At 44.3% G+C, this 72,089-nt stretch overlaps 2 protein-coding genes and 2 pseudogenes across 2 annotated transcripts in view; 3 read left to right on the forward strand and 1 right to left on the reverse strand.

Moving 5' to 3' along the window:
* The window catches only part of LOC123050783 (galactoside 2-alpha-L-fucosyltransferase-like), a 12,865-nt gene extending 11,489 nt beyond the window's left edge, over positions 1 to 1,376 (forward strand). The window contains exons 4-5 of the mRNA XM_044473517.1: positions 599 to 979; positions 1,332 to 1,376. Of these exons, the coding sequence (XP_044329452.1) occupies positions 599 to 979; positions 1,332 to 1,376 (426 nt within the window). The remainder of the gene's footprint in view (positions 1 to 598; positions 980 to 1,331) is intronic.
* A 5,370-nt stretch (positions 1,377 to 6,746) lies between these two features.
* On the forward strand, positions 6,747 to 7,966 carry LOC123056168 (peroxidase 2-like; annotated as a pseudogene).
* Positions 7,967 to 20,832: 12,866 nt separating this feature from the next.
* Positions 20,833 to 23,923, forward strand: LOC123050784 (putative receptor-like protein kinase At3g47110; annotated as a pseudogene).
* A 29,201-nt stretch (positions 23,924 to 53,124) lies between these two features.
* LOC123055346 (protein ROH1) lies at positions 53,125 to 54,905 on the reverse strand. The gene has a single exon (XM_044479343.1). The coding sequence runs from the start codon at positions 54,756 to 54,758 to the stop codon at positions 53,430 to 53,432; it is 1,329 nt and encodes a 442-aa protein (XP_044335278.1). The 5' UTR covers positions 54,759 to 54,905; the 3' UTR covers positions 53,125 to 53,429.
* Between the last annotated feature and the right edge of the window lie 17,184 nt (positions 54,906 to 72,089).

A 72,089-nucleotide genomic window follows, 5' to 3' on the forward strand; every position in this document is an offset into this window, starting at 1 on the left:
ATAACCCTAGCATACTAACAAAGCCTAATCATAGAAATTGGCAAACAAACATCTCACATCTCCATGCAAATCTCTAGATCCAAACAAAACTAGGGTTTCCCCAAACTACCAACAAATGAGCAATGGGAGAACTTTACTTCGATCAAAACAAGGGGATCGGAGATTATTACCTTGAGGGAGGGTTTGACTTCGAAATCCACGGACAAATTCTTCAAATTTGCAAGATTTGGAAGAAGATTTGAGAGGGGGGGAGAGTGGGAGAGGGGGCAAAGCTCGGGGAGAGAGTGAGAGAGTGTGTGGTGGGGGGGGGGGTGGGGAGGGGGGCCAGCCAAGTGGCTGGATAAGTCACAGTGCAGCGCCTAGCGGCTAGGCGCTGCACATTACACGTGTAGCGCCTAGCGGCTAGGCGCCTAGCTCGGAGGCGTTGCACTAATGGGTGCGGGCCCATGGGCTGCCACGGTGGACAGAGGTGCAACGCCCCGGAGCTAGGCGCTGCACCGTAGGGTGTGGCGCCGGCGTGACGGGCGCTACACAAAAGGGTCAGAGGTGTGAAATAGTTTCGCACCCAGTTCATTCTGTGAATTTATTTCGTTTCCAGGTCGAAATTGTCAAATTTGCCAGCCACGAGGGGTGGCAGAAGATGTGGGATGCCTCGCAGGACAGGAAGGCGTTGAGCGAGATGTACCTGCTCAGCACCTGCGACGTTCTCGTCACCACCGGGTTTTCCACCTTCGGCTACGTCGCGCAGGGGCTCGGCGAGATACTGCCATGGATCATGCCCGCCACGCCCTTCTGGTCCACCGAAACGGGGGTGGTACCAGACCCGCCGTGCATGCGAGCCATGTCCGTCGAGCCTTGCTTCCACTCGCCGTCCAACTACGACTGTGCGGCCAGGAAGGATGTGGACGTGGGGACACTTGTGCCGTACATCCGGCATTGTGAGGATGCAAGCTGGGGGCTTAAACACCACCATACGGAAGTATATATACGTAATATTATCATCAGTCTGATTATATTTATATACTACTCCCTCCATCCCAAATCCCAAAATACAAGGCACAAGCTATATATGGACCAAGGCTCCCTTAAAACATCATTATCAAGTTAACTGAGCATACTTCTCTATCGCTAGTTTGTAATTTGTACCGAGCCAGTGACCTAATAAGTTGATTTTGTTATCGAGTAAATATCATAAAACTACTACTTTACAGGCTAAGGTTTGAAAAAACTATCGATTTTTAATTTTTCTCAGATAACTACCAAATGGATGGTCGGCTATTTCAAAAAACCTCAAATGACCATTGTTTAAAAACTAAACCTGTTTATGACAGGTCGGGCCCGCACCTAAACAATCTGTCTCTTTGACCGTTAACTAACATGTGGGGCCCACATGTCAGTGTCTCACTACTGCAGGATGCTGCTAACGCGACACTACGATCAGAGACCCTTTTCGCCCGTGCGTTGCAACGGGAGAATATATATATCATATGCCCAACCTAATAAATATGGCTCGAGGATCCCTCCCTCGGCACACACATGTCCACGTCATCACTTATCCTCCTTTCCGCCCTCATTGACGATGCCCACGGTGTTGACCGTGATCAATCCCAACACAATGTGCTTGGCCGCCACATGACACACCTTACCGTTATCGACACCGTGTCCTAGCCTCAAATCTCCGTTCTCTCCTTGGCTTGGCTTCTCCTCCATTCCTCCTCCTATTGACGTTAACAAAACCAAATTCCAGATCACTCGTCCACCCTATTTGACCCTTCTCAAGGCATCCGACCGATTGGCAACGAAGCACAGGCGCTCAGCCGCTCATATTTCCACAGTGAAAGAAGAGACTTCATGGTTCAACAGACCCGAGATGTCTTGAACAGAGCATAAAACAAGCTAAGCATATGTTCTTACAAACACCAAACAGAGGATATAATTTATAGCTACCAAGATGTATATTCGCAATTATACAGAAAATTTCAAAAACTGTTGTTGCAGATATAACACCGCCGTTATGGAAAAAAAAAGATTGCAGGTGATTCAGTTATTCGAGTATTTTCCCATTAGCCTAGTATAAGGAAACACCAAGTAGCATCCGTGATTGATCAATTATAGCTACCAATATGTATATTCATAATTATACAGAAAAATTTACAAACTGTTGTTGCAGATATAACACCGGCGTTACAATACAAAAAGATTGCAGGTGATTCAGTTATTCGAGTATTTGCCATTTTGGCCTAGCAAGAATACACCAAGTATCATCCGTGATTGATCACTGGGACATACTTTGTGCTTCATAAGGCTAATGCAGGCATACAAATGGATAAAAACAAATATTGTATTTTCTTTTCGTCCGGAATAAGACTCCCTAGTAGTGTTAGGTAGCTGCTGACACCCAAAGCTGAAGAACAAGAGAGCAGAATGTATATTCCCTAACACCACATCACAAAAAGGAATTAACTGGAAATAGATCAAGCAAAACTGAACTAATCACAACATCCCACTGCGACAGAAATTAAACACACTTCTCGGAACATCATCATAATTTTTTTTGATTGGTAAGTGGAGCAGAGGTATCCTTGACATGTGATGTTACTGGAACCAACTCATCAGTCTGCAAACTACCATCTGTTCGAATGCTACAGAAGCAATCTACATTTCAGGATAGAATGCAGGAGTATAGATTGTTAGGACTTCACCTGTTTTTGGTTTAAAAAAATAGGTATCTTGGGACACAGCAAGCTGAAATCATCCGATGTATAAATAGTCAATTAGGATCTAAGGCATAGTACGTTTTTTATGAGGTTCATAGAAAAGCATCTATCTAGAATACCAGTCGGAATAATTATGTAGTCATGAGCTAAAGGGGGGCCGAACAAAGAACCTCATATACGCTAATTCGATAAATATATATCCATACTAATAACCTTTTCATACAGAATTAGGAAATTGTCCTACTGAATGATGAAAAAAAATTGGAAGACAATATGTTGTTCATATGCACCTGATTTCTCCATCAAGTCATGTCTTCCATTCCTATTGGCCGTCAGCTTGAAGCTCTCTTGTAGTACCGATTCCCCGCGCCACAAACCAATAGAAACGACGATCACCACAGGGAACTGATAGTGCTATGGCAGCCAGCGGCTCATTTGTGATGAAGGCTGGAGTGCTATGGAGTCTTGCATAAAGAACAACATAAAGATTTGGGCTTAGGGTAGGATATAAAACTTATAATGCTTTACATGTTTTGCCTTTTCCCCCTCAAATTGGCAATAATAATACGGAAGGAGATAGGCCAAAAGATTGATTAAATACGTGTGTAATTGCTATTTTTATCCTAACAATGGCCAATCGCTTTACAAGAGGGTAGTAGAGATACCACTGTATTAGAAAAAACAATATGACAGATAGAACTCGAAATTGCCAACCTGTAAAGAGAGGTGTGTATTTTAAGTTTTACAAACTTTCGAGATTTCTCAAGATGATTTCTAATATTGTGTATAATCTATCTTTGGCAGATCTGCAGTAAGCTTTTCAAATTGTCGCCCATGCAAAAATTAAGCTACATGTATGGCGTACTTGAGTTATATAGGTTCTGTTTACATCACGTACATGTACCGTGTGCACACAACCCGCCTATATTTCAACTCCAATGTATGTGCTTTAATAATCGGATAATCCTGATCCGAAAAAAACACATAAATAACTCAAAATGAATTGTGGATTTGTTACATACTTTTAAGGATAGAAATACCATACCTCATGTATATGAGATCAACCACAAGGATGCTGACTCGGATAATCCTGATCCCAAAAAACACATGAATAACTCAAAATGAATTGTGGATTTGTTACATACTTGTAAGGATAGAAATACCATACCTCATGTATATGAGATCAACACTCTGGGACTCTGATCTCTCTTCTATTCGGGTTAAATAATTTTACTAACTCTGACTCTAGGTTCTCGTAACTACTTCCTCCCGGAAAGCCCCTCACTCCAGATGATTACTTGGTGCACCAGAAGATTTCAAAGATACTCTCGGTTGTTCTCTTGAGACTTAGTGCCCACCGCTTTCGCTATTCCCGACCACTAATAAATCCTTATGGATAACTGCTTACGCTTGTCGTTCATACCTTCGTTCCCAGTTGCCCTTGTTATTACTTGATACCCTGAAAATTTCTCCGATATTCCAAGAATCCTTTGTGCCTACTGCTTTGCAGCTTTTTTCCGCATTAATACCCACACGAACAATTCCTCGCACTTATCGGGGATCCGTCCATCCCCAATTGTTCAGGGGCTTCACAACACTCTTCGAAATACTATCCGATCTTTCGAGAATCCTCTGCAGCCTATGGCTCTTCAAATTCTTGTGTACCTGCATTATGGTTAATTCCAAATGCCTAGCAATATTCATTGACGTCATTTGCCTTTATCATCTTGGGTCCCTTGATTCAATATGTTGCGAATATTCGCAATCCTTAATCAGATCCTAGAATTCATCCTTCCGGCTCAGACGTCATTTGAAACATGAGCTGGATCTCGACCAATCAAATTGCCATCGATTGTACCCCTAAGCCTGCTCGACTTATCCATCCTTAATCAGAGCGTTTGCTTCTGGTCCCTTGATTTGGAAATCATAATTCCTTTGCATTTGAGCTTTGGATTAGTCAGTTGTTTCTATAATCTGATCTCCTTGCATTCTTTCATCCTCTGATCGTGTGCCGATCCCCACATTAGCCCCGTTATGGACCGTCAGATCCTTTGTTGAATTATCATCTAACAGTGTCCTTCGTCTACAAAAACCTCAAGAAGTTCTTCCTCTGATACATAATGCCATTGCTAAATTCTATTGTCTGATTTGGCCAACCATGCTCTGCTTTCGAGCTGGTGACTTTTACTATTGAAGCTTGTGGTATATGTTTCTAAGATACCCCGATGGGTTGAACCTATGCCTTCCTTAATCTGTGTGAACCCGAAAAGTTTTCACGGGTCATACTCCTCTGGTAATTCACCAGGTAGGTTTTCACACTCAAATCATTTTTAATAAGAGCAGTGAATGAATGGTCATGCATTGGAGAAGTGGGAGTCAACCTTGAACTTTGTGTTCATGCCCATGGACACGATGTAGATCTTATTGTGGAAACTTCTCTTAAATTAATTATTCCCTTGGTTTAAGTTCATCTTATATTTGGGATTTGGTCTTTTGCAATCGTGGTTCCTGCCATGATTGTTCTCTTTTGATTCTATTTCTCGGACAAGTTAAAGTACTTTCCTTCTACAAATCAATACGCTTGCCCAACCCCTATTTTGATCCACCTTCGAGTATTACCCCCTGGTATCTCGAGGATATCAACCCATTGCACTACATCTTATGAATTTCTGATGAAGTAGTACCTTTCCCCGTCGTAGTCACTCCATGGATTCTGGGTTGTCGTCAACCGAGAACACCGATTAGTGAATCGAATCAACACTGTGATTCAGTACTCCTAGTACTTTGTTGTTGAGAAGTTTAATACTCCATCATGTCACTCCTACATCATTATCGTGCTAAATTTAACTATGCTACCTGGTTCTTCTTCCCAGAGCAAAAATTTCGACGATGAGCTAATCTTACGTCGATCTTCCTCGGCATATCATTTCTCCTTGAACAACAAACTTGATTTCGAGTTTGTGTCGTACCCATAGTTCCAATAACCTTTCGCTTCATCATTCCTTTGACTTAATTTCATCGCCGATCGATTACATCTTCATGAAATTTCTCGACAAATGTGACGTGATCATCATCAACATTATGAGCTCTTTCCGGATAACAATTGAATTCATGATGAAATACCATCCTTGCCCTCGATGAATTGTATTATCATCGATCACTTTATTGCCTTCCGTTCGACACAAACTTGTTCGTTTTTTCTGTATACCTTGAGTTCCTTGTTATCCAGCATCTGTTCTTCCTTACCTTGGAGTATTACCATCTTTTATGCCTAGAATGTCATGAGAATTTCACCACCTCTTAAGAATTCTTGATACAAGTGATACTTCTTGCCATCTCTGTTCATTCCTTGGTCCCCGTGTTGTTTCTCACCGGAATACCGACAAATGGACTGTGATGTGTAAAATTCAAAACTTCTAGCAACCCTACTGCATGTAAGTTAATGAACGATAGTTTCATACTTTGTGAATTGGTTATCAAATCACCATTCTAACATTGATCATGCTACATGAGCCCTTATTTCGGGTGCACCTTTCAACCAATGTTTAATTATGTATATTTTTCCTCGAGCATACGTCATTGTATCATTTGATATGGCAATGTTATCTCCTTGTTCACATAATTGTGGAAATCCATCTTTTTGGAAATCTCGATGAATTGTCGCTGAGATCATCAGCCACCTCCTAATCCTCTCCTTGGTTTATTGATAAACTCTTGTTTCGCAACTCGCTTCCATAGTTCATTTCCCGAGAATCTTACAATGTCATCTCGTCAATTTGTGTTGTACCTTTTCTTCTTAGGCATCCTGGGTCCGAGGTATCCTGACACCAATCAGATCTGAATCTTGGTCAGATATGATGGTTGTAACATATTTCCAAGAGGTATAACATTGGTCTTTATATGACCCGGTAAGGAGATGTCATGCATAGCACACCTGACCGGAGGACCTATTGTTATGATTTCATCTTTAGCAAGGTTAGCCATTCTTCAATGAGGAAATCGTAAGACTTATTCTATAGGTTGTTCCTGATGGTTTCCTTTGTGTATCCAAAGGTCTGACCTTGCTTGAAGACCATGCCAATGCTATCTCGAAGCATGTTTGTGGTACTCTGAATTTCAATAAGAACATTTGAAGCACAATGCTAAATTTACTTTATCAATTATCCTAACACCGTTGTATGGGTAATGTCATGAAATTTCTCTCTCCTTTCCTAAAGGGTTTTCTACGTTATATCCTGATGTGGCTTGAAGCTACGTCGGTATTTCCTCAAAGAGGAAGGGATGATGCAGCACAGCGACGGTAGGTATTTCCCTCAGTGATAAAACCAAGGTTATCGAACCAGTAGGAGAACCAAGCAACACAACGTAAACGGCACCTGCACACAAATAACAAATACTCGCAACCCGATGCGTAAAAGGGGTTGTGAATCCCTTTCGGGTAGCAGCGCCAGAAATTGGCAAACAGACATGAATAAATTGTAGTAGATTGATAGATCGAACGCCAAATAAAATAAAATAGAAATAAATTGCAGCAAGGTATTTTTGTATTTTTGGTTTAATAGATCTGAAAATAAAAGTAAAGAAAAATAGATCGCAAAGGCAAATAATGGGTATCTTGTGCAAGCCACACGACCATGCAACAAGCTCAGCTAGAGCCACAGAGGTCGTAGCACCGTCGTGGCGCCGGCCCTCATCCGCATCCTTTTCCACGACTGCTTCCCGCAGGTGCGTACCAACATTATTAGAAATAGTTATGTTCTTTTTCCATCTTGAATTAATTATCACTCAAACGGAGGTCCTGGTGTCCCTCTCCGGCACGCACACCTTTGGCGTCGCCCACTGCCCGGCCTTCGATGAACCCGACCATCGACCGCATGTTCACCACGATGCTGCGGAACAAGTGCGACAAGGACACCCCTCGCGGCACCCTCAAGCAGAACCTCGACGTGCGGCCGCCGGACGTCTTCGACAACAAGTACTGCTTCGACCTGATCACGAGGCAGGGGCTGTTCAAGTCGGACCAGGGCCTCTTCGACCACCCCACCACCAAGCGCATGGCCACCCGCTTCTCACTCAACCAGGATGCCTTCTTCGAGCAGTTTGCCAAGTCCATGGCCAAGATGGTCAACATGGACCTGCTCACAGGCGACAAGGGCGAGATCCGGGCCAGATGCACCGTCCGCGGCACTCCCCCACGCATTGAGGCTGGCACCGCCGGCGATGGCGAGGGGATCGCCGCCGACATGTAAGAGATGTTCGATGTAATTTAGAGTTCGTGAGTGAACTATGTGTCACACGCACGGTGGTCAAGTAGATGTGTTTGTTTGAGTGTGATGTGCTATCTAGTCAATAAGATGAGTGGTCAATCCGTATGCTTCCTAGCATAGGATCGATCGAGGTAGGTTCTTTTTGGTCACCGGTTTAAGATCTTCAGCAACATCATAATGTCTTTTTAGATTTCCAACGTCAATAAGCTGCAAGATCAGAAATGGTGCCATGTCACCGCCAGAACACCGTATGCTATTGCTACCATGTCACTGGCAGCCACAACACTGTATGCTATTGCTACTATGTCACTGGCAGTGTCCTGTGTTCACTGTGCGATGTCAACATATATAACATAAGCCCAATAATGAAACGAATGTCAACATATATAACATAAGCCCAATAATGAAACGGAAACTTTTGCCATTTAAAGTATAAGCACAACATGGAGAAACGATCACCCGACTACGGTAGAAAGAAAGTACATTATTATCAGCTACTTAACAACCAGTAGTCGAAATCCACGGCCGGTTGCTTAATTTTAGAGCCTTCAAATTCTTGTCAAGCCACAGTGTACAGCTAAGACGGTTCTTTTTATTGAGCAGTGCTTCGGTACACCCCTAGGAACATGAATCATCATTAGATTAATTAACAGAAAAGCTAGCTGGCTGAGTTTCCCTGGGAAAGGGGTGGCAAATGAACCCCTTTTGCTAGCAGCTTTAGTTTTGAGACGAGATCAAGTGACAGTTTTAAACGAAAAATTGCCTTCTATGACAGAAACTGCTATGTCGCTCTGAAAAAACTGCCACCCATCACAACTAAAAATGCCAGCAAAATCGTTCGACCCCCTCCTGGCAAACATTCGCCAGTTAAGGGGTTCTTAATTCATCCTCAAATTTGTTGGGTAATTAGTTATGCCAGCTCCAGCCCACACACACGTGAGACGTGACCTATTCCTAGCCTTGGCGGTGCTCCACCGGCACTCTAATCATTCCACCGATCACTTTCATCTTCCTTATTACCGCGGGTGAGTACCTTCCCGAGCCATCTCATGGTACAACGAATGGCATATCTACACGAAGAGCAGCGGGACAGATTGATGCAACAAGAAGAATGCGGCAAGCGCCTTAAGAATTTAGGAAAGAGACCAACTAGGAAACAGGAAATGATTCTGTTGCGATGGGGCCTGCTGGGCTGAGTTCTTGGAGACAACACCTATTGTGTGACTAGGTGATTCATCCTAGCTTGACATCGCAAACATGTTTACATGTGACCCATAGGCCTCCCCATGACTGCTCTCCGGTACCAACGGGTCACTTTTCATCTTTGGTAGGTTGATCTGTCGGAACTCCATCCCTATAGGTGGAGGAATTTGAAGCCATTGTCATCACCGACAATTTTTTCATCATTGAGATCATCATCTCCATCACCATTTACATTAGCACCATCCCCATCATCACCTGCATCTCCCTCTTTTTTAATCTATGAACTGTTACCTCGGATCTGGTGTTGATTACTGCTTGTAGTTGATGCTTAGAGGTTTAATTGATGAAAGATTCTTATGTTCAAATTGTTTGGTATATCAATACCCCCATTGATCATGATTCATATGATGTCTTGTGAGTAGTTGATGTCTACTACGCAACTTTATTCTTGTAGACACGTGTTGGGCCTCCAAGCGCAGAGTTTTGTAGGACAGTAGCAATTTTCCCTCAAGTGGATGACCTAAGGTTTATCAATCCGTGGGAGGTATAGGATGAAGATGGTCTCTCTCAAACAACCCTGCAACTAAATAATAAAAAGTCTCTTGTGTTCCCAACACACCAAATATAATGGTAATTTGTATAGGTGCACTAGTTCGGCGAACAGATGGTGATAAAAGTGTAATATTGATGGTAGAAATATATTTTTATAATCTGAATAAATAAATAAAAGGTAGCAAATAGTAAGCGGGCACAAAAACGGTATTGCAATGCTTGAAAATGAGGCCTAGGGTCCGTACTTTCGCTAGTGCAATCTCTCAACAGTGCTAATATAATGGATCATATAACCATCCCTCAAAGTGTGATGAAGAAATCACTCCAAAGTTCCTATCTAGCGGAGAATATAAGAATAAATTGTTTGTAGAGTACGAAACCACATCAAAGCTATTCTTTCCGTTCGATCTATTCAAGAGTTTGTACTAAAATAACACCAAAGCAAATTTGGATTCGTAATATTCAGTCCAACATAAAGAACTTCAAAGAGTGCCCCAAGATTTCTACCGGGGAAACAAAAGACGAGAACGTGCATCAACCCCTATGCATAGATTACCCCAATGTCACCGCGGGAATCCGCGAGTTGAATGCCAAAACATATATCAAGTGAATCAATACGATACCCCATTGTCACCACGAGTATTCATGTGCAAGACATATATCAAGTGCTCTCAAATCCATAAAAGTATTCAATCCGATAACAACGAAATCTCAAAGGGAAAAACTCAATTCATCAAAGAGAAGGGAAAACACCATATGATCCGACTATATTAACAAATCCCGCGATACATCAAGATCGTGACATCTCAAGAACACGAGAGAGAGAGAGAGACAGAGATTAAACACATAGCTACTGGTACAAACCCTCAGCCCTGAGGGTGGACTACTCCCTCCTCATTGTGGTGGCCGCCGAGATGATGAAGATGGCCACCGGAGATGATTCCCCCCTCCGGCAGGGTGCCGGAACTGGGTCTAGATTGGTTTTCGGTGGCTACAGAGGCCTGCGGCGGCGGAACTTCTGATCTAGGGTAACCCCCAGGGTTTTTGGAATTTATAGGGTAAAGAGGGGGTGCAGAGGCCACCGAGGTGGGCACAACCCACCTGGGCGCGCCTGGGCCCCCAGGTGCGCCCTGGTGGGTTGTGCCCCCCTTGGGGCACCCCCCAGGTGCTGCTATAGCCCATTGGTGGTCTTCTGGTCCATAAAAATCCACAAAAAGTTTCACGGTGTTTGGACTCCGTTTGATATTGATTTCCTGCGATGTAAAAAACATGAAAAAACAGCAACTGACACTTGGCACTTTGTCAATACGTTAGTACCAAAAAATGATATAAAATGACTATAAAATGGTTATAAAACATCCAAGAATGATAATATAACAGCATGGAACAATCAAAAATTATAGATACGTTGGAGACGTATCAGTAGTCCATTACGTTCTTGAGGAATGAGCGAAAGCTTGTTGCTAGTAACCATGTGAAATTATAAAGTTCAATGTTGTTTTGATGAGCGAATGTCGACGGCATATCACCTCACCTTGATGGGCCTAGAGGAGAGCATTTGTGTGGTTAGTTTGTCTATGATGGATGGTTGGTGCGACGGAAATTTTCATACCCTAAGCTCATGAACTATTGCATAAGGGCTTGTTGTAACCCTAGCATTTAATGTTATAGTTAGATGTTATCTTAATTACTCTTGTGTAGTTGCCGATGCTTGCATTAGGAGTTAAATCATAAGTATGTATCTTGTTCATGTAAGAATAATTCATTACCATAGATTCCACCACACAACATATTATCAAAGCTATGAAAGTTAAACTCAATGGAACTTGGTGAAAACAACTTGCTGAAATTCTCATGTGTCCTTGGGAGCGATTTGACCCTTATAAGTGCCGCCTTGTCCTTAGCACAATTAAGAATTGGGACATTTATTGCACCATTGATCTTTTGTTATGTAAGTTCTTGCAATTGTTCTTGTGATCGAACAAACCATCAAACACTCTTTGCAGCTTTTAAAGTGATTCATTGTTGATTTACTAGCAAGATGCCCGTGCTACGCCACGGAATCATAAAAGATCGGGTGAAACATTATTTACTGAGGAGTCTAGTAACATATGATTTCCAATTGATAAACCCCCTCGTCCAAGCCAAACTTTTTTTTCTCCATTTTCACCTTGCAGAAGAATTGTTACCCCTGCCCAATTTTCTCATGATTCTCCCATGTTGGGGGGACAAAGAGCATGCGACAAATAGAAAATCCATCCACACAACAGTTTGTTCATGCAGTGCAAATATCTCACAAGGGCTAACTGAGCTCCAAGACAGCTTTTTCTTAAGCCTAACAGAGCTATTGATTTCATTGCTAGGAGTGAATACTGTACAAACACATGTAAATCAGATGAGAAAAGATAGAATAGCCGGGAACCACTAAGCTAGATTACTATCACAAAATGATGTGTGGTTCGTCGGCCTCCTTCCAACGTTGGCTTGTCAACAGCAAGGCATGCAAGCATAGTAGCCGACAACTCCAATTTGTGAAAAGTGCGGCAATTGCGTTCATGCAAAATCTCCCAAATCACCGTCACGGCCTGCAATCTCCAGTACATATCATCATGTACAGCCTTAGAACAACTATTGCAACATAACTGCTGCTTTCCCTGAAATAACTGCAGAAAACAAAACAATATTGTTGTTACTTTTTATCCAATGATTCAAAATGCTCATTTCGTTCTAGTATAGTATTAAGCAAACCAGACTTAAATGTGAAGATAAATGGCTGCAATTAATATATCAGAATAACATTCATACTATAGCCTATCGAGTATCTTCTGGACCTGCCATGTGGATCGTCATTTAGTAAAATAAGTGATTTGGTAAGAACCAAAATCCAATTGTAGTTGGAGCCAGTACTGAGTATTTATGTGCTTAGATTAAGTACAAATGCATATTTGGTCAGCTTAAGCAACTGCTTCAAGATTTCAATTGTAAGCAATATCTGGTATCTTTTCTACATAGCTACAAGATGGAATTAAATGTCTAACAATGCGCATTTGGTCAATAGTATCAATTAACCACTTCAAGATTTCAACTCTAAGGAATACCTGGTATCTTCTCTACGTAGTAGGAGGTCGAACTAAAAAGAAATCATTTAATTGTTCAATGATTTGTAATGTCCAATGCCTCCTTTCACATGGGAAAAAGGGATACCCAGAGCACATGAACCAATCCAGTCTACATTACATGCAGATGTAATGCAGCATGTCAAAAAATAAGCACTAATTCAGAATGAAAATACAAACAAGTACTGAATACATGTATAATATGGTACCACAAAGTGTGGCTATGTGTTGTCTAGCAATCTATGTGAATAGATTAATTAAGTCAAACCACTATCATTTATTGTGTACCAATGATATTAGCATAGTAGTGGGCTAGCATAGCAAATATAAGCACAGTAAATAATTCCTATAGTATTATAGGGAAAAGGTACCAGTGTTTGATCTCCTAATCAATCAGTTATTCGTGTCTAAGAGAATAGAACAGAAAAATCTTCCTCAATAGAAGAACTCACAACGTAACAAACCAAATATTGCTTTAGAGTCAAGAAGTAGAACCATACAATGACTCGCAACTTCCCAGTTTTCATGTCAATGACACCAAACGAAAATGTCATCATTGTCCAATAGTAGAACATGATGAATCCGACATATTGTAATAATTAGTTGGTATACTAAACAATTTAAACACAATCTGTAGCCTTCATGATATTCAGGTCTATTCCCCTAGTAGTGACAATGGCATGTGTGTTCATATTTTCAACCAACTCTTGTGATTCATTTCTAAAATAGCTAATGTCGCAGAGAAATGATAACTTGTATAGTTCCATCCGCTAGCACCATCACATATATGCAGCTGCACAAGTAATAAGATTCACCCATACCTTGGTCCTTGACGAAGGAGATCAGAAGGTGAAGCCCGTTCAATCTGAAGATTGTTGTGACCAGCGTGTGGCTTCTTTGGGTGTATTTGAGGCAGCATGAGTCACATATGCCTACCCATTTGCTTTATATTGGTCTGCAAGAGTAGTTTCTAGATAACTCAACATTGGCGCGCGAATTTGAACTCTGGGTCACAGAAAAATTGATATATGTATTGGGCTGCAAGAGTGGTTTCTAGAGAGTTCGGCCTGGGCACGCGGATTTAAAGTTGGGTGACAGAAAATTTAAATCTGGGAGGCGGCACGGGTGGGCAGGACGAGGATTGTGGAGGAGGACCAGTAGCCAAGCATAGTAAGTCAGAGGGAAGGATAAGGAGCAGCGGGTGGTGCCGCCGCCGCTGAGAGCAGCTCGTAGCCGGCGGCGTACTTGCAGCAGTCAACATTGGAGGAGAAGGGGAAGGGGGCGGATGGCACAGCGAGGAGGGTGGTGGTGGCGATAGCAGGAGGTGGTCGATGGGACGTCTGCAACATATGAAGAGATAAAAGAGGTGCCCGGGAACATACTGCGTCGGCGGCGTACCTACGGCGGTCGGCATCGGTGTAGCCATGGGTCGGGGAGACGGGATTGCGAGGAGGGAGAGGTGGGAGTGATGGTCGCCGGTGGTCTTGCTGCGGCACGCGAGGAGGCAGTAGATGCGTCGGCGTCCTGCTTGCCAAGATCGGCGTCCAATAAGACGGGGAAAGGGGCGGAGGAGATGACGGGGAGGATGTGGTCGGGGTGGCGGCGGGCAATGAGGCTGAGTGGAGGCATGAGAGGGGCTGGGGTCGGACAGCGCCGGCAGCGGCCATCTGACCAGATCGATTTCAACGCTGCCGGCGGTGGCGCCTCCTTTTCCCCCTTTCCTGGAGATTGGAGATGGGGACGGGTTAGAGCCTCGGGGAGAGATGGAGTTGAGCTGTTAGACCGGAGAGATGGGGATGACATGGCTTTTGTGTAAATGTTCATGAACTAGGGGGTGCTTTTTGCAAAATTTGCCACACATTGCTTCGTGTTCGTTGGATGCAGATCCGATGATCGTCGATGAACCAAGGCAGGCACACCATCATCACCAACTCGCATTTTTATAGGAGTAGAGATATCGACCAATTGTCCAAGTCCTTCTAATTCTCATTGGGTTATATACTCTTATTTATCGAAAAGGGCTACAATAGACCCCTACACTCGTGGGTTCTAGCGCCACCGTAGAAGAGGGGTAAGGACCCTTCTTCTTCTTCCTTAGCTTTCTCCCTTGGAGGGAGGGGTGTTTCCCCCTATGGTTTTTGGTGGCTATCGTGGAGAGGAAGAGAGCTTCCCTCGAGATTGGGTCTCAGTTTCGAGGCGGAAATCTATCTTGCTCACCATTTTAGAATTTCTTGGAGATACGTAACTACGAAAAACTCAGAAAAAATGGCGGATCTGAAAACCCGTGTGCAAGCTCTCGCCGTAAGGGTGACCCATGCACAATTTTGTGGGACCCATGGACATCCCTTATGACTCAGCTTAGGCCTAGGGCGCGTGGTCTGGATGAGTAGAGCCCTTCTGGGACCATCTGGTTGTCTCCTTTTGCAAGTCTTTGTGACCCGAGAAAATATTTGTGCCTAATATTTTTCATATGTTTCTGAGTTCAGGAAGTTCCCTGAAAACAAAAAGGTAAGATATGCAACTCTACCTTTTCCAACAATTTTAGTAGGTTAGCCAAATAAATATAAAGTTAAATTGATAATTTAGTGGCATGAGGACTTTGAAAATTATAGATATACCTAGTACGTATCAGGTAGCATAAGAGAAGAACCCATATGAGTTGTTGTTGTTATTGTGTAATCATTTGAATATTTGTTTGTATTTTTGTGTGGAAGCGTTGATGTTCGTCGGTCATTTTTATAAACAACGGTATTTTGTTATAAACTATACAACAAGCACATGTTTTAGTTTATTACTGAACCAACTATAACACTTAAAACACATTTGACCATGGAATAGAACCTACTATAAAGAAACATCCAAATGATCTCGTGAAAAGCTGCCTGTACACACTTCATATATTCTAGAAATATTTAGGTGCTTATACACAATTATAGACTAGAAACTACTGTCAAGTTATTTGATTGACATCACACTTCAGAGATCTCAACAAAAACATTGAAGAGAAATGAGAGAGAGAGATGATATATATACACTTTAACTCACCAAGTGTCACAAGAAAATATATAGTTTTCTGTTATTCGTTTACTCGTATCTATGTGAATTTGGTTTAAAGATCATTTTAAGGGGCAATATCACAAAAATGAAACCTCTCCTACAACAATTATCTAAGTTTAGTCGAGCACAAATGTATTCTTCAACGATGTACAATAAAGCTATATAATAAAAACACTATAATTCATAGTAAGAAAACCTTATAATGTAGTTAATTATGCTCACCAAATAGTTTAAAAATAGTTAATAAGATTATCTGTTGTAAAAATGAGCTATAAATAAGTATAAAAGTTTAGTACAAATGTTTTGTACTTGCCTTGCCCCGGAGTTATTCTGACCTGCTCTATTTAATTATAAAAATCATATTTTATTGATTGTATATTAGAATCAGGTTGACTCCTTATTTGATAATTATATTATTAATTATCATGTTCATGTCATCAAAGACTATTGACAAACAAGTTTATGTATTATATGCTGATCTAATTGAAAAAAGAAGATACTTAAATTTGTTTATCATTTATTTACAAATTAATTGTATCTTGTGTTGAATTGCAATTTTATAGTCATTTGGAGGACCAACCAAATCCTAATTTGCATTGGTCCCAATTATACAAAATGTATGATTACTTGATAATTAATCATTTATTCCACACTAATAATAATCTAATTGAATATATCTTGTAATTAATGAACCAATTAAAATTGCACTTCTAAATATCATAGTACTAGATGATTAACCCACACAATGTTGTGGGAATGATATGAACAATTTTGAAAATAGGTTCTAATTTGCCGTAGGAATGTTAAAAGATTTTTAAAAAATAAAAAGGTTGTATAATTGAAAATAATACATACACGGAGAACCAATGTGAATGCTTTCCAAAACCAAAAATTACTAAAAAAAATTAAAATTTAGGAAATTTTAATAGAATTTCAAACTTTTTACAAATCCGAGAACTTTTTTGCAAATTTGAGAACTTTTACCGAATCTACAAGCTCTTTTCGAGATCATGGACATTTTCCATATTTATAAACTTTTTTAAATCCATGACAGTTTTAAAATTCTTGAAAAAATTTGAGTTCATGATAATTTCTCAAATTCATTAAATTTTCCAATTCCGCGATTTTCTAAAGAAAATTGTGAATTCTTTCCAAACCCATGAAAATTTCCAAATTCGTGAACTCTTTTCAAATTTAGGATTTTTCTTCAATTTCACGATTTTTTAAATTATGATCAATGTTTGTTCTTCATGGACATATTTTAAAATTTGCAAATATTTTTGGTATTCAAAAATATCTATTTAAAATTAGTGGTTTATTTTGGGTTCAAGAACTATTTTTTAAAAATTCTTGAATTTTTTAAAACATTGGGATATTTTTTGAATGTATGATTTTTTTAGTCTACAGAAAACTGGAAGTCTTTTTTTCTAAACGAATATCTTGCTGGTTTTTTTAACCGGCTTGTGCAACTGAATAATATACCCATTGTAAGAAAAAGGCTATCAAACTAGTCAAGCACAGAGTGAACTGAGCTGAGCGCTATATGGGCAGCGGCCAGCCTTAAGGTCGCGTGAGCACGCGTTCTGTGGCGCCCAAAGTGCTTGGTGCAAGAACTCCGATCCACTAGAGCTCACTTTGATAGTAGAGCTCGCGTCTAGAGACCTTCTATACAAAGCTTCAAGCGCCCGATAAGACACTAGAGCTCGCTTTGACAATAGCGGACCGCGGCCCATTAACATGATCGCTCGGCCGAACGAGGCACTTGGTCGCGGCCAATCCTAGTTTCCATGGGGCGTATCTATACGAGAGCTCCTAAACAACGCTCTCAACGTCGGGTCAAGGTACTGGCGCTCCAAGGCGCACCTAGGGGGTCGGCCCAGTAAAACCTTCGCTTCGATCGAACGCGACGCTGGAACGACAAAAGAATGAGTACATAGGGGACGAGAGGCCAAACATTCGTTTGTTCGCTTGCATCTCGCTGGTTGACCAGTAGAAAATGTTCATAAAAAGGTTAAAAAAAGTACACAAAAGTGAAAAAAGTTCATTGTCTTTAAAATAATCAATAATTATGAGAAAAAGTCATCGACTTTGAAAAAGTTTATCAAATTTTGAACCAAGTTCATCGATTTTGAAAAAAAATCATCGATATTGAAAAAAAATCATCGATTTTGAAAAAAGATCAACAACTTTGATAAAAATTCTGTGATTTGGAAAAAGTTCTCAAATTTGCAAAGATTTCATCAATTTTGTTAAAAAGTTCATTTATTTTGAACGAAGTCCATGCATTTTGAAAAAGAAAAAAGAAAAGGAAAAAAATAAAGGGAAAACGAGAAAAAAAAAGAGGTAGAAAATAAGAAAAAATACAAACAATGTAAATCACATCGCGCGAAAGAGAAGAAAAGAAGAAAACGGAAGGAAATAGTCATGGCAGTAGGGGAAGTATCCAGTGCTTTGAGGTACTCCCAGTGCTCCAATGTCAAAAAGTATTTTTAAATATTTCAAAAAATTCCGGAAAAAAATGAGAATGTTCACAAGGAAATTCACTACATCCCCTAAAAATTTCAGATCCAAAATCAAAATGTACATTGAGAAACAAAAAAGAGAAATCCAGATCTGAATAGTATCAATGTTGCTTTTGTCTCTTCTTTGCACTATTCATGCTAGATTTCACATTTTTGTTTCTCAATGTGTGTTTCGAGTTTGGATCTGAAATTTTTAGGGCTTGTAGTCACGTTCATTGTTAACATTCATACAAAAATTCAGAATTTTTTGAAACATAAAAAATATATTTTTTGATATTAGAGCACCGGGAGTACCCCAAGACTGGGAGCACTGGATACTTTCCCATGGCAGTAGAGGTTTAAACTAATTGAAGGGGTCGCGAGTTCGATTCTTGTCGGGCGCCCGTGCCCTTTGTTGCAGTTTTAACAGAGAAAAATATAAATAGGCCGGAGCAAAACGGAGGGATGTGTGTGCCGGTTTGCGAATTGCACATTAATGGGCGCATATGGTGCCAAATAGGAATTGGCCATTTATACCTTGCTTCTTGCGAGGTTGAAGGAAGACTCGCGTGAAGCGAGGCACTAGATGGGCCTGCTCAAGCGCGTGCAGGCGACAACCTAGTTTTTTTTAATTGTTTTCCATGTGCTTATTTTTCTTTTTTTTACTTTTGTTTATACTTTCAAATAAATATTACAAAAAAGCACTATATTAAACATTAAAAAATATTAACCAAGCATTTCAAAAATGTTAAAAGTAGCGAAAATATTTCTCATGTATATGAAAATGTATACCAAAAATATACAACCTGTTTTGAAAAAATCGATCATTTATTTAAAAAATGTAACCCAAGCATTGATTTTTGTAATGTATTTAAAAATGTAATCCAAGCATTTTACATTTTTTAATGTATTTAAAAAATGTCAAAATTGTATAGAAAAAACCTTGACCATGTATTCAAAAAAATTAACTACTATTTAAAAAATGTTAATAAAGTATAGAAAAAACATGTTGACCGTCTATTCAGAAAATGCCGGCCTATTGAAGAATGTTAATCCTATACTGAAAAATGTTAAATGTGTCAGAGAAAAATGTATTATATATACCAAACGTGTGTATAGAAAAACAGTGAAAACCCGAGAGAAAACAAAAGAAAACCGATGAAAAACATACAGAAACAGACAAAATCAAAGAAAAATAAAGAATAAATAAATAAAAGAAAAAGGCCTTTGAAAATAAAGAAAAAACCAAAGGAAAACAAAGGAAAAATAGAGAAAAAAACAGTAAAAACAAAGAAAGAAACAAAGAAAAATCAGTGAAAAAACCAAGAAAACCAGTGGAAACCCGGTTGTGTTCCTTCAAGTTGGGCGTCGTTCTTATCTATCACAAAACTGAGCGTGACATACTGACTACTGGTGCTACGAAGAAACTCGGATGTCGCCGGCCCTTGCGTCCCTCGCGCACCTCCAACACGCCTCGGTGGCGCACGCGCAGCTGATCCATACTGGGGACGCCGACCGCACCCGCGCACGCGCCGCAGCAGCAGCGACGACGTACATCAGCGAACGTACTCACAAAACCTAAGGCTCCTTCCCAGGGTTTCGCCAAGATCCATGTGGGCGCTGGGATATCGAGAAATCATGCCCGGGGAGCGGCGGCGGCTGTATGCCGCGATGAGGGCGGCAACTTCATTGGAAGCTCGGCCTTGGTGATTTCAGGAATAGTGGACGTTGCGACACTCGAGGCCATAGCATGTCGGGAAGGTTTAGCGCTCGCCGAGGACTTGCTTCTGAACAACTTCATCATAGCCTCTGACTCAAAGTGATCAATGACACTGCCAAGCATGCCTGGGAGAGTATGTAGCGATTATCGTAGAGATTAACCAAAGAGCTACATCTTTTAATTGTATTTTCTCTTTTGAAGGTAGAGCATCTAACATGGATGCGGATAGGTTAGCCACGTTTGCACATTCTCTTGATCATGAGCGACATGTCCGACTAAGGCTACCGCACGATCCGATTTATATTCTACACCATGTGGACTTTGAGCCATAAAAGCTTGGTTTAACCAAAAAAAAAAAAAGCAGATCCGCACCGGGGACGCCGACCGCACCCGCGCACGCGCCGCACCAGATCCTGCCAGCCGCCACCATGCCTGTTCTGGTCCAAACCGGTCAAAAAAAAAGGTTTACTGCGCCTTATAGTCTAAAAAAGGATTAGTGCGTCTGAGACCAACTATGATTTTGGGCTATTAGTGCGACTAGCACAGCACAATCCATGCATAAATAATTAAGTATCCCTCCGCTAACAAGCATATTAATTATTATTATGGCTATTTAAAAGTCTCCTTGTTCTTATGCATGTGTATATAGAGTACTGAAGATCTAACTCAGACCAGTATACACACATAAACGACCCGGCCATGGAAGCTATAACGAGCAGATTCAGACGGTTACTTCTCTTGGTGTTAGTGGCTTGCGGTGCACATGTGGTCGTCTGCGGCTCCTCCTTGAATGGAAACGAGACGGATTGGTTATCACTGCTTGATTTCAAGAATGCCATCAGCCTCGATCTGCACCAAGCCTTCATGTCCTGGAACGACAGCAACCACTTTTGCAGTTGGGAAGGTGTCCTGTGCAGGGTGAAGAATCCACGTCGTGTCACTTCTCTAAACCTTGCAAGTCGGGGTTTGGTAGGACACATCTCTCCTTCAATCGGGAACCTAACATTTTTGCATTCTCTAACACTCACGGAGAATACACTCACAGGAGAGATCCCACCCACCCTTGGTCGCTTGCGTCGCCTCCAAACCCTGCGCTTGACTAATAACACGCTGCAAGGAAGGTTGCCGAGTTTCGCAAACTGCTCAAGGCTCAGGGTGCTGCATGTTTCGGTTAATAATTTAGTTGGCCAACTTCCTGTTCATTTGCCTCCTCACCTTCAAGTACTGCAAATTTCACGTAATAACCTCACTGGCACCATCCCAGCTTCTCTTGCTAATATCTGTGCGGATAATCACATCAAGGGCAATCTTCCAAGTGAGTTTGCAGATTTGTCCAGCTTGCAGTACCTGTATGTAGGTCTCAATCAGTTGGTAGGCAGGTTCCCACAAGCCATCCTGAATCTTTCTTTGCTCATCGGCCTTGACCTTGCTGTCAATGGCCTAAGTGGAGAGGTACCACCAAATCTCTGTACCTCTCTGCCCAATCTCCAGAAACTTGTATTGGGTGGCAACTTCTTTCTAGGGTCCATTCCTAGTTTCATTCACTAATACTTCCAGTCTAAACTTCATCGATTTGTCGCTTAACAACTTCACAGGATTGGTGCCCACCACGATTGGCAAACTTACCAAACTCTCGTTCTCAAATCTTGAACACAATCAGCTGGAAGCACATAGCAAGCAAGACTGGGAGTTTTTGGTTAGCTTACGCAACTGCACCGAGCTATATATATTCTCTATAGGTTGGAATCGCCTATCAGGGAATGTACCAAGTTCATTAGGTAACCTTTCAAATCAATTCCAGCATCTATACTTGGCAGAAAATCAACTATCGGGAGATTTTCCTTCCGGCATAGCAAACCTTCGCAACCTGATTGTTGTATCAATGAGGGGAAATCGGTTTACAGGTGTGGTTCCCGAGTGGATTGGAACTCTCAAAACTCTGCAGAGAATAGTTTTAAATACAAACTTCTTTACCGGGGCCATTCCGTCATCCTTGTCAAACTTGTCTCAAATAGGAGTTATCTATCTTTGGAAACTTTCCAATGCTTCAATATTTGGACATTTCCAAAAACAATCTTCATGGTAGGGTTCCAGTGGAGATCTTTAGAATCCCAACAATATTTGTAATTGATTTATCTTTCAATAACCTTATTGGACAACTTCCTACTGACATGGGCAATGCCAAACAACTTGTATATTTGGTACTTTCATCAAATAAGCTATATGGAGATATTCCAAGCACTCTCGGTGATTGTAAAAGTTTAGAATACATTGAGTTAGACTCGAATAATTTCAGCGGAAGCATTCCCACTTCATTAGGCAACATAAGCAGCCTAAAATTCTGAATATTTCTGCCAATAACTTAACGGGGTCAATACCAGCATCTCTTGGCAACCTACAACTTCTTAAGGAACTAGACTTGTCATTCAACCATCTTCATGGTGAGGTTCCAACTAAAGGGATTTTCAAGAATGCAACTATCGTGTGGATTGATGGAAATCAAGGGCTTTGTGGTGGGGCATTGGAGTTACACATGCTAGCATGTTCTACCATTCTTTCAAATTCAACTAGAAAAAAGGGATCTTTGGTTGTCAAAGTAGTTATCCCAATAGCCATAATGGTGTCACTTGCTATGGTCATATTTGGCTCTTGGCTTTGGAGAGGAAAATACAAGAGCAAATCTATATCTGAACCATCATTTGCTACAAAATTTGCCAAAGTTTCTTTCAATGATCTAGCCAGAGCAACACAGGGATTCTCAACGTCCAACTTAATTGGCAGAGGGAGATATAGTTCTGTATATCAAGGAAAACTAGCTGAAGATGAAGATGATGTTTCTGTGAAAGTTTTCAACTTAGAGACAAGAGGAGCACAAAAGAGCTTCATCGCAGAATGTAATGCGTTGAGAAATGTGCGGCACCGTAATTTGGTTCCTATCCTAACTGTGTGCTCAAGAATTGATTCTAATGGTAATGATTTCAAGGCCCTAGTGTATGAGTTCATGCCACGAGGAGATTTACATAAACTACTATATTCAACCCAAGACTCTGAAGGCGCTTCAAATAACCTTATTACAATGGCTCAAAGGATAAGCATTGTCGTGGATGTAGCGGATGCAATGGAGTACCTACACCATAACAACCAAGGAACAATGGTTCATTGCGATCTGAAGCCTAGTAACATTCTTTTGGATGATAATATGAGAGCTCATGTTGGAGATTTTGGCCTGGCAAGATTCAAAATTGCTTCCACAACATTACCTATCGGTACATCAAACTCTTTGTCGGTTGCACTCATGGGGACGATCGGATACGCTGCTCCAGGTAATTGAAATTTTTATTCTTGTGTTGCTACATTTTTTCTGCATCTCTGTGTACCAGTGAAAGCGACATCAGCTCCGCTTTTTATTCATTTTGCAGAATATGCGGGAGGTGGTCATGTTTCAACTATCGCAGATGTCTATAGCTTTGGTGGTGTCGTTCTTCTAGAGACATTCATTCGAAGAAGGCCGACTGATGGCACCTTTAAGGATGGACTGAGCATAGTAAAGTTTGTAGAGATCAATTTCCCCAATAGGGTATTGGATATTGTCGATCCCCAGCTACTACAAGAGTTGGAGCTTTGCCAGGAAACTCCAATTGCCATGAAGGAAAAAGGTCTACATTCTTTGTCGTCCATGCTAAACATTGGCCTTTGCTGCACCGAGTCATCTCCGGGTGAACGTATCAACATGCAGGAGGTGGCTGCCAAGGTACATAGAATCAGGGATGCATATCTCAGAGAAGACTGAAGAGATGATTCTATTGCTTTAGTAGTATTAGCTACCTGAATAAGTAGCTTGTTGTACAATTGGCGTTTATCGCATAGCATGTATGTAAATACCTGGATTTTACCAATCCGAACTCTCTGCGTGTTGATGCGTTAGCCCAGCTAATGCACGCTGAATAATAAAGATGAATATCGTTTCCATATATCAATATTACCAAACATATATATGTTTTATTGATTAATATTTGATGGTCAAGTTCATCTTTGTTCATTTGATTAATACTGAAGGAAATATGCCCTAGAGGCAATAATAAAGTTATTATTTATTTCCTTATTTCATGATAAATGTTTATTATTCATGCTAGAATTGTATTAACCGGAAACTTAGTACATGTGTGAATAAATAGACAAAACATAAGTGTCCCTAGTATGCCTCTACTTGACTAGCTCGTTTATCAAAGATGGTTATGTTTCCTAACCATAGACATGTGTTGTCATTTAATGAACGGGGTCACATCATTAGGACAATGATGTGATGGACAAGACCCATCCGTTAGCTTAGCATTATGATCGTTAAGTTTTATTGCTATTGCTTTCTTCATGACTTATACATGTTCCTCTGACTATGAGATTACGCAACTCCCGAATACCGGAGGAACACCTTGTGTGCTATCAAACGTCACAACGTAACTGGATGATTATAAAGATACTCTACAGGTGTCTCCGAAGGTGTTTGTTGGGTTGGCATAGATCGAGACTAGGATTTGTCACTCCGTATATCGGAGAGGTATCTCTGGGCCCTCTCGGCAATGCACATCACTATAAGCGTTGCAAGAAATGTGACTAATGAGTTAGTTGCGGGATGATGCATTACGGAACGAGTAAAGAGACTTGCCGGTAATGAGATTGAACTAGGTATGAGAATACCGACGATCGAATCTCGGGCAAGTAACATACCGATGACAAAGGGAACAACGTATGTTGTTTTGCGGTTTGACCGATAAAGATCTTCGTAGAATATGTAGGAGCCAATATGAGCATCCAGGTTCCGCTATTGGTTATTGACCGGAGATGTGTCTCGGTCATGTCTACATAGTTCTCGAACCCATAGGGTCCGCACGCTTAACGTTCGATGACGATTTGTATTATGAGTTATGTGATTTGATGACCGAAGTTTGTTCGGAGTCCCGGATGAGATCACAGACATGCCGAGGAGTCTCGAAATGGTCGAGAGGTAAAGATTCATATATTGGAAGGCTATATTCGGACACCGGAAGTGTTCCGGGTGATACCGGGTCACCGGAAGGGGTTCCGGGCAACCCCCGGCAAAGATATGGGATTTATGGGCCAAGTAAGGGAACACACCAGCCCACAAGGGGCTGTTGCGCCCCCTATTGGGCCAGCCACGTGGGGAGAAAGGGAAAGGAGAGGAGGAAAAGGAAAGTATGAAGTAGGACTCCTACTTCCTTCCCCTCCCCCCTCCTTCCTTCCCCCCTTGTCCAAATATGGTAAGGGGGGCCGAATTGGACTAGGGGCCCAAGTAGGAGGAAAACTACTTGGGCGCGCCCTAGGCTGCCTCCCTCCCTCTCCCTCCTTTATATACGTGGGGAGGGCACCCCTAGAACACACATCAATTGTTCCTAGCCGTGTGCGGCGCCCCTCTCCACAGTTAACACCTCGGTCATATCGTCGTAGTGCTTAGGCGAAGCCCTGCGCCGGTAACTTCATCATCACCGTCGCCACACCGTCTTGCTGACGGAACTCTCCCTCAGCCTCAGCTGGATCTAGATTTCGAGGGACGTCACCGAGCTGAACGTGTGCAGATCGCGGAGGTGTCGTGCGTTTGGTACTTGATCGGTTGGATCGCAAAGACATTCGACTACATCAACCGTGTTACTTAACGCTTCCGCTTTCAGTCTACGAGGGTATGTGGACACACTCTCCCCGCTCGTTGCTATGCTTCTCCTAGATAGATCTTGCGTGATCGTAGGAATTTTTTTGAAATAATACGTTCCCCAACAGTGGCATCCGAGCCAGGTCTATGCGTAGATGTTATATGCACGAGTAGAACACAAAGAGTTGTGGGCGATAATAGTCATACTGCTTACCAGCATGTCATACTTTGATTCGGCAGTATTGTTGGATGAAGCGGCCCAGACCGACATTACATGACTGCGTTCATGAGACTGGTTCTATCGACGTGCTTCGCACGCAGGTGGCTAGTGGGTGTCTGTTTCTCCAACTTTAGTTGAATCGAGTGTGACTACACCCAGTCCTTGTTGAAGGTTAAAATAGCACACTTGACGAAAAATCGTTGTGGTTTTGATGCGTAGGTAAGAACGGTTCTTGCTAAGCCCATAGCAGCCGCGTAAAACTTGCAACAACAAAGTAGAGGAAGTCTAACTTGTTTTTGCAGGACATGTTGTGATGTGATATGGTCAAGACGTGATGATGTATAATTTGTTGTATGAGATGATCATGTTTTGTAAAAGTTATCGGTAACTGGCAGGAGCCTTATGGTTGTCACTTTATTGTATGAAATGCAATCTCCATGTAATTGCTTTACTTTATCACTAAGCGATAGCGATAGTCGTAGAAGCAATAGTTGGCGAGACGACAACGATGCTTCGATGGAGATAAAGGTGTCAAGCCGGTGATGATGGTGATCATGACGGTGCTTTGGAGATGGAGATCAAAGGCACAAGATGATGATGGCCATATCATATCACTTATATTGATTGCATGTGATGTTTATCCTTTATGCATCTTATTTTGCTTAGTACGACGGTAGCATTATAAGATGATCCCTTACTAAATTTCAAGGTACAAGTGTTCTCCCTGAGTATGCACTGTTGCGACAGTTCATCGTGCCGAGACACCACGTGATGATCGGGTGTGATAAGCTCTACGTTCACATACAACAGGTGCAAGCCAGTTTTGCACACACAGAATACTCGGGTTAAACTTGACGAGCCTAGCATATGCAGATATGGCCTCGGAACACTGAGACCGAAAGGTCGAGCGTGAATCATATAGTAGATATGATCAACATAGTGATGTTCACCATTGAAAACTACTCCATCTCACGTGATGATCGGACATGGTTTAGTTGATTTGGATCACGTGATCATTTAGATGACTAGAGGGATGTCTATCTAAGTGGGAGTTCTTAAGTAATATGATTAATTGAACTTTAATTTATCATGAACTTAGTCCTGATAGTATTTGCATATCTATGGTGTAGATCAATAGCTCGCGTATAGCTCCCCTGTCTTATTTTTTGATATGTTCCTAGAGAATACTATGTTGAAATATGATAGTAGCAATGATGCGGACTAGATCCATGATTTGAGGATTATCCTCATTGCTGCACAGAAGAATTATGTCCTTGATGCACCGCTAGGTGACAGTCCTATTGCAGGAGCATATGCAAACGTTATGAACGTTTGGCAAGCTTGATATGATGACTACTTGATAGTTTAGTGCACCATGCTTTACGGTTAAAACCGGGATTTCAAAACGTTTTGAACGTCATGGAGCATATAAGATGTTCCAAGAGTTGAAATTAGTATTTCAGACTCATGCCCGTGTCGAGAGGTATGAGACCTCTGACAGTGCTTTGCCTACAAGATGGAGGAGAATAGCTTAACCAGTGAGCATGTGCTCAGATTGTCTGGGTACTACAATCGCTTGAATCAAGTGGGAGTTAATCTTCCAAATAATATAGTGATTGATAGTGTTCTCCAGTCACTATCACCAAGCTAATAGAACTTCGTGATGAACTATAATATGCAAGGGATGACGAAAACGATTCTCGAGCTCTTCGCGATGCTGAAATCGGCGAAGGTAGAAATCAAGAAAAAGCATCAGGTGTTGATGGTTGACAATACCACTAGTCTCAAGTAAAATGGCAAAGGGATAGAAAGGGAACTTCAAGAAGAATGGCAAGCAAGTTGCCACTCTCATGAAGAAGCTCAATGCTGGACCTAAGCCTGAACTGAGTGCTTCTACTGCAAAGGGAATGGTCACTAGAAGCGGAACTACCCCAAATATTTGGCGGATAAGAAGGATGGCAAAGTGAACAAAGGTATATTTGATATACAGATTATTGATGTGTACTTTACTAGTGTTCATAGCAACCCCTGGGTATTTGATACAGGTTCAGTTGCTAAGATTAGTAACTCGAAACGGGAGTTGCAGAATGAACTGAGACTAGTTAAGGATGAAGTGACGATGTGTGTTGGAAGTGGTTCCAAGATTGATACGATCATCATCGCACACTCCCTATACTTTCGGGATTAGTGTTGAAACCTAAATAAATGTTATTTGGTGTTTGCGTTGAGCATGAATATGATTTGATCATGTTTATTGCAATAAGGTTATTCATTTAAAATCCGAGAATAATTGTTGTTCTGTTTACATGAATAAAAGCTTCGATGGTCATACACCCAATGAAAATAGTTTGTTGGATCTCGATCGTAGTGATACACATATTCATAATATTGAAGCCAAAAGATGCAAAGTTAATAATGATAGTGCAACTTATTTGTGGCAAGGCCGTTTAGGTCATATCGGTATAAAGGGCATGAAGAAACTCCATGCTGATGGGCTTTTGGAATCACTTGATTATGAATCACTTGGTGCTTGCGAACCGTGCCTCATGGGAAAGATGACTAAAACTCCGTTCTCCGGAACAATGGAACGAGCTACTGACTTATTCGAAATAATACATACCGATGTATGTGGTCCAATGAGTACTGAGGCTCGTGGCGGGTATCGTTATTTTCTTACCTTCACAGATGATTTGAGCAGATATGGTTATATCTACTTAATGAAGCATAAGTCTGAAACATTTGAAAAGTTCAAATAATTTCAGAGTGAAGTGGAAAATCATCATAACAAGAAAATAAAGTTTCTACGATCTGATCGTGGAGGTGAATATTTGAGTTACGAGTTCGGTCTTCATTTGAAACAATGTGGAATAGTTTCACAACTCACGCCACCTGAAACACCACAGCATAATGGTGTGTCCGAACGTCGTAACCGTACTTTATTGGATATGGTGCGATCTATGATGTCTCTTACCGATTTACCATTATCGTTTTGGGGTTATGCATTAGAGACAGCTGCATCCACGTTAAATAGGGCACCATCTAAATCCGTTGAGGCGACACCGTATGAAATGTGGTTTAGCAAGAAACCTAAGCTATCGTTTCTTAAAGTTTTGGGGCTACGATGCTATGTGAAAAAGCTTCAACATGATAAGCTCGAACCCAAGTTGGAAAAATGTGTCTTCATAGGATACCCAAAGGAGACTGTTGGGTACATCTTCTATCACAGATCCGAAGGAAAGATATTCATTGCTGAGAATGGATCCTTTCTAGAGAATGAGTTTCTCTCAAAAGAAGTGAGTGGGAGGAAAGTAGAACTTGATGAGGTAATTGTACCTTCTCTCGAATTGGAAAGTAGCTCATCACTGAAATCAGTTCCAGTGATGCCTACACGAATTAGTGAGGAAGTTAATGATGATGATCATGAAACTTCAGATCAAGTTACTATCGAACCTCGTAGGTCAACCAGAGTACGATCCGCACCAGAGTGGTATGGTAATCCTGTTCTGGAAGTCATGTTAATAGACCATGATGAACCTACGAACTATGAGGAAGCGATGATGAGCCCAGATTCCGCGAAATGGCTTGAGACCATAAAATCTGAGATGGGATCCATGTATGAGAACAAAGTATGGACTTTGATTGACTTGCCCGATGATCGGCGAGCCAGTAAGAATAAATGGATCTTCAAGAGGAAGACGGACGCTGATAGTAGTGTTACTATCTACAAAGCTCGAATTGTCGCAAAAAGTTTTTGACAAGTTCAAGGTGTTGACTACGATGAGATTTTCTCACTCGTAGCGATGCTTAAGTCTGTCCGAATCATGTTAGCAATTGCCACATTTGATGAAATTTGGCAAATGGATGTCAAAACTGCATTCCTTAATGGATTTCTTAAAGAAGAGTTGTATATGACACAACAAGAAGGTTTTGTCAATCCTAAAGGTGCTAACAAAGTGTGCAAGCTCCAGCAATCCATCTATGGACTGGTGCAAGCATATCGAAGTTGGAATATACGCTTTGATGAGTTGATAAAAGCATATAGATTTATACAGACTTGCGGTGAAGCCTGTATTTACAAGAAAGTGAGTGGGAGCACTACAGTTTTCTGATAAGTATATGTGAAAGACATATTGTTGATCGGAAATGATGTAGAATTTTCTGGAAAGCATAAAGGAGTGTTTGAAAGGATTTTTTCAAACAAAGACCTCGGTAAAGCTGCTTACATATTGAGCATCAAGATCTATAGAGATAGATCAAAACGCTTGATAAGTTTTTTCAATGAGTACATACCTAGAAAAGATTTTGAAGTAGTTCAAAATGGAACAGTCAAAGAAGGAGTTCTTGCCTATATTGCATGGTGTGAAGTTGAGTAAAACTCAAAGCCCGACCACGACAGAAGATAGAGAGAGAATGAAAGTCATTCCCTATGTCTCAGCCATAGGTTCTATAAAGTATGTCATGCTGTGTACCAGACCTATTGCATACCCTACCCTGAGTTTGGCAAGGGAGTACAATAGTGATCTAGGAGTAGATCACTAGACAGCGGTCAAAATTATCCTTAGAGAACTAAGGAAATATTTCTCGGTTATGGAGGTAATAAAGAGTTCGTTGTAAAGAGTTACGTCGATGCAAGTTTTGACACCGATCTGGATGACTCTGAGTCTCGATCTAGATACATATTGAAAGTGGGAGCAATTAGCTAGAGTGGCTCCGTGCAGAGCATTGTAGACATAGAAATTTGCAAAATACATACGGATCTGAATGTTGCAGACCCATAGACTAAAATTTATCTCACAAGCAAAACATGATCACACCTTAGTGCTCTTGGGTGTTAATGACATAGCGATGTGAACTAGATTATTGACTCTAGTAAACCCTTTGAGTGCTGGTCACATGGCGATGTGAACTATGGCTGTTAATCACATGGTGATGTGAACTATTGGTGTTAAATCACATGGCAATGTGAACTAGATTATTGACTCTAGTGCAAGTGGGAGACTGAAGGAAATATGCCCTAGAGGCAATAATAAAGTTATTATTTATTTCCTTATTTCATGATAAATGTTTATTATTCATGCTAGAATTGTATTAACCGGAAACTTAGTACATGTGTGAATAAATAGACAAAACATAAGTGTCCCTAGTATGCCTCTACTTGACTAGCTCGTTTATCAAAGATGGTTATGTTTCCTAACCATAGACATGTGTTGTCATTTAATGAACGGGGTCACATCATTAGGACAATGATGTGATGGACAAGACCCATCCGTTAGCTTAGCATTATGATCGTTAAGTTTTATTGCTATTGCTTTCTTCATGACTTATACATGTTCCTCTGACTATGAGATTACGCAACTCCCGAATACCGGAGGAACACCTTGTGTGCTATCAAACGTCACAACGTAACTGGATGATTATAAAGATACTCTACAGGTGTCTCCGAAGGTGTTTGTTGGGTTGGCATAGATCGAGACTAGGATTTGTCACTCCGTATATCGGAGAGGTATCTCTGGGCCCTCTCGGCAATGCACATCACTATAAGCGTTGCAAGAAATGTGACTAATGAGTTAGTTGCGGGATGATGCATTACGGAACGAGTAAAGAGACTTGCCGGTAATGAGATTGAACTAGGTATGAGAATACCGACGATCGAATCTCGGGCAAGTAACATACCGATGACAAAGGGAACAACGTATGTTGTTTTGCGGTTTGACCGATAAAGATCTTCGTAGAATATGTAGGAGCCAATATGAGCATCCAGGTTCCGCTATTGGTTATTGACCGGAGATGTGTCTCGGTCATGTCTACATAGTTCTCGAACCCATAGGGTCCGCACGCTTAACGTTCGATGACGATTTGTATTATGAGTTATGTGATTTGATGACCGAAGTTTGTTCGGAGTCCCGGATGAGATCACAGACATGCCGAGGAGTCTCGAAATGGTCGAGAGGTAAAGATTCATATATTGGAAGGCTATATTCGGACACCGGAAGTGTTCCGGGTGATACCGGGTCACCGGAAGGGGTTCCGGGCAACCCCCGGCAAAGATATGGGCTTTATGGGCCAAGTAAGGGAACACACCAGCCCACAAGGGGCTGTTGCACCCCCTATAGGGCCAGCCACGTGGGGAGAAAGGGAAAGGAGAGGAGGAAAAGGAAAGTATGAAGTAGGACTCCTACTTCCTTCCCCTCCCCCCTCCTTCCTTTCCCCCTTGTCCAAATATGGTAAGGGGGGGCGAATTGGACTAGGGGCCCAAGTAGGATTCCTCCTACTTGGGCGCACCCTAGGCTGCCTCCCTCCCTCTCCCTCCTTTATATACGTGGGGAGGGTACCCCTAGAACACACACCAATTGTTCCTAGCCGTGTTCGGCGCCCCCTCCACAGTTAACACCTCGGTCATATCGTCGTAGTGCTTAGGCGAAGCCCTGCGCCGGTAACTTCATCATCACCGTCGCCACGCCATCATGCCGACGGAACTCTCCCTCGGCCTCAGCTGGATCTAGAGTTCGAGGGACGTCACCGAGCTGAACGTGTGCAGATCGCGGAGGTGTCGTGCGTTCGATACTTGATCGGTTGGATCGCGAAGACGTTCGACTACATCAACCGCGTTACTTAACACTTCCGCTTTCGGTCTACTTGGGTACGTGGACACACTCTCCTCGCTCGTTGTTATGCTTCTTCTAGATAGATCTTGCGTGATCGTAGGAATTTTTTTTGAAATACTACGTTCCCAAACAAATACTAGTTGAATTGAAGTTGTTGAACGTTCCTTTTTGCTCACCCTAATCAGAAATTGGAGTTGGTCAAAATCCCGACGAGCATTAGATTTGGGGATGTCGGTTATGGCCTGATGCCGATACTACAAGTGGGGTCTCTCGTGTTAATTCAATTTCCTTTTACATGTGACTTGGCTAGCCAGCCTGATCTAATGGTGTCTCGGCTAGGGGGCGTCTCACCATGTTGACCCCGGCACGATGTGAAAGTCACGTCGGCGCCGATTTGCTTGCAGGTCATGTCTCCATCGAATCGTTGCAACTACGTAGCGGGACCTGCATGGGCCACCAATGACGGAATCGGTTCTGGCAAATCTCGGGCAGGGGTACCGAGCTAGTAACCTTGAGATGATGGTAACAAAGACACAGGTTTTACCTAGATTCGGGCTCTCCTAAGAGATAAAACCCTATGTCCTTTTTTGTTGTATTGATTAGGGATGGAGTACAAAGTAGAGGTGATCTATCTCGAGATCATTGTGTGTCGTCTACAAGCCCTGCCCCTCGGTGTATAGGTACCAGGGGCCTAGGGTTACGGCCTAGTCAATTACATATAGGGAAAACGTGTTGTAGACGACTCCTAATGTGTTAAAATATGCGCCAACTCTTCGGGAGGCTTCCTTTTATATGCCATAGGTCGCCTTTATCTGGCCCACTGGTGAACCGACATGGGGGTCCTTGGCCCAGCCCACCTGACGGGAGACGACGTGGTGAGTGACCCCCAATCCAGAACACCATCACCCGGCGTCGCCCTGGGGCCTGGAGTAGAGGGTGATGCCCATGGCGACGGCACGGTCCCAGGAGTGAGGTTGGCCAAGCCGAGGCGCTCTCTGGTAGTGGCATACTTGATGTGTTACGCTATCGCGTAGCGTCGACACACCACCGCCCCTCCCACGTCGACGGCCCCTCCTTCGCCTCCACATCAGCAAGCCCATCGAATTCATCGAGATCGAGCGTGAGGAAGCCGTCACCACCATCAGGATCATCTGGGGGTCGTCGTCGTGTGCTGGCACTGCCCACGCCTCCTCTCACACAGTGTCCCACCATCCGCCTTCAGTGATACTAGTTTGATGGTGTGCCTCCTTCGCATCCCAGGTCGACGGCGTGCAGATCGGCTACATCCATAGTGAATCGGAGCGAGCCATAACCAGCTTGATCTTAAGCTAGTTGAGGGGGAGGGGAATGAAATGGCCGACCAAGAGAGACTAGGCTCATCTCTCTCATCTGTCAGCGTTCACACGTGGATAGCGGAAAGCGAACTATTGATTTTTTTGATGTGGCAAACTAGCGAGCATCAAGATCCATGCGAGCGATTGAACAGTCACATTAGTGTTCGCTTGTGCCAAAAAAACTGAAGTCAATTCTTTATCATTTGGGGAACAATTGCTAACAAACAAGGAACTAGCATACGAACGCTAGGAGAACAAGCGACCCCGAACTGAGTCGCAGCCCATTACCATGAGCGTTGTGTGCCAAATAGGGGGTGAGCAACTATCTAACGGGAACCCCTTCGGGGGCTCCCGCAGCAACCACTTATTGGGCCCGAGAGCACGTTAGATGGTGTGTTCAGCCGCCGCCATGTGTCACGCGCTAGACGCACCTCGGGATTTAGTTGAGCACTCCTTTTCTTTGTTGTTGCTTTTACTTATTAGTTTTGACCAAAAAACTGGTTTTTTAGAAGCCATGCTTTTCCGCCATAAACACAGCCTTTGCTGCTTCTGGAAAAGGGAAAAGCACAGCCTACGTTTCTACGAGAAGCACACTGTGCTTCCCGAAAGGGGAAGAAAAACATGCTTCCATCGGAAAAAGTGAAAATGATCATAGTATGTGCTTCCGCAAGAAGCACAACTTTACTTATGCGAGAAGTGCTTCTCCGAAAAAGGGAAAAAACACGGCTTGTGCTTTCATTAGAAGCACAATTGTGCTTCTACGAGGGGCACACCATGTGCTTCTCCGCTAAAAGAAAGGGGAAAAGCACACCCTATGCCCCCCCCCCCCCCCCCCCCCCCCAAAAAAAAGTGAAAACGCAACCAAACGTGTCGCTGCTATATTTACAACTTTCTAAGCTCACCTCACTTCTGACCATGAATAAGATATGCAGAAGTGGTCAAGATGTATGGACACGAGGAAGCTGGCCAGTTCTAGCCAACCTTCCTTCATACCCAGTAAGAAATGGCTCTGCAACTAGCGACTTCTTATTCATGCAGCATCATTTTTGCTCCGCAACAAGGAACCTTCTTGCACCAACTGACACCACCACAGGGAAAGAGCCTTACTTTATACAATCAGTGAGTCATGAACACTACAATGCCAAGGAATTGGTTAAGGCGCACTTCCAGTCATGCAATGTAAGAAACAGAGCAAACTGCACGCGCGCCATTTAGTCTGGCCTATACGATCCGTCAATCCCCAATTGCAAAACAAGAGTGCATCATAAATGGCTTTCGAGGTCAATGTCAAGGCTATATGAATCCACATCTCCAAGAAAATAAGGCTATATGAATCCAGAGACATGAATCAAACGAGTGGACATCGCTGACAACATCACATCTGATTTACTATCACCAAAAGACAATTCAAAAATACAAGAGTTCTGACATATGCAAGATAAATTTGGTCCGATATTGATACAACAGTGCATGTACACCATCCACTGCGTTTCTTATATGGTTTAGATGAGCATCGTACAAATTTCAGACTCGTTTTCATCGTACGCAATGCAATTCCGTACATAAAATGTGGCCACGGCTAAAAAAAACAGACCAATCTTAACATACCTATTTCATAGCAAGTACAGCATGGCTGCCTGGCAGCGAACACATCAAAATGCACTCACAGATCCAAAATTTCATACAGTACTACAGAGAACAAGACAATGCTATCTCTACTGATAACGTGCGTACAAGTAAGTAGGAAACGCATGCTAGGTACACAACCCAGTAAGAACCGGGACTAAAGGCCTAGGGCTTTAGTAACAACCCTTTAGTTCCGGATCCACAACGGGGACAAATGGGCCTTACGAACCGGGACAAATGGCCCTTTTTCTACTAGTGGAATGCAGGAGTGCAGGACCAAGTAAGGTTGCCCAAACAGCTCATGACATGACCATTAACAGAGCACCTTACCATGCTCTAAACTGGACCTGGATCACATAAATTACACGCAATTGCAATCATCATACCAACAAGCCCTGTACAGTATAGACCAAATAACAAACACCATCCAAGCACCCAAGTGCTTGGCATTACCAAACCAACCCAGATTTGAAGAATAAAACAAGAGGTAATCCTAACATAACTGTTTCATACAGAACTAGCAACGTACAACATGGCTGTCTCGCGGCGATCAGATCAAAGTGCACTCAGTACTGCAGAGAACAGAGCAACGCTTGTCTCTACTGATAATCTGTGTCTAAGTACCAAATGCATGCTATGTACAACCATGGATCCATCATCACGGTTGCACAAACATCTCACTGACAACAAACATGAGCATCGACAGAGGACGTTAGCATGCACTCAACTCTAAACTGGGCCTGGATCACATAATAAATCACTCAAAGTCGGAACCATCTCGCCAACAAGCCTCTACAGCCTAATCAATCATGAACATGAACCAAGCACCAAAGTGCCTGCCATTACCAAACCAAACCAGATTTCAAGAATAAACCAATAGTGTTAGACCGTCAGCACGAAGCACTCACTGCCCAGGTGGTAAGAGAAGTATTCACAAGCTGCTACAAATAAAGAATAAATCAAATACAACTAAACGACTCGATTTTATCATAAGGCCACGCCGGCCTCTATGCATGAAGACACATGTATAACTTATGGAGAGGAAGGCTACCTCGATTTCAATGGGCGATGGATCATCAGCATACCACCTGCATTTTGAGTATTTCACACAATGATCAACCAAACATTAATGGGCACATATGGCGCCAAATACGAATTGGTCGTATATACCTAGCTTCATGCGAGTCTGGAGGAAGACTCGCCTGAAGCGAGGCACTAGATGGACCTGCCCAAGCGCGGGAAGGCCACAACCTAGTTTTGTTTTTATTGTTTTCCATGTTTTCTGTTTTTATTCTTTTACCTTTTTTATTTTTGTTTATGCTTTCAAATAAATATTACAAAAAACACTACATATTCAAAGAAAACGTGTTTTTTCTGTTTATCTTTTTTACCTTTTTTATTTTTGTTTATGCTATCAAATAAATATTACAAAAAAACTACATATTCGCGGAAGGAAAAAAACGCAATTTTTTCGTTTTCCGAGAGGCACGATTCGTGGAAGTAAAAAATAGAAAACATTTTTTTTTCGAGAGGCACGGCCATGCCTCTCGCAGAAGCAAATCCATGCCTCTCTCAGAAGAAGAAAAAAAGAAAACTCATCTTTTCACGCAATTTTAAAATAAAAAAAATTTGTCCAAAAGCTAAGAAAGACCGGTGAAAAACTGTAAAGCCCAAAAAACCCGAAAAAACCATTTAAAAGCCGAAATCGCGTGCGAAAAAAAACAAAATCCGGAGGAACCGCCTAAAACCCGACACGTGACGGTGGCTGAGAGCGCACCTGCCCACCCCAACTGACCCTTGCGGAGGCTTCCGAAGGAGCGCTCCTTAGTTAGTTGCTCGTGGGGTTCCCTCTTATCTCGTTGAATGCGAGACATAGGATCCCAGGCTCTCATAGCCGTGGCCCAACAGAGCCATGTCCCGTACATAGCGTTCAGAAGATCTCCTCGTTCTTTCTAAAAAAAAGGACCATCTTCTCATTCACGTGGTTCATTGTGTTTCTTTTCTTTTGATATTTCCTACTAAGATGGCCAGCTTTTACATATACGTAGCTTAAAATAATTCATGCATTCAAAAAAAATCATGGGATACATAAGAAAATATGCACTTTGAACAAAGATCATGTAGTAAAAAAAGTTCACAGATTTGAAAAATATTTCGTGAAATTTAAAAAAGTTCATGCATTTGAGAAAAGTTTGTGAGCTTGAAAAATGATCATGGGTTCGAAAAAATATTCATGGAATTGAATAATTCATGAATTCCAAAGTTTGTGGGTTCGAAAAATGTTTATTATTTTGTGAAACATTTGTGGATTTCTAAAAATTTAATGAAATCACAATTTTTTCTTGAAATTGAAAAAATATTACGAAATTTGCAAAAAAAAATGGCGGCTTTGAAGAAAGTCCAAAGATTCTATAAATAGATCACGAATTCAAAACAAAAGTTCACGAGGTTGAATAAATTTTCATGAATTTTAATAATGTTCCTGAGTTTCAAAGATGATCAGGAAATTGAAAACCAAAGGTTCATAAAAACTAAAAATAAATAAAAATAAAAAGAAAAGGAAAATCGAAAAGGTAAGCCGGAAGGAAACAAAAAGACCCACAGAAAAAAAATAGATGGGAAATCAGGATGCACCGTGCGGCTCGAGTGAGCGTGCACACACACACACACGGGCGTGAGCGATCAGAAGATCTCGTTCTTTCTAAAAAAAATAAGATCTCCTCGTTCATGTGGTTCTTTGTGTTTCTTTTCGTTTGATATTTCCTACTGAGATGGCCAGCATTTTCAAATACGTAGTTAAGATAATTCATGCATTCAAACAAAATAAAACATTCATATGATACGTAAGAAAATATGCAATTACCCCACACACAAAAAATATGCAATTTGGAAAAAGTTCATATATTAAAAAATGTTCCCAGAATTGGAAAATAGTTCATGACATTTTAAAAAGTTCATGCATTCGAGAAAATTTTGTGAGCTTGAATAATGGTCATGGGTTTGCAAAAAGATTCATGGATTTGAAAAAGTTCGCGAATTCCAAAGGTACTATCGCTCAACGGCGTGCCTAGCAGGCTGGCCCATTAAATCAGTCTCTTCGGTCGAACACGACGCTGGAACGAGAGGCCAAACATTCGTTCGTTCGCTAGCATCTCCCTGGTTGACTAGTTGAAAACGTTCGTAATAAAATTAAAATAGTATGCAAAAGTGACAAAACTTCGTCAATTTGAAAAAAGTTCATCGGTTTCGAAATAAAGTTCATCAACTTTGAAAAAAGTTCTTTAACTATGAGAAAAAGCTTATCGACTTTGAAAAAAGTTTAACAAATTTTGAACCAACTTCATCGAATTTGGAAAATAGTTCATCCAAAATGAAAAAAAGTTCAGCGATTTTGAAAAAATATCATTGAATTTGAAAAAAAAAGTTCACCAATTTTGGAAAAAAATGTTCTCAAAGTTTTTTAAAAATTTTATTAATTCCAAACAAACTTCATGCATTTTGAAAAAGGAAAATGAGAACAAAAAATGAAAGAGAAGATTTAAAAAAGTAAAAACAATAGTTCACAAGAGTAGAGGTTTAAACTGATTGAAGAGCTCGCAAGTTCGATTCTTGTCGCGTGCCCTTTTTTGCAATTTTAACAGGTAAAAAAATGTAATTGGTTCAGACCAGAGAGGGTGTGTGCCGGTTTGCGAATTGCACATTAATTGGCACACGTGGCCCCAAATAGGAATTGGCCGTATATACCTTGCATCTTGCGAGTCTGAAGGAAGACTCGCCTCGAGCGAGGCACTAGATGGGCCTGCCCAAGCGCGGGGAGGACACAGCCTAGTTTTGTATTTATTGTTTTCCATGTTTTCCGTTTTCATTTTTTAACTTTTTTTTTGTTTATGCTTTCAAATAAATATTAAGAAAATCACTTCATATTCAAATAAAATGGTTTTTTTGTTTCCTAGAGGCATAGCCGTGCCTCTTGCAAAAGGAACAAAAACATGTTTTTTATCGTCTTCCGAGAGGCACGGTTGTGCCTCAAACGGAAGCAAATCTGTGCCACTCACAAAAGTAAAAAAAATAAAAAATGCATTTTCCCGTTTTCGAGAGGCACGGCCGTGCTTCTCGTGGAAGCAAATCCGTGACTCTCTCAGGAAAAAAAGAAGCGTGTCTTTTTGCCCAAATTTTTTAAAAAATATATATTTTTTTTGTCAAGCTAAGAAATACCGGTGAAAACCGAAAAGCCTAAAAAATTGAAAAAACAATTTAAAAAGATGAATCACGTGCGAAAAAATAAAGTAAATAGAGGAAACGCCCAAAACATGGCACGTGTCGGCGGCTGAGAGCGTGCCAAATGGCGCGCTCTTAGCCCACCCCATTTGACCCTTGGGGAGGCTCCCAGGAGCGCTCCTTAGTTAGTTGCTCCCAGGGTTCCCTCTTGTCTCGCAGAATGCGAGACATAGGGGCACCCCGCGCCGAAAGGATCCCTGGTGCTCACTAGCTGTGGCCCAACATAGCCATCGCCCGCACATAGTGTTCAGAAGATCTGCTCGTTCTTTCTCAAAAAAAAAAGGAGATCTCCTCGTTCACGTGGTTCATTGTGTTTCTTTTCGTTTGTTATTTCCTACTGAGACAGCCAGTGTTTCATATATGTAGTTAAAGATAATTCATGCATTCAAAAAAATATAAAAAACAGGGGATACGTAAGAAAATAGGCAATTCGAAAAACTTCAAATATTAAAAAAGTCCTAGAATTGAAAATAGTTTCATGAAATTCAAAAAAGTTCATGCATTTGATAAAATATTGTGAGCTTGAATAATAGTCATGGGTTTGAAAAAAAAAATCATGGATTTGAAAATGTCAACGAATTCCAAAGTTTGTGGGTTCAAAAAAATTCATCATTTTGGAAAACATTTGTGGATTTTAGAAAATTTAACAAATTCAAAAGGATGTTCATGAAATTGAAAAAAATATTAAAAATTTGCAAAAAAGGCGGGTTAAAAAAAATCAAAGATTCTATAAACAGTTCACGAGTTTGATTAAATTCTCATGAATTTTAAAATTGTTCCGAGTAAAAAAATTGATCAGGAATTTAAAAATAAGAGGTTCATAAAATTAAAAGAAAAAGAAAAAATAAAATAGAAACGTTAAGCCGGAAGGAAACAATAAAACCCCACAGAAAAAACAGACTGGAAATCAGACTGCACCACGGCTCGACTGAGCTTGCACACACGTGGGCGTGAATGATAAGGAAAACAAGAAGGTAAATGGATCGACCCTAGGACAGAGGGGATGTGCGCTGTGGTGCAGAAACATTATGAATCAGCGCTATAAGCGCTAGATAGGAAACCCATAGAGTTAAATATACTAGAGGTGCCTTAACTTGTCCAGCACGGTTATTTTGGTGCCTAAAGTTATAAAATACACAAAACTGATGCTATGACTTGTCCTATGGTGCAAATACAATACCTCCGCACGAATCCAGGTGTACGCTCTCGCCGTGTGGACCGCCAACATGGCCTTTGGTGAATAAACATTAGCTGGTGACATATATAGATCAATTCAACTTATCGCTTTCCGGCAAAAAAGGAAAAATTCTGCCTGGCACTGTGCAATTTCCTTTTACATATTTACTTTTTTTCAATTTACTAATGTTTAGTCATATAAAAAATTAGAATAATTATCAATATGCGATTACTTTCTATTTTAAATCATTATTCTATTTTCATTATTGTGCAGGTTGAAGAGGTAAAAACATGAACTTTTTCTAAAATTTACGTGGATTTAAATAGTTCAACATATATTATAAAATACTGTGTATTTTTTGGTATCTTCATTCAAGACCACAAGCAGGCACAATTATTGTGCATCTTCATCGTATTTTAAAATACACAAATAAAAAGATCAACAACGATTTATTTTGAAAACTGTTCAACGTGTATTAAAAATCATTGTATTAAACATGTTCATAGAAAGGTAATAATAATTTCACACAGTAAATTTCTTAATACATGTTAAGCATTTTGTAAAATAGATGTTCTAAAAGAAATTAATACAGGACGAACATCTTTCATAGGCTTACCTCGTAAATATTCCCGTAGCACAGGCTTACCTCGTCGGTAGCCTGGGCAGGCTGTACAACTTGGGACCCGGAGGTCCCAGCTGGTTCAAAACTCCTGCCCGCAATTTTGTTTTCTCTAGTTTCTGAATCATACCGACATGCATGACAATGTTTCTAATTTGAGGGGCTTCTTATATAACAAAATAAAAACATTTGATGGGGTTTCTGTAAAAAAAATATCCTCATACGCGGGACACCCATTGCCAGCCACTGACATGTGAGCCAAGACCATGTTGGCATGCCACACAGGTAGGACATACAATCAAATACGTATGAAGGCACCGTATTTACATTTAGGAAGAGTACATGACTGGAACTTGAAGAAAGAAAGTAAAAATAATAATGAAACAATTTTCACACAATTTACACATAAATTGCAATTTTGTAGTTATGTAAAAATAAACATATAATGGTGAATTTTACATAAAAAACAAAGTTTTTAAACAAGGAATGAATTATTGGCATTGGTATCGTCCTTAAAAACAGGAAATGAATTAAAAACTAAACATAATAAAACAAATAAAGTTTTCTAAGAGAGAGTAAATTAGTGACATTGGTATTACTCTTAATAATAAGAATAAATAAAATTTAAAAAACTTGCACACTACTTTGCAGTGAAATTGCACTTTTTATAATATGCAACGAATACACATATAATAATGCAACTTTAGCATTCTAGTATAATTTACACAAATATTCGTTAGTACTTTCATGCATTCATACACATAATAATAGAAAAATGTATTTAATTTGAATAAAGAAAATAAAAAACAAAATTTTCCACACAATTAGCACAAAAAATGCACTTTTTATAATATGTAACAAAAATATATAAGACTGAAGTTTCCATACTCTACTGTAATTTGTACATGTATACATTTACGCACACTCAACATCCGGAAATACACTTAAAGAAGAAACAAAACTCAACTGAAAAATAGAAAAATAAAAGCGTACAGGTGCAAAAAACAAAAGCAGACCCATGGGAAAAAGCAGGGGCCAAACAGTAGTTATGGTGCAAATACAATCAAAATTGGCTACCTGTTACGGTTTACTTCAAGTTCCAGTCATGTACTTTTCCTAAATGTAAGTCTTTTTAGAGATTTCACTATAAACTACATACGAATGTATATAGACATATTTTAAAGTGTAGGTTCACTCATTTTGCTCCGTATGTAGTCCATAGTGAAATCTCTAAAAAGACTTATATTTAAGAACGGAGGGAGTAGTAATAAGCAAGAAACCGCGTAAACCGCAGGCGCCACATTTAGTCGGGCCTATACGATCTGTCGATCCCCAATTGCAAAACAAGTCTGCATCCATATATTTGTTTGCGTAAATGGCGGTCGAGGTCGAGAGACGTGAATAAAACCAGAGGAACATCGCTCGCAACATTAAAAACTGATCACCAAAACACCAATCTTAAATAAAAGGACTACAAACATACTTGCTTCTAAGTAAGCACCGCATGGCTGTCTTGGCGGTGAACACATCAAAATGCACTTGCAGATCCAAAATTTCACACAGCACTGCAGAGAACAGTACAGTGCTATCTCTACTGATAATGTGCATCCAAGTAGGAAATGCACGCCAAGTGAGTACAACCAGCTACGGATGCAGGAGTGCAGGACCAAGTAAGGTTGCCCAAACAGCTCATGACCTGACCATTAAGAGCATCTCTAGCAGACCCCGCATAAGTGGTCAAACCTGCAAAAAATTGCGTTTTACAATTCAAACCTGGTCGGAGCAAACACACCGCCGCGGAGTTTGCCGGAATCCGCCCTAAACTCGCCGGAATTCATCACCGCACATCGGAAAAGGCCGCTAGACGCCGCAATCGATCGCCGCCGGTTCGAATTGGACGAGCTCGACATCGTCGTGGCCTCCCATGACCTCAGCCTGGCCGCCGGAATCCTCCCGACGCGGCAGGCAAAGGGGCACGGCTCGCCTGGCAATAGAGCAAGGCGCGGACGACAGAGGCGACGGGGCGTGGCGGCGAGGCTGGGCGCGACCGGCGCGGTGATGGGGCGCGACCGACAGGGACGGGGCGCGACCGATGGGCGATGGGGCGTGGCAGACGGGCGACGGGGCATGGCCTGTGGGCGACGGGGCGCGGCCGACAGGGTTGGGCGCGGCCGGCGTGGCCGGCGCGGCCGGCTAGAGGAAGGGGCGGCAATGGCCGGACTGGAGGAAGGAGCTCTTTATTTCAATTTTACAGTTTGTTTTACAATATATGTTCGGCCGCGCTAGTTTTCGACCCGCAAACGCGATCTTTGTGAAACTACAAACACATTTTGCGGGTCAAGTTTTTGCGGGGTCTGTTAGAGTTGCTCTAAACTGGACCTGAATCACATAAATTACGCGCTATCGCAACCATCCTACCAACAAGCTCTGTACACACCAATCATGTAGGAGTGCATTACCAAGCCAAACCAGATTTGATGAATAAAACAAAGATGCAACCTTAACATAACTGTTTCATACAGTACTAGCATGGCTGTCTAGCGATCAGATCAAAATGCACTTACAGGTATCCAAAATCTTACAACAAGCTCATTTTTTACTTTATTATTGAACCAATTTTACAATGTAAAATACAATTGACTATTGAACAGAACCTACTATAAAGAAATAGCTCCCCGTACACACCATATGTACTTTAGAAATATTTAGATGCTTATATACAATTAAAGACTAGAAACTATTATCAAGATATTTTGTTGTCAGCACATTTAAGAGAAAGAGAGAGAGAGAGAGAGAGAGAGAGAGAGAGAGAGAGAGAGAGAGAGAGAGAGAGAGAGAGAGAGAGAGAGAGAGAGAGGATATATATACACTTTAATCCATGTAAGTGTCGCAAGTTAATATATAGTTTTTTGTTTTTCATTTACTCATATCTAATTTGGTTTAAAGATTTTATGGGGCAATATCGCAAAAAAAGGACTTCTCTTGCAACAATTGCCTAAGTTTAGTTGAGCACAGATGTAACTTTCAACGATAGAAACTAAAACTATATAATAATAAAATACTACATTTAATAGTAAGAAACCTTAAAATATGGTTTATTATGCTCACTAAATAGTTCAAAAAATAGTTACTCCCTCCGATCCATATTAATTGTCACTGATTTATTAAAAACAATTAATATGGATCAGAGATAGTTTTAAAATTATGTTTTGTACTCCCACCATACCACAATACTTGTCGCTAGGGGAAACTAGTAAAAGTTCCCCCAACAACAAGTATTTTGCTACAGAGGTAGTAATGAATAAGCTATAAATAAGTATAAAAGTTTAATACAAATGCTTCGTCCCCGGTGGAGTCGTCAAAAAGTGTGTTCGCACACAAACACGTCACCGTGTACCTCCAACATCGAGGGTGATGCACTGCAGCTCACGTTGAAGGGGACCCGTCCGGCAGCGCGGTACATAAGCAATCCGGCAGGTGCTTTTAAGGACCCAAAACCCACATGCCGGGAGAGACCCCGTCAGGGAGCGCGGCGGCTATGTGCTTCCCTAGTTCGGCATGACAGCTCTTAGGGCCTCGAGTTCGCCGCCCTACAACAAGAAGAACGAACGAAGAATGAGGAAGAAGAACAAAGGAAGAAGATAAAAGTAAAGGTAAAAGTGGTGTATGAATTTGTTCGATTGTGTGTTCCTTTTTTCAATCCGCCATCACCTCTCATCTATTTATGAGGCGGCTGGACTTCCCGTACAAGAAAAAGACTGCAAATCCCGTCCAAATCTTTCCAAAATTAACCGAACTCGCATTTAGGCAAGTTAGAAACAACAGTTCGGTTTTAAGTCTCACAGTCCACAAAGGACTTTGGATGAAAATGCACCCAAAAGCAAATTTAACCGTTTCGATGAGACGGACAACTTTAATGTTGAACGTTTTTTGATTTGGGGCCATCTTGAAGGCCTAATTTCCCCTGCAATCATCAGATTCATAGAGAATTACGATTTCGGTTCGGATCGGAATGTCCGCTCGACCGGTCCAGACTGTCCAGTCACAACAGAAGGTTTTCACGTGTTTCTCGCCCCAGACTGGACAGTCTGGTCCCAATTACTGGACAGTCCATGTAAGACCCCTAGTGTCATGCTACAGTAGTCTCTTGTTAATGGTGCCTTGTCATCACATTACTGTTGCTAATCTTCACTTGATCCAAATCACAATTCAAATTCAAATCCAATCTAAAGTCAAAAATTCATAATTGCTCAAACATGAAAAATAAAATGTTCATCATGTGCCAAATAATTCATAACTAATATTGTTAGTGAACCAACATTTTTGTCAAGTGTCTAGATGCACTAAACTAGTGAAAATGGTGGCTAAATCAATATTTTAAATTCCTTTTTAAATTATAAAAGTTACAAACTATTTTCAGAAGCCTCACAATTTTTTGTGGCAGTGCCAACTATTGCAATGTAATTATGTGGCCAAGTCCCACATTTTACATAATCCTTTTGGCAACTCAAATATTGCAAAGCATTTTCTCTAAAAAGAAAAGAGCAGAAGAAATAAAAAGAAAGGGAAAAGGCCCCCTGCCCCTGGGCCTAAGGCCACAGGGACATGCCCAGCTGGCCCGGCCCACCTGCCTCCCGCGCCTCCCTCCTCTCCCCTTCACCTGTTGAGCCCGGCCGAGCCGGTTCGCCATCGCCACCGCACCCACTCGCTGTCCCGCGTCGCTACAGTCTCTGTGGAGACGATAAGAACGCCAGCGCCGATGCCCTGGGCAGCCCCCAGATATTTTCCTCCTCCTCCTCTCGCGCTGCTGTCTCCTCGGCCGCCATGGTTGCCACGGCCGTCGTCGTCGCCTCGCCGCCCGCTTAGCCACAAGGCTCCCCGCGCCTCGCCAGCTCGTCCACGAGCTCCGCCGAGCTTAGCTGCGACCTCCCCGACCCCGAGCTCGAGCTCTATGCCACCGCAGCCTCGGGATCGAGTCCGTCTTCATCCATGACCGCCGGTGCTTCTCCGATGAACGTCGCCGCCCTGCTGCTTCTAAGCCACCACCGGGCCTCCGTGTGCCTTCCCGGTGAGCTCCGCCTTCTTTCCCCTCCGTTCCCCTTCCCCTCGAGCTGCTGCTGCTGCTAGCTCCGCCATGGCCAAAGCTCACCGCCGCCCGCCCGTCGCCGTCGAGGCTAGGGCCAGTTTCACGCATGCCCGAGCCCCGCAGCGACCTCCTGGCGCTCCTAGGACTCGAATGCGCGCGCGCACGCACCTCTTCTTGCCCCGCAGCATCGCCCCCTACCTTTCCCGATTCCGACCGCCGCCCTCACCGCTCGTCGCCGTCTCGACGGGCCTCCTCCGGCCTCACCGCCACCACAGGAGGGCGCAGCTCGCTCCGCTCGTTCGGGCGAGCCCAGCAACGCCCAGAGCCGACGCCCGGAGCTCCACCTCGTCGACCGCCCGAAAGCCGCCGCCGTCCGTAGTCGTCGTCGCCGACGATTCCGGCCGAGTCCGGCCATGCCACTCCACCATTCGATTCGAGGCGGAGTTCCCATTCGGAAGCACCTGACCGCGCGCAAAACGAGCCCTTGTACGCGTTTTCCGACACTCGCCGGTGCGCTCTGCCGCGGTAGAGGCTCGCCGGAGCTGTTCCGGCACCGCCCGCCGACGTGGCACGGCCAGGCCCACCTCCGGGTCACTTACGTCGGGCCCCACGGGCCCCGTTGACTGGGTTGACCCAGTCAACGTGCTGACTGGGCAGCCCAGTGACGCTGACATGCGGGCCCCACCGCATAATTAGTTTAACAAACGTTTTATTAACTAAAACCTAATTAGTTTGTTTTTAGAGACTGACGTGTGGGGCCCAGTAGCTATTTAACCTCATATTAGTTTAATATAGACTCTGTTAACTAACAGAGGCTGACATGTGGGCCCACTGGCCAGGTTTGATCTGGTCAATGCGGCTGTTGACTGCTGATGTCATCTCCATGTCATGCTGACGTCATATTCCTTTTCTATTATTTCTGTTAATTTAAATAATTTCAAAAAAGGTTTAAAACTTTGAAAAATCATAGAAAATAAACCGTAGCTCGGATGAAAATGTTTTATACATGAAAGTTGCTCAGCAAAATCCAACGAATCTGAATACACGGTCCGTTTACCTGTCAGATGCCTCTAACTATCTGAACATGGAACATTCCCCCTCCGGTCATCTGTCTGACACAGGTCCGGAACCGGGAATACCTTCCCGGTTGAAATCCCCCTTCACCTGTACCGTGCAGCACTACGTTAGAATACTCCTAGCGCTGCGTATTGCCATGTTATGCCTTGTGATGCCTTGTTTGCTCTGTATTTACTGTTTCTTCCCCCTCTTCTCTCCGATAGACCCCGAGACTGATGCTGCCCCTGTGATCGACTACATCGACGACGACCCTTCTTCCCTTTCAGCGGAGCTTCCAGGCAAGCCCCCCTTTTTATCATCCCGGTATCGCCCATTCCATTCTCTCATGCTTGCATTAGATTTTGCTACTGTTATTGTTTGCTCCTATTCTGATGCATAGCCTGATTTTGTAACCTGCTCATTGTACCTTACCTGCTTAGTATAGGTTGGTTAGTGATCCATCAGTGACTCCCACCTTTTCCTTGTTGCCCCTGCTTCATCATCGGAGACCCGATCAATGGGATCGAAGACCAGGCCCCGACACCGCACATCAATTTCCCCTTAGTTGCTCGACACTACTGGGTTACTATCGAGTGCCGAGGGTGAGACCTCTTCAGCACTTCTGATGTTAACGTTGTAGTGTAGCTATTCGGTCGTGGTCGTCGAGGGTGATTTCCTCCTTAACCACTTCCGATACGACTCTGCCGTGCAACCCCTCAAGTGTGAACCTCGGGGGTGGTTCCTCTTACGTTCACCTTGATGATTACATCGAGTGGAATTCACCGGGGGTGATTCCTCGGGTTTTCCCCTTGATGTTTGGACACACAGATACTTGGACTCTACAACTGTTACTTGGAAGGGCGGGTCGACCCTGAGGGGTACCCGCGAGTGATGTGGAGACGGGTTGACCTGGAGGGTGCCCGCGAGATAATTATGAGGCGTGGCCGGGCATTCCTAGCCCTTGCCGCAAGTCCTCGAGACGGGGCGACGGGGTCACATATTTCGTGAGTCTCTGCTTGTTACCGCGTGCTCCTAATCCACTACGATTTGGATATTTGATCCGAGGGGCCTCTGGCCTGATAGCACTAACCATCATGTGGGCATAGTATGGGCGTTCTGCATCGTATGCATCAGCCGAAGCTTAATAGACGTCAGCGACTGAGCGGCGCGCGCCGGGTTGGACTGCGTAAGCACCTGCCTTGTTGAAGGAGGTAGCTAGGTCTGCTCACCGGCCGCGTTCGCAACGTGCAGGAGTTCCCGGGGAGATGGCCCATGACCCCTGGGGGCATAGGTTTAGTCCGCGTGCTGACCTCTCTATTAAGCCTAGGTCGGGTTGAGGCGTATTGTTTGGCCGAGGCCGGGCATTACCCAGGAAAGTGTGTCTGGCCGGAGTTAATCGAGCGTGGTGGTAAGTTGGTGCACCCCTGCAGGGAAGAAAACATCTATGGATAGCCTGTCCTACGGTAACGGACACTTGGAGTTGTATCCCGATCGATACAACTAGAACTGGATACTTGTGATGAGAATTGGATTGTGATGATAACCGGATAGTATGGCTCTGGGATTTCTTTCTCGCAGGGGAGTCGAGAAAGGATCTCTGGCCGAGGTTGATAACACTACTACTACTTTACTTTATGCTACTCTACTCCCTCCTCTTTGCTGCAAGATGGTGGTTTCCAGAAGATGCTAGTCTTCGATAGGCTAGGCTTTCCCCTTCTCTTCTGGCATTCTGCAGTCCAGTCCACAGATACAACCCTTTTCATTGATACTGATGCATATGTAGTGTAGATCCTTACTTGCGAGTACTTTGGATGAGTACTCACGGTTGCTTTTCTTCTTCTTTCCGGTTGATGCAACCAGATGGTGGAGCCCAGGATCCAGACGACACCACCGATGACTACTACTACCCCGAGGGTGCTTACTACTACGTGGAGACCGCCGACGATCAGGAGTAGTTAGGAGGCCCCCAGGCAAGAGGCCTTGCCTTTTCGATCGTTGCTACTTTTGTGCTAGCCTTCTTAAGGCAAACTTGTCTAACTCATGTATGTGCTCAGATATTGTTGCTTCCGCTGACTCTTGTGTATTCGAGCCCTCCAGGCCCCTGGCTTGTAATATAAAGCTTGTATTATTTTAATTTGTGTCTAGAGTTGTGCTGTGATATCTTTCCGTGAGTCCTTGATCTTGATCGTACACATTTGCGTGTATGATTAGTGTACGGTTGAATCGAGGGCGTCACAGTCCGGTAGCAACAGGAGGTTTTGGGCGTCCGACCATCTCCATGATTTCTGCAACATTGCACGTTTTTTGCTCTAACTTTTGCATACGATCTGGGATTAAGACGATTTATATATAAATCATCCGATTTGATGAGATGGAGAACTTTCATGTTGGAATTTTTCCCATCCAAGGTGATCGTAATTACGTTTCGTGCCATTTCATAATCTGATGTCAACACGGGCATCTTTGAAATTGTCATACTTCTTGCATCCGAGCTCCGTTTTGGACTATCTTTGTATCCATCTTGATCTTCTCGAAGAGAGCCATCCATTGGTGACTTACAATCAGAAATTTGACTTCATCTTGCTACAGATTCAAGACACTCTTTGCGATCATGCCATTTTCGAGCGTCCATAGCCGCCATTATATCCATTGAGATCGTCGACGAACATAAGTAGCGGTCGAGTTGGGTGACGATGGAGTTTTTTAATTGTACCACGACAAAACTAGTTGAAATTCGGATTATTTTTTTATGTATCAACATGATGATGTAGTTGAGAACGCATGTCCAAAAATAATACTCCCTCCGTCCCAGAATTCTTGTCTTAGATTTGTCTAAATATGGATGTATCAAGTCACGTTTTAGTATTAGATACATCCGTATCTAGACAAATCTAAGACAAGAATTTTGGGATGGAGTCAAATCTTAGTATATTATCATGGCAGCAGACCATGATAAAAAAAATTGTTCTAGGGTTTTTTTACCGAATTATTGTAAGTTTCTATTGTAAGGATAACATGGATTTTTTTTATCATTTTTATACCATGGCAATTGTATTAACCAGAACAGGGTTAGTTTTATTGTGGATAGCATGACATTTTTATTTTTATTTTATTTTAGACCATGAAATTTTTTGTGATTAGACAATCAAAATTTATTACTTTGACAATTTTAGTGTAAAAAGCATTGCATTTTTTAATGATTACACCATGATGGTTTATTCATGGGTAGTATGGAGTATGGCATTTTGGAGACCGAGCAACATGGTGCCCTTTATTTTGAAAAATTCAAAATTCAAAATTTTCAGTTTTAAAAAATTCTGAAAATAAATACACATGTAGGCAAGGATGTAACCTGTATGTGTGAAAAGTTTCAGAATGAAATACCTTGAATTACGAGGTGCACAAAAAACTCATGAACTTTAAGGGTGAATAGCACATGTATTAAAAAGGCACAGATTTGTCTTTTTTGTGTAGCTCTCATTTTATTGTATTTTGACCTGAAAATTCGCACACATGTACATTATGTATCTATGTATGTGCATATATATTTTTTCCAGAATTTTTTGAAACCGAAAAGTTTGAATTTTAAAGTTTTCAAATTAAGGCCTCCATGGAGCTCGATCTCCGTTTGCCATTTTCGGGTAGTATGGCACTTTTATTAGTTTAGACCAATAGTTGACATTCGACATTTCCATGTCATATAAGGAGTAGTTCATCTAAAAAAAGTAGTTGAGTTGACAATCGGCGTCTTCCTTGTTACCAAACGTGCTGCTGCTCACCTCACACTTCTGACCAAGAAGAAATGCAGAAAGAAACTGTGGTTGGGCGTGTCAAGACGGACAGACACGAGGAAGCGAGGCAGCTTCCTAGTTCCTGCCCAGTAAGAAATGTCTCCACAACAAGCGGCCTCTCATTCATGCAGCATCACTTTTCCCTGCAACAAGGAAAACCTTGTTGCACTAGGTGGTGCCTACCAGCAACACAGGGGAGAAGCCTAACCAATCTTAACCTGCTTGGGTCTCATCCAGACATTACTAGCAGAGCCTTTGAACTGAATGTGCAGACAAATATGGAAAAAACACTAGTTAGCCACACCAACTGACTGCACTTTCTATACAGAGTCAACGAGCCATGAACCCTAAGCCATGGAGGATTGGAGGTAGTAGTGCCAGCTGCAAGGAATTGGCTACCTGCTATGGTGCACTCCCACTCATGTACGTAAGAATCAGGGCAAACCCATTTAGTCTGGCCTACACGAGCCCTCGATCCCCAATTGCCAAAGAAATCTGCATCCATATGCGCATTTCCCTAAATGACCGACGAGGCTCTGTGAATCCAGAGACATGAATCAAACGAGAGGAACATCGGTCACAACATTTACACCTGATCTACTATCACCAACAGACCAATCTCAAATACAGGAGTTGTGCTATGTGCAAGATAAATTTGGTCCGATATCGATACGACGGTGCATATGCACCATCCATTGCGTTTGTTATATGATTTAGATGAGCGTCATACAAAGATCGGACTGGTTTTCATCGGACGCAAAGCATCTACATAATTGGAAAGATGTCCTTTGTCCAACAAAATAGACCAATCTTCACATGACATTAATACCAAGTCAAAATGCATTTACAGATCAAAAACTTCACACGGTACTGCAGATAACAGAACAATGCCAACTACAAATGCAGGAGTGCAGGACCAAGTAAGGTTGCCCAAACAGCTCATGAAAATCATGACCATTAAAAGAGCACCTTAGCATGCACCCTACTCTAAACTGAACCTGGATCACATAAATTACGCGCAGCCGCAACCGTCGTACCAACAAGCACTGTACAGGCCAAATCACCAACACCATCCAGGCACTTGCACCCAAGTGCTTGGCAGCATTACCAAGCCAAACCAGATTTGAAGAATAAAACAAGAGGTAATCTTAACATAACTGGTTCATACAGTACTAGCAATGCTATCTGGCCATCAGATCAAAATGCATTTCCAGATATCCAAAATTTCACCCGCTACTGCAGACAACAGAGCAATGCTATCCCCATTCTCCATTGATAATCTGTGCCCAAGTGGCAAATGCATGCTAGGTGCAACAAACTAGGATAACATGACCAACAATCAAGGTTGCCCAAACATCTCATTGACACCATGACCATCGACAGAGGATGTTAGCATGCATCCAACTCTAAACTGGACCTGGATCACATAAATCACTCACTGTCGAAACTATCACGCCAACAAGCCCTGTACAGCCCTAATCAATCATGAACATGAACCAAGCACCTAAGTGTTGGGCGGCATTACCAAACCAAACCAAACCAAGCCAAACCAGATTTCAAGAATAAAACAATAGTGTTAGACCGTCAGTACCAAGCACTGCCCAGATAAGAGAAGGATTCACAAGCTGCTACAAACAAAGAATAAATCAAATACAACTAAACGACTCGATTTTATCATAAGGCCACGCCGGCCTCTATGCATCAAGACACATGTATAAATTATGCAGAGGAAAGCTACCTCGATTTCAACCGGCGATCGATCATCAGCATACCACCTGCATTTTGATATATCACACAATGTTCAACCAAACAGCATTGCCACGATGATCCATGCCGGTTCGCCTACTCGGCGGTGTTGGGCCTATTCAAGCAGTCGAGGATCTCCGTCCTGGTGCGCACGATGCGGTGGAACATCTCGCGCACCTGCCGCTCGAGCGGGTCGAGCCCGTCCTTGAGTGCCTCGCACACCTGCACCAGCTCCTGCGCGGCCTCCCGCACCTCGGCGTCCTTCTCCTTGTCCAGGGGGAACTGCGCGGCGTCGGTGATCTCCATGAGCTGCCGCGACCACCGCTCGATGAGGTGTATCTCCTTGAGCAGCCCGCACGAGTGCTTGCGGTCCTTCTTCTTGGACTCCTCGAGGACGCGCTCGTAGAGCGTGGTGACCGGGCCGGCCCAGGGAAAGCTCCTGGGCACGGCGAAGTGCGCCTGGAGGCCGCGGTCCTGGCAGGGGATGGCGGCGACGAGCGCCCATGCGGTGACGAAGAGCACGGCGCCCATGGTGTACACGGCGGAGGCGAGGCCGCCCGTGGCGGCGACGTCGCTGGCGCGGGGCACGGGCAGGTTGCCCCCGATGGCCTGCAGCTGGCGGGACGCGGACCAGGTGCGGGACACGCTCCAGGACAGCGACCTGAAGTGGGAGCCGCCGGAGCCGGAGCCGGAGCCGCTGCTGCTGCGGCGGTGGTGCCCCCGGCTCTGCTGCCCGGCGGCGTCCTTGCCGGCGTTACCCGTCCGGCCGAAGGAGCGGTTCCGCTGCCCCCCGCCGCCGGCGTCCTTGTCGTCGAGCATGAGGATGGTGAGGTCGGTGAGCGCCTTGCGGGCGCGGCGGATCTGGCCCTCCCCGAGCGGCGCGGCGGGGTTGGACGCGGCGCCCTGCGGGGCGAGCGCAGCGGCGGCGATGGCGAGGTGCTTGCGCCACTGGCGGAGCAGGTCGAGGCCGTCGCGGAGCGCGTTGCAGAGGTCGAGCGCCTTGACGGCGCGGTCGAAGAAGTCGGCGACGAGGCGGTCGAGCGGGGGGCGCGCGAGGGCCCCGGGGCCGCCGGCGAGGAGCGCGGAGCGGAACTCCTCGAGGCAGATGAGGAAGGAGTCGAGCAGGTGCTGGGTCCAGGCGATGGAGAGGATCTCCGGCGGGCCGTTCTTGGCGTCGGCGGGGGCGGCGTCGGGGGAGCAGGGCAGCAGGTCGAGGAGGAGGTCCGCGGTGTGGCGCTGAAAGGCGTCGACTTCGCGGTCGGCCGGGGAGGGGGAGGGGTTGGCGGTGGCGTTGGGGTGGTCGGGCGTGGGCGGGGCGGAGTGGATCTGGCCGTGGTCGCGGTGGCGGAGCGAGAGGATGTGGCGGCCGAAGGAGGTGTGGTGGTGGTGGTGCGCCGGCGAGGCGGAGGAGTCGGTGGCCGGCATTGCGGGCGGGCGGGCTAGGGTTGGACTACCGGTCTCCGGCGGCGGTGGCGAGAGGAATCCGGAATGGTTCGTCTGCTTCCGCCACCAACTATGAGAGGAAGGAAGGTGAACGGAATGGGAAAGGAAGCAGGGAATCCGGGGGCTGGAATGGGATTTCGGGGGAGGCGAGGGGTGGGGGTGAAAAAGGCGTGGGGTTTGTCTGTCTGTCTCCACCTTGGCTCAGCCGCCTGACCGACTGTCGCGCTGCTGGCGTCTGCTCCCATCCTATCCGGCTGCTGCTGGTGTGGGTAAACAAAAAACAATAAAAAAACAAAATTATCTTATCTCTATTTATTTCATTTATTTATGTTCAGAGGTATGCATAATTGGACCACATAAGTCAGAGATAAATTATCGGACTTGTTAATTCTCATCTGGACTAGTATTTGATTAAGCAAAATAGTTCCTGCGAATATCCGCGTAAAATCCATCGGTGTAGTAGGAGTTGGATGACACTAGTCATTTCTCAACTGGATGAGAGCTAGTCACACCTCTACATTATTATCCTCGCGTACATGACCCAGCATTCGAGTATGTGCAAGTTTTGATTTTATCTACTCTGCATAATAACTTTGTCTTAAATCAAACTTTATAAATTTTAATTATAAACAATTCATGAACATCTACAAGACCATTGCACTCATCATTTTTAATACTAGTGTATTTTCACAACAAATATTCCATTGTTGTAAATGCCCATATTGATTTTTATAAAGTTAATCGAATTTTGAAAAGTTTTACTTGAAAACAAAGCTAATACACAAACACAAAGTAAGTAGAGATGAAAAGGAGCAAATCTAAGCATCCGTAAGGTTTTTAATTTCGGAAAAGGAGAAATTTCCGGATGTCACCAAAATATGCAAAAAAACAAAAATCAGAACTTCTTTCGGATTTTGAGTTTCGAAATACAATAAATTTTAATGGTTTTTAACCCTGTTTAAATTTTAGCTTGCACTAGGCTCGAAATTTCAAGGTTGCAAGTATTGCGGACTCCATCGAAGCATGCGGAAATCTCATTGAAATTTTGTACACTGCCTGAAAGTACATATTGGTCATACGTTTGGATGGTCGGCGCCTGCAAACAAGCGTCACGCTCTTTCTGTACCCTTCAACCATGCATCCGGTGCTTGAAATTTTGAGCGTGGATGCGCCTCTCGAGCCAGCCATTTGTGATTTTCTCTTTTTGTTCATAGATTGGTCTTGCATTTCACAAATAAAAATGCAATTTCTTATGAATTCAGCCGCATGGAACATGGAGGCTAATTAAACCGGGTCGGACTAATTATTGGGGCCAACAACAACCTAGTGGCATTTCTATACGCTCGCCCGTAGGAGTCAAACTTGGCAAGCCCAACATACAAATACAATTGAGGTCAATAATATGTGGGGTAGACAATGGGCACCATCGTCAACGTTTCGGGCCAGACGTGCACCGCACCCGTGCATCACAAGTTCATAACAGTTTGGCCACACGCGTGCACGACAGGTTCTTTTTACATACGTACTTCATCTGTTTTTATTTACTCCACGTATTAGCTTTGGTCGAAGTCAAGCTTTATAAATTTTGACAAAGTTTATACAATAACAAATCAATATCATTAAATTCATTATTGAATGTACTTTCACACCATATAGATTTGCTATGGTAAATATTTATATTCTTTTCTATAAACCTGATCAAATTTTAAAAAATTTGACTTCAATCAACTCTAATATGCGGAGTAAATAAAAACGAAGAGAGGTACCTAGAAATATGTGCGCACGTCGCCGTCGAGCGATTAACGGCGGCCATCATCGTTCATCTAACTTGCGGTGGAGCTGAGAGCAAGCATGGTGATTTTCTACGGCGGAACCTTCACTCCGGGTGACAGCCAAGCGCATGACACGTAGGCGGTGGTAGGCGGCTGCAAATGCTCACGTGTCCGAAAAGGCGGAGCCCGGACCGGTCTCAGCTGGACAGGGAGGAGAGCAGGTCAAGGTCACGTGGTGGTTGGGCTGGCGCTCCGGTTGGGCCCGTCCGTCGCCGTCGGTCTCTGTCTGCCACGTGGGCCCTCCCGTGGTGGATATTTTTATTTGCGGCAAAAGATCTCAGTCCCGATGCCCGGCTCGTGCGGCTGATTGGCTATATATAAATGATGAAATGAAGCCGCCGCCGATTGGTTAGGTTAGGATTAGTTTAATCTGTATCAGTGGTTTCATTCAGGATTAGTTTAAGATAACACAAAGGCAAATGCAACACGACAGAGCACTGTAGATGAGGGAGCGGTCGATCTGGTCGCCTGAAAAATTCTGCAGCTGTACATGTGCCGCTGCCAGAGAAGCGATGGCCAGGAGAATCTCTCTTATCGTCACAAAAAAAAACGTTTCTTTCCCTTTCTTATTGTAGCACTAGTTTTTTTAACACAGTACAAACGCAAACGCTCGTATAAACGCGCATACACTCACCCCTACGAACGCATACACGCACACCCTACTCCTATGAGCACCTCCGAGAGACTGAGTCGACATATCATCTTAAGATTTTACGAAATCACCGTAGGCGCCTCGTAGTCGAGGGGAACGTCTCCTCCCACTGAAAGCGTATCGCCAGAAATTCTGAAATAAATCCAGGATAAATGCGAGCACCAGGATTTGAATCCTGGTGGCCTGGGAATACCACTGTTCACCTAACCATCCCAACCACATGTTGGTTCGCTATTGTAGCACTAGTGTTTTGTTACCGCTTAGGTTTCTAATAATAGCAACACTGATTAAGATCAGGCGCAGAACCAAGCAAACAAAAATTAACAGCAACTCCGACGCAGATAATCAAAATGATTCTCATCAAATGTCTGCGGAGGACACGCATCCATCCGCAGACATTGGTAGAGGCGAAGGTCATCCAACGATGGTCATCACCCCTAATTTTCGTTAATTTTCTTATTACATTGCAAAAGGATTAGATCCTAGCACGTGTCCCATGTACTGCTCTGCTTCGTGTTCGGCCTCGTCGTCGTTGCGTGCCTGCGCGAACGAGACATGTCTGTTGACGTTGGCATCATTATCATGCTGGTCCAGCACGTCGTCGGGCTCCGCCTCCAGTGCGTTCAACGGGCAGTTGCGCTCCACCATTTCCATGAGGCCAACCTCCTCCATTTCCGGCTCGTCCGAGCTCTCTTCTAGAGAGCTTGGAGATCGGCCCACCGCAATGCGAGCCTGGTGCCGGTCCTCTGCCGCATGGACCTCGGTTGTCATCTCGGCATGGTGCTACGGTGACAACGACCTCCACCAGCCATTGGTGAACCTCTCCTTGTGATCGGGATGAGGTAGATGCCTCCCAGCCGGGGGGGCGGATCGAATCGGAGTTTCCTTAGGTAGCCACCGACCTACAGTTCTCCTTAAACTTCTGTGCTTGGTGGAAAAGAAGCGAACAAAGGTACGCTCGCTTGCTGTCTTGTTCTCTGCCGCGGACTGGGATCGCTCGCCAGCTAGGCCCTCTAGAAAAAAGTTGGAGCAACATTGTATGAGAAGAGAGGTCCCGCCATTGCAACGATGGGCGATAGGAAAGGAAGGACGATGGTTGGGCGGTCGGCCGATGACTGGAGTAAAGAGAGAAGGTGCTTGAAGCGGCGGGGTTTCGGGGCTTTGCCTGCTGGCTTTAAATGCCCCCGGCAGGCGGAGCGTCAGGTTGAACACGGGCGGCCGGAGTTGCCTTCTCATTCGCCATGCCGGTGTGAATGTCGAGCAGGCGACCGACCGGTCAGTCTTAGCATGGGTGGGAAGTCGTCCCGTCCGCTATGACTGGCATGAATGCAGCGCGGAGGTCGACTGGACGTGGCGGGAGAGGTTTTTTTTATGGGTCCGCGTGGTTGGGGTCTGACGTGCCAGCCATTCGGATGCCCATGAACATCCACTTCGTTTGGTTTCAGTTTGGACATTTCTGATGTCCATGTCGGTCTAGCTATTTCGATGACCGCCGTTGGATGGTAAAAAATGTTCGAACAGTTCCTTCTAAACATTTGCGGAAGATTTGATGATCTATCTTAGAGTTGCCTAACGGAGCACGGCAACGGTGGATCGGGCTGACCGGCATTTCGAGTAGTACCAGATGTATAGGGATTTGCGGAGTTCTACATCGACAGTTTAGTTAGCCAAATATACTATATATGATGAAAAATATAAGTTTAGAAACTACATTCACCTATGAATATAGTTTTTAGGCTATAGGAGTATAACACACGTTTAATTAGGCAAATTGATAACGTAGAACTATGAGCATGTCCTATACACCAGATAGAGGAACTAGCATAAAACAGGTGAACCTTGTCTTGGCGGGTTTTTAAAGCAAACCCGAATCCTTCCAAGGAAGAAAAGGGTTTTCCAAACCCATAGCCAAACAAGGCACGACAAGCAATAACTGTAGACAAAAGGCACGACAAGCAACTTCAAGTGCAAGATGGATTGCACCAGCAAACTTGGATTCACCTCGATTCAGAAGTGCACGACAACGATGAGGATGCTTGCATACGGAGCTCCCGGTGATTCACTCGACGACTATGGGCGCATGGCCGAGTCCACCACCATTGAGTGTTTCTACAAGTTCTGTCGGGCAGTGGTGGCAGTATTTGGACCGCAATACTTGAGAACACCCAATGCGGAAGACACTGCTCGGACCCTAGCACAGAATGCAACAAGAGGATTTCCTGAGATGCTTGGAAGCATCGACTGCATGCATTGAAAATGGAAGAACTGCCCATTTGCTTGGCAGGGGATGTACAAAGGCGCCAAAGGCGGTTGCAGTGTGGTACTTGAGGCGGTGGCCACACAGGACCTCTGGATTTGGCACTCCTTCTTTGGTATGCCAGGAACTCGCAATGACGTCAACGTGCTGCAGTGCTCCCCTGTCTTTGCCAAGCTTGTTGAAGGTCATTCTCCTCCGGTGAACTTTGAGGTCAATGGGCGGCACTACAACAAGGGGTACTACCTAGCTGATGGCATCTATCCGAGATGGTCTACATTTGTGAAGACTATCTCAAACGCTGTGCCAGGAGGCAAGAAATCCCACTTTGCCAAGGTGCAGGGGGCTTGCCGGAAGGATGTCGAGTGGGCATTTGGTGTGCTCCAATCTCGATTTGCTATTGTCCGGTACCCTGCTCAGACCTGGTCGAAAGATCAAATGTGGGAGATCATGACTTGTTGTGTCATCTTGCACAACATGATCATCGAGAGCGAGCAAGAAGAGCCAGTGTTTGACACTGAACCATACTACTGGCAGGGTCCTCTAGCCGAAGTTGATCACCAGCTACCGGCAACCTGGACTGCCTACCTCAATATGCGTCAGGAGATCCGAGACCCACAGGTGCATCATCAACTGTAGCAGGATCTGGTGGAGCACCTATGGAGGCTCAAGGGCGACGCCGGGCGCGACGTGTGATGAAATATGAGTTACCTAAATAGGGCACCATCTAAGTCCGTGGAGACGACACCGTATGAACTATGGTTTGGCAAGAAACCTAAGTTGTTGTTTCTTAAGGTTTGGGGCTACGATGCTTATGTCGATAGGCTTAGCTCGAACCCAAAGCGGAAAATTGTGTCTTCATAGAATACCCAAACAAGACGATTGGGTATACCTTCTATCTCAGATCTGAGGGAAAATTGTTTGTCGCTATGAACAGGTCCTTTCTCGAGAAAGAGTTTCTCTCGAAAGAATTGAGTGGAAGATAGAACTTGATGAGGTTGTTGAACCTTCACTTCAATCAGAGAGTAGCGTAGCACAGAAAGATGTTTCTGTGGCACTTGCCTCAGTTGAAGAGAAAGCTAATGATGATGATCATGGAGCTTCAGATCAGGTTACTATCAAACCTCATAGGTCGACAAGGGTGTGTACAACTTCTGAGTGGAAACCCTGTCTTAAAGGTCATGTTGTTGGACAACGATGAACCTATGAGCTATGGAGAAGCGATGGTGGGCCCGGATTCCAACAAATGGCTGAAAGCCATGAAATCCGAGATAGGATCCATGTATGAGAACAAAGTATGGACTTTGGTGGACTTGCCCGATGATCGGCAAGCCATTGAGAATAAATGGATCTTTAAGAAGAAGACAGACGCTGATGGTAATGTCACCATTTATGAAGCTCGACTTGTCTCAAAGAAGTTTCCGACAAGTTCAAGGAGTTGACTGTGATGAGACTTTCTCAATCATAGCGATACTAAAGTCTGTTAAAATCATGTTAGCAGTTGCTGCATTTTCATTTACGAAATCTGGCAGATGGATGTCAAAACAAAGTTTCCTTGACGGTTTCCGTGAGGAAAGGATGTATGTGATACAACCAGAAGGTTTTGTCAATCCTAAGGATGCTAAAAGGTATGCAAACTCCAGCGATCCTTCTATGGACTGGAGCAAGCATCTCGGAGTTGGAACATACGCTTTGATGAGGTGATCAAAGTTTTTGGGTTTATACAAAGTTTGCAAGAAACTTGTATTTGCAAGAAAGTGAGTGGGAGCACTACGACATTTCTGATAAGTATATGTGGATGACATATTGTTTATCGGAAATGATGTAGAATTTCTGGAAAGCATAAAGGGTTGTTTGAATGGAGTTTTTCAAACGAAGAGCTGTGTAAAACTGCTTACATGTTGGGTATCGAGATCTATAGAGATAGATCAAGACGCCTGATAAGACTTTCACAGAGCACATACCTTGACATGATTTTGAAGGAGTTCAAAATGGATCAGTCAAAGAAAGAGTTCTTGCCTGAGTTGTAAGGTGTGAAGTTAACACTTGAAGCTCGACCACGGCAGAAGAAAGAGAAAGGACGAAGGTCGTCCCCTATGCCTTGGCAATAGGCTCTATTCGATATGCCATGCTGTGTACCACACCTGAGATATGCCTTGCCACGAGTCTGGCAAAGGGGGGGTACAAAAGTGATCCAGGAATGGATCATTAGACAGCGGTCAAAATTGTCCTTAGAGGAATAAGGAAATGTTTCTCGGTTTTGGAGGTGATAAAGAGTTCGGGGTAAAGGGTTATGTCGATGCAAGCTTTAACACCTATCCGGATGACTCTGAGTAGCAAACCGGATACGTATAGTGGAGCAACCATTTGGAATAGCTCCAAGTGGAGCATGGTAGCAACATCTGCAATATGAAATAGAGATTTGCGAAGTACACACGGATCTGAATGTTGCAGACCCGTTGACTAAAAAACCTCTCTCACAAGCATAACATGATCAATCCCCAGAACTCACTGAGTCTTAATCACATGGTGATGTGAACTAGATTATTGACTCTAGTAAACTCTTTGGGTGTTGGTCACATGGCGATGTGAACTATGGGTGTTCGATTCATCACAATGTAACTAGATTATTGACTCTAGTGCAAGTGGGAGACTGTTGGAAATATGCCCTAGAGGCAATAATAAAATGGTTATTATTATATTTTCTTGTTCATGATAATTGCCTATTGTTCATGCTATAATTGTATTAACCGGAGACCGTAATACATGTGTGAATACGTAGACCACAATATGTCGCTAGTAAGCCTCTAGTTGACTAGCTCGTTGATCAATAGATGGTTATGGTTTCCTGACCATGGACATTGGATGTCATTGATAACGGGATCACAACATTAGGAGAATGATGTGATGGACAAGACCCAATCCTAAGCATAGCACAAGATTGTGTAGTTCGTTCGCTAGAGCTTTTCTAATGTCAAGTATCATTTCCTTAGACCATGAGATTGTGTAACTCCCGGATACCGTAGGAGTGCTTTGGGTGTATCAAACGTCACAACGTAACTGGGTGACTATAAAGGTGCACTACAGGTATCTCCGAAAGTGTCTGTTGGGTTGGCACGAATCGAGACTGGGATTTGTCACTCCATATGACGGAGAGGTATCTCTGGGCCCACTCAGTAATGCATCATCATAATGAGCTCAGTGTGACTAAGGAGTTAGTCACGGGATCATGCGTTACGGAACGAGTAAAGAGACTTGCTGGTAACGAGATTGAACAAGGTATAGGGATACCGACGATCGAATCTCGGGCAAGTAACATACCGATAGACAAAGGGAATTGTATACGGGATTGATTGAATCCCCGACATCATGGTTCATCCGATGAGATCATCGTGGAACATGTGGGAGCCAAAATGGGTATCCAGATCCCGCTATTGGTTATTGGCCCGTGAGGTGTCTCGGTCATGTCTGCATGGTTCCCGAACCCGTAGGGTCTACACACTTAAGATTCAGTGACGCTAGAGTTGTTATGGAAAATAGTATGTGGTTACCGAAGGTTGTTCGGAGTCCCGGATGAGATCCCGGACGTGACGAGGAACTCCGGAATGGTCCGGAGGCGAAGATCGATATATTGGATGAAGGGTATTGGAGTCCGGAATTGTTCTGGGAGTACCGGGTGATGACCAGCGTGACCGAAAGGTGTTTTCGAGACCCCGACAAGCGTTGGGGGGCCTTATGGGCCAAGGGGAGGGGGCCCATCAGCCCACTAAGGGGCTGTGCACCCCTCCCACCCCATCTCACGTAACATGGAGAGGTGGGGGCGCCTCCCCTAGGGCAGCCACCCCTCCCGGCTTGGGGGGCAAGTTTCCTAGGGGTGGGGGCGCCCAAACCCATCTAGGGTTTTCCCTGTGGCCGCCACCCCTCCCCTAGGGAACCCTAGGGCGCCTCCTGTGACGCCCTCGATTCAATCGTACACTAATCGTACACGCAAATGTGTACGATCAAGATCAAGGACTCACGAGAAGATATCACAACACAACTCTAGACACAAATTAAAATAATACAAGCTTTATATTACAAGCCAGGGGCCTCGAGGGCTCGAATACATGAGCTCGATTACACAAGAGTCAGCGGAAGCAACAATATCTGAGTACAGACATAAGTTGAACAGGGATGCCTTAAGAAGGCTAGCACAAAAAGCAACACGATCGAAGAGGCAAGGCCTCCTGCCTGGGAGCCTCCTAACTACTCCTGGTCGTCAGCGGTCTCCACGTAGTAGCAGGCATCGGCGGTGGCATCTGGCTCCTGGGCTCCGACATCTGATTGCATCAACCGGAAAGAAGAAGAAAGGGGCAAAGGGGAAGCAAAGCAACCGTGAGTACTCATCCAAAGTACTCGCAAGCAAGGATCTACACTACATATGCAACATTATCAAAGGAAGGTTGTATATGTGGACTGGGCTGCAGCAATGCCAGAATAGAGAGAAGGCCTAGTCCTATCGAAGACTAGCATCTTCTGGAAACCACCATCTTGCAGCAACAGGAGGGAGTAGAGTAGCATAAAGTAAAGTAGTAGAAGTGTTATCAACCTCGGCCAGAGATCCTTTCTCGACTCCCTGCGAGAAAGCAATCCCAGAGCCATACTATCCAGTTCCAATTATAATCCAATTCTCATATCCAAGTCTCATCACAAGTATCCAGTTCTAGTTGTATCGATCGGGATACAACTCCAAGTGTCCGTTACCGTAGGACAGGCTATCGATAGATGTTTTCTTCCCTGCAGGGGTGCACCAACTTACCCACCACGCTCGATTAACTCCGGCCGGACACACTTTCCTGGGTCATGCCCGGCCTCGGCCAAACAATACGCCGCAACCCGACCTAGGCTTAATAGAGAGGTCAAGCACGCCGGACTAAACCTATGCCCCCAGGGGTCATGGGCCATCGCCCCGGGAACTCCTGCACGTTGCGTGGGCGGCCGGTGAGCAGACCTAGCTACCTCCTTAAAAAGGTAGGAGCTTACCAGTCCAACCCGGCGCGCGCCGCTCAGTCGCTTGACGTCTATTAAGCTTCGGCTGATGCATACGACGCAGAACGCCCATACTATGCCCACGTGATGGTTAGTGCTATCAGGCCAGAGGCCCCTCGGATCAAATATCCAAATCGTAGTGGATTAGGAGCACGCGGTAACAAGCAGAGACTCACGAAAGATGTGACCCCCGTCGCCCCGTCTCGAGGACTTGCGGCAAGGGCTAGGAATGCCCGCCACGCCTCGTAATTATCTCGCGGGCACCTTCCAGGTCAACCCGTCTCCACATCACTCGCGGGTACCCCTCAGGGTCGACCCGCCTTTCCAAGTAACAATTGTAAAGTCTAAGTATCCGTGTGTCCAAACATCAAGGGGAAAACCCGAGGAATCACCCCCGGTGGATTCCACTCGATGTAATCATCAAGGTGAACGTAAGAGGAATCACCCCCGAGGTTCACACTTGAGGGGTTGCACGACAGAGTCGTATCGAAAGTGGTTAAGGCGGAATCACCCTCGATGACCACGACCGAATAGCTACACTACAGGGTTAACATCAGAAGTGCTGTAGAGGTCTCACCCTCGGCACTCGATAGTAACCCAGCAGTGTCGAGCAACTAAGGAGAAAGTGATGTGCGATGCCGGGGCCTGGTCTTCGATCCCGTTGATCGGGTCTTCGATGATGAAGCAGGGGCAACAAGGTCAAGGTGGGGGTCACTGATGGATCACTAACCAACCTATACTAAGCAGTTTAGGATAAGCAGGTAAGATACAATGAGCAGGTTACAAAAGCAGGCTATGCATCAGAATAGGAGCAAACAATAACAGTAGCAAAATCTAATGCAAGCATGAGAGAATGGAATGGGCGATATCGGGATGATCAAAAGGGGGGCTTGCCTGGTTGCTCTGGCAAGGAGGGGTCGTCGTCGACGTAGTCGATCACAGGGGCGGCATCAGTCTCGGGGTCTACCGGAGAGAAGAGGGGGAAGAAACAGTAAATATAAAGCAGACAAAGCATCACAAAGCATCACAAAGCATAACATGGCAATATGCGGTGCCGGGTGTGACCTAACGTAAGGCTACATGATATAGGTGAAGGGGGAATTCAACCGGGAATGTTTTCCCGGTTCCGGACCTGTGTCACACAGATGACCGGAGGGGGAATGTTCCATGTTCAGATAGTTAGAGGCATCTGACTGATGAATGGACCGCGTATTCGGATTCGTTGGATTTTTCTGAGCAACTTTCATATAGAAAACATTTTCATCCGAGTTACGGTTTATTTTCTATGAATTTTCAAAGATTAAACCATTTTCTGGATTTATTTAAATTAACAGAAAAGATAAAATGACGTCAGCATGACGTGCTGATGACGTCAGCAGTCAACAGACTCGCTGACCAGGTCAAACTGACCAGTGGGTCCTACATGTCATAGAGAGAGGGCTAACAGTGGGTTATTTTAATTAAACGTGGTTAATTAGCAGCTGGGTCCCACATGTCAGTGACTAATTAGCTAAACTAATTACTTTTAATTATAAAATCATTTTAATTAGTTATTTAAGTGGTGGGGCCCGCACGTCAGTGGCTGGGGCCTGCCCAGTCAGCACGTTGACTGGGTTGACCCAGTCAACGGGGCTGCGGGGCCCGCTGGCAGTGACCCAGGGGTGGCCCCAGGTGTGCCAGCTCAGCAGGCCGGCGGTTGAACGCCGGCGAGCACGAAAACGCGGCGGAGGGCGCTCGGCCTCGTCGGGATTCGTCTACAGGGGGCCTACACGGGCGCGGGCGGGCGCGTTCGAACGGGGAGAGCCCGCCGCGTCGCGTGGTGAGGCCGGCCGGAGCTGGAGCTGCCGGAAACGGCGCCGGCGACGAGCAGAAGCGGCGCCGGAGTTCGGGCTCGAGTCGGGTGCGGCGTTAGAGCGCGCGAGCGGCCAAACTAACCAGCTAGGCGGGTGCTGCACGATGCGGTCAAGCTAACGGGCATACGCCCATGACCAATTGGTCACCGGAGACCCGCCGGCGACGAGCTCCGCGGCGCTGCGTTCGGGCGCGCGTGGGGAAAGCAGCTAGGGGGCGCGCGAGAGCGAAAGGACAGGGGAAGGAGGGGGAGAAGCTCACGGCGAGGCTGTAGGGGGACGGCAGCGTGCTCGGGGAGGCTCGTCGGAGGCGTACGGCGACGGCCGGGGTTGGGGAGGAGCTCGATCCCGAGGCTGTGGTGGCGTCGGGGCTCGATCCCGAGGGCGGAGAGGAAGTAGATGAAGAAGTGGAGCGGTCAGGCTTGTCGGAGAGGCACCGGGGCTCGGTGGCCGCGCTAAGACACGGCCATGGTGGCGGCGACGACGGGTGCCCGTGGAGAAGGAAGAAAGCGGGCGAGGGAGAGGGGAAGAAGTGGATGAGGATGCCAGGGAGTGGGGGTGAGTGGAGGCGGGGAGGCGCGGAGCCTTATCCCCTCGCCCGGGCGTCGCCGGCGAGGTGGTTGGATGGCGACGGGCGCGCGCGCGCTGTCCCGCCCGGTCGGAGGAACAGGGAGGGGGCGCGGTGCTGGGAGCTGGGCCGGCTTGCTGTGGTGGGCCGAGGCCCATGGGAAGGCCAGGGGCTGAGGCCCTTCTTCCTTTTTTTCTTTCTTTTTAAACAGTTTTTTAAAGCTTTTCTGTTTTAGCTATTTTAGGCCACTTAGACATTTAGGAAAAATGTTGGACCACCACCAATATTATCAGAAGAATATTGTCCACATGATGAACATTTTAGTTTTCATGTCTGAGCATTTTGAAATTCACTTAGAATTTGAATTTGAATTCAACTGGAATTTTAAAGGAGTGAGAACCAAGGATGAACAAACACATGTTTAGCAAAAATATTAGCTTAACCCCAAGGGTTACTGTAGCATCATTACACCGGGGTGTTACAACTCTCCTCCTCTAAAAGAAATTCTCGTCCCGAGAATTAAGAGGTAGAAGGGAACAGGTCGGGGTATTCAGCCCGGAGGTTATCTTCGCGTTCCCAAGTGGCTTCCTCTTTAGTATGATTCGACCATTGCACCTTGAGGAACTTGGTAACCTTCTGGCGTGTTCGACGTTCAGCTTCTTCAAGAATGCAGATCGGATGCTCTTTGTATGTGAGATCATCTTGAACTTCAATCAATTCCGGATCCACTTCACGTTCCGGATCCTTGAAGCAACGACGAAGTTGTGACACATGGAAGACGTCATGGACGTGAGAGAACTGAGGTGGCAACTCAAGTTGATAAGCCACCAGCCCACGACGGGCCAGAATGCGGAAAGGACCAATGTAGCGCGGAGCTAGCTTGCCCTTGACTCCGAACCGATGAGTGCCTCTCAAAGGAGTGACACGCAGATAAGCTTGTTCACCAGGTTGATAAGTTGAACCCCAGTGTTTCCGGTCATAGTTGCTCTTCTGGCGGGACTGGGCCGCCTTGAGATTATCCCGGACAATGCGAACCTGCTCTTCAGCTTGTTGAATAATGTCTGGACCAATGAGCGTCCGTTCCCCAGTTTCTGACCAATTCAGAGGGGTTCGGCACTTACGTCCATAGAGCACTTCAAAGGGTGCCATCTTCAAGCTGGCTTGATAGCTGTTGTTATAAGAGAACTCCGCATAAGGGAGAGATTCTTCCCACTTCTTGCCGAAAGAAATAACACAAGCCCGAAGCATGTCTTCAAGAATTTGATTGACTCGCTCGACTTGGCCTTGGGATTGGGGATGATAAGCAGTGCTCCAGGTAATATGAGTTCCCATTGCCTCTTGGAAACTATCCCAGAACTTTGAAGTGAATATACTGCCGCGATCTGAACTGATCTCCTTCGGAATGCCGTGGAGTGACACAATTCTGGAGATATACAAGTTTGCTAATTGACTAGCAGTGATAGTCTCCTTGACTGGCAGAAAGTGAGCAACCTTCGAGAATTGGTCGATGACGACAAAGATAGCATCGTTACCTTTCTGAGACTTGGGAAGGCCAGTGACAAAGTCCATTTGGATCTTATCCCACTTCCATTCAGGAATCGGAAGTGGTTGTAGAAGTCCAGCCGGTTTCTGATGTTCTGCTTTGACGCGACGACAAACGTCACATTCTTCAATATATCGAGCAATGTCTTGCTTCATATTAGACCACCAGTACTTCTGACGGATGTCTAGATACATCTTGGTACTTCCCGGATGAATAGAGAGAGGGGTGTCATGCGCTTCTTTCATCACCTTCTCTGTCATAAGCTCGAACCGGGGCACTACAATGCGATCTCTGAAGTATAAGGTTCCATCTTCACCAAGTGAGAAATCTCTGGATTTCTCTAATGCAAGATCCTTTTTCATCAGATCAACATGTGCATCTTTGGCTTGAGCAGACTTGATTGCTTTCAGAAGAGTTGGTTCCAAGACAAGGTTATTCAGAGAACCCTGTGGAACTAGTTGAAGGTTCAGCTTGCATAGCTCTTCATAAAGGCGGGGCTGAGCTTTGAAGACCATGTGATTGTTGCAATAAGACTTACGACTCAGGGCATCGGCCATTACATTAGCCTTGCCAGGGGTATAGGATATACCGCAGTTGTAGTCAGCAATAGCTTCCATCCATCGCTGCTGACGGAGGTTCAGATCTGGCTGAGTAAACAGGTACTTCAGACTCTGATGATCGGTGAAAATCTCACAACGATTACCGAGAAGGTATTGTCGCCATAGCTTCAGTGCAAAGATAACCGCAGCAAGCTCGAGATCATGAACTGGGTAGTTCTCTTCATGAGGACGCACTTGACGGGAGGCATACGCAATTACTTTGCGCTCTTGCATTAGGACACAGCCTAATCCTTGACGTGAAGCGTCGCAATAGATGACGAAGTCCTTGCGAGAATCAGGGGGAGCAAGCACTGGGGCAGAAGTCAGCTTGTCCTTGAGTGCCTGGAAACTTTCCTGACATTTGTCTGTCCAATCGAACTTAACGCCCTTGTGAAGCAGATTGGTCAGTGGCTTGGCAATCTTTGAGAAGTTCTCGACAAAGCGGCGACAATAGCTGGCAAGTCCGAGAAAGCTTCTGACTTGCTTGACAGTCTTCGGAGGGGTCCAGTCAAGAATAGCCTGAACGCGCTCTGGGTTGACGGCAATACCATCCTTGGAGATGACATGACCAAGGTAGGTGACTTCGGGTAACCAGAATTCACACTTGGAATACTTGGCATAAAGTTGATGCTCTCGAAGCTTCTCTAGAACAAGTCGAAGATGTTCAGCATGTTCTTCTTTGTTCTTCGAATATACCAGGATATCATCCAGATAGACTACGACGAACTTGTCGAGGTAATCCATGAATATGTAGTTCATCAGACGGGAGAATGTAGCTGGAGCATTGGTCAAGCCAAAAGACATGACGGTGTACTCGTAAGAACCATAACGAGTGACGAATGCGGTCTTTGGAATATCCTCTTCACGAACACGGATCTGGTGGTAACCCAACCTCAAGTCGAGTTTAGAGAAAATCGATGAACCAGCCAGTTGATCATACAGATCATTGATCCGAGGAAGGGGATATTTGTTCTGAATTGTAGCTTGGTTGATAGGACGGTAGTCTTGGACCAAACGGTTCGTTCCGTCCTTCTTCTTGACGAAGAGAGAAGGTGCTCCCCAAGCAGAGGAACTTGGACGAATGAAACCCTTGCGAAGAGATTTGTCGATTTCCTCCTTAAGTTCAAGGAGTTCATGAGGTGGCATCTTATACGGTCGTTTGGCAATAGGAACGGTGCCTGGTTTCAAGTCGATGACGAACTCGACAGCCCGGGCAGGGGGTATTCCTGGAAGTTCTTCTGGAAATACGTCTTGGAAGTCACGAACGACTGGAATCTTTTCAATTCCCTCAAGAGGTGCTGCGTTCAACGCATTCAAAGCATAAAGTCGTGCTTCAGCGTTTTGAACAAGCTGAGCATGGTAGGTTACTATCTCATCGGAAGGATGTAGGAGGTGAACGACCTTGGTGGCGCAAACGATAGAGGCAGTATGCGCTTTCAACCATTCCATTCCCAGAATGAGGTCAATATTGGAAGACTCCAGGATAATGGGAGAAACAAGGAATTCCAACCCTTCAATTTCAACGGGGACGTCACGACCAATCATGGTAGTTCGACACTGTCCCGCAGGGGTGCGTACCACTATCGGGGTGTTCATGGGCTCGCATCGAATGTCGTGTGCGTATGCAAAATTTTCTGACATGAATGAATGCGATGCTCCTGAATCGAATAAAACAGAAGCCGGTACTGAATTAACGAGAAGAGTACCCATCACAGTGGCAGGCTGGTCTTGAGCTTCATTCAGATCAACATGATTAGCCTGACCACGACCATAAGGTCTGGCATTGTTGTTATGGGGCTGATTGTTACGGCCAGTTGAAGGCAGAGCCAACTGGCTCTTTTTCTGATTGCATTCTTTAGCAAGGTGGCCTGGGCGGCCACATCTGAAGCACAGACCATCATTGGGATCGGGAGCAGGAGCTCGGGATGGTACATCTCGAAGAGGCTGCCTCTGCGGTGGAGGAGGCAGACGAGGTGCAGCATAGGACTGTCTTGGTGCGGGTGCAGTTGGACGATACATGCTGTGGGGGATCCATATCCGACGCTTCTGCGCGGACGGGCCCGAAGATGAGCCAGCGTCACGGCTGCGCCTGAGGGATCCCTGGTGTTCCTGAAGACCAGTCTCAACCTGAATAGCCTTGTTCACCAAGGTGGCGAAGTCGGCAAAGTCATGAACGAGCAGTGCTAGCTTGATATCAGGGTGAAGTCCATCACGAAACTTCTCTTGCTTACGAGCATCAGTTGCAATGTCTTCTTCAGCATAACGTGACAAATCCAGAAATTCCCGTTGATAAGCATCTACAGACTTGTTGCCTTGGGTGAGGTTACGGAAATCTCGCTTCTTCCTGTCCATGATTCCCTGAGGAATGAAGCGGGCACGGAAGGCAGCTTGGAAATCCGGCCAAGTGATGACCGTTCCAGCAGGTAGGGTACGCCTGTGGCTGTCCCACCATTGAGCAGCGGGACCCTTCAGAAAGAAAGATGCAAAGGTGACATAGCTGGCAGGGGCAACACTAGCAGACTCCATTTCATACGTGATGTCGCGGAGCCAGTCATCAGCATCAAGGGGTTGAGTTGAGCTGCGGTAGATAGTTGGGTTGAGGCGCATGAAGTCCTGCAGAGTTACTGGGGTTGGCTGTTGATTCATATTCGGACGAGGAAACTGAGCCATCATTCCTTCCATGAACTGGCGGTTCAGCTCAAATTGTTGCATCATTCCGGCGAAGAATTCGGGCGGTGGTGGATCGTTGGCACCACGGCCACGACCAGCGGGTCTAACCATCCTGCTAACATGTAACAGGGGGTAGTTCAGCATTGAGCATTTGCAAAGACAAGGACCATTCATGATGAAACATGCATAATGAAAGAGGTACGATGGATACCACTTCGTAGTCAACACGACAGTGTGTGTACTATTCAGAATACTATTCTAAGGAATAACTATGGCTTATCCAACTTTGGGGTGAATGTGGTCACGGGATCCTAATG

The sequence above is a fragment of the Triticum aestivum genome, chromosome 2D (assembly GCF_018294505.1).
Source record: "Triticum aestivum cultivar Chinese Spring chromosome 2D, IWGSC CS RefSeq v2.1, whole genome shotgun sequence".
Classification (NCBI taxonomy): domain Eukaryota; kingdom Viridiplantae; phylum Streptophyta; class Magnoliopsida; order Poales; family Poaceae; genus Triticum; species Triticum aestivum.

Coding starts and splice junctions, on each gene's coding strand:
- LOC123055346 (XM_044479343.1), bottom strand. CDS start 54,758: ATGCCGGCCACCGACTCCTCCGCCTCGCCGGCGCACCACCACCACCAC.